This window comes from Bombus huntii, unplaced genomic scaffold (assembly GCF_024542735.1).
Source record: "Bombus huntii isolate Logan2020A unplaced genomic scaffold, iyBomHunt1.1 ctg00000067.1, whole genome shotgun sequence".
NCBI classification, from domain to species: Eukaryota; Metazoa; Arthropoda; class Insecta; order Hymenoptera; family Apidae; genus Bombus; species Bombus huntii.
The window spans coordinates 140,802-212,890 of record NW_026099326.1 but is presented as its reverse complement, the minus strand read 5'-3'; the positions used below and the strand labels follow the sequence as shown (position 1 = coordinate 212,890).

The 72,089-nt window shown below is 36.2% G+C and overlaps 5 protein-coding genes and 1 long non-coding RNA gene across 11 annotated transcripts in view; 3 read left to right on the top strand and 3 right to left on the bottom strand.

The window, feature by feature from the left end:
- The first annotated feature begins 38,402 nt into the window (after nucleotides 1-38,402).
- Nucleotides 38,403-40,341, top strand: LOC126876233 (uncharacterized). The gene is made up of 3 exons (XR_007694020.1): nucleotides 38,403-38,628; nucleotides 39,295-39,380; nucleotides 40,235-40,341. It is a non-coding gene; the product is annotated as an uncharacterized LOC126876233 (long non-coding RNA).
- Nucleotides 40,342-40,653: 312 nt separating this feature from the next.
- On the top strand, nucleotides 40,654-42,489 carry LOC126876211 (protein odd-skipped-like). Of its 2 annotated transcripts, none has more exons than XM_050639080.1 (2): nucleotides 40,654-40,720; nucleotides 41,775-42,489. In XM_050639080.1, exons 1-2 carry the CDS (start codon nucleotides 40,691-40,693, stop codon nucleotides 42,309-42,311), a joined length of 567 nt encoding a protein of 188 aa, XP_050495037.1. In that variant the 5' UTR covers nucleotides 40,654-40,690; the 3' UTR covers nucleotides 42,312-42,489. The 2 variants fall into 2 exon arrangements, with proteins under 2 accessions (XP_050495037.1, XP_050495036.1); XM_050639079.1 differs by lacking the exon at nucleotides 40,654-40,720 and adding an exon at nucleotides 40,860-41,633.
- A 2,597-nt stretch (nucleotides 42,490-45,086) lies between these two features.
- LOC126876213 (adrenodoxin-like protein 2, mitochondrial) lies at nucleotides 45,087-47,123 on the bottom strand. Of its 5 annotated transcripts, none has more exons than XR_007694004.1 (5): nucleotides 46,612-47,122; nucleotides 46,291-46,481; nucleotides 46,084-46,196; nucleotides 45,684-45,919; nucleotides 45,087-45,419 (listed from the first exon to the last, which is right to left on the bottom strand). XR_007694004.1 is itself a non-coding variant. In XM_050639085.1 (4 exons), the coding sequence occupies exons 1-4, from the start codon at nucleotides 46,758-46,760 to the stop codon at nucleotides 45,329-45,331; spliced, it is 276 nt and encodes a 91-aa protein (XP_050495042.1). In that variant the 5' UTR covers nucleotides 46,761-47,123; the 3' UTR covers nucleotides 45,087-45,328. The 5 variants fall into 5 exon arrangements, 3 of the variants coding, with proteins under 3 accessions (XP_050495042.1, XP_050495040.1, XP_050495041.1); XR_007694005.1 differs by having other exon boundaries at nucleotides 46,345-46,481; XM_050639085.1 differs by lacking the exons at nucleotides 46,084-46,196; nucleotides 46,291-46,481 and having other exon boundaries at nucleotides 45,787-45,919; nucleotides 46,612-46,658; nucleotides 46,756-47,123.
- On the bottom strand, nucleotides 45,329-46,760 carry LOC126876185 (adrenodoxin-like protein 2, mitochondrial). Its single transcript, XM_050639036.1, has 5 exons — nucleotides 46,752-46,760; nucleotides 46,612-46,658; nucleotides 46,093-46,196; nucleotides 45,787-45,919; nucleotides 45,329-45,419 (listed from the first exon to the last, which is right to left on the bottom strand). The coding sequence occupies exons 1-5, from the start codon at nucleotides 46,758-46,760 to the stop codon at nucleotides 45,329-45,331; spliced, it is 384 nt and encodes a 127-aa protein (XP_050494993.1).
- LOC126876184 (survival motor neuron protein-like) lies at nucleotides 46,779-60,280 on the top strand. Its single transcript, XM_050639035.1, has 6 exons — nucleotides 46,779-46,782; nucleotides 48,131-48,298; nucleotides 59,656-59,778; nucleotides 59,854-59,953; nucleotides 60,074-60,153; nucleotides 60,222-60,280. The coding sequence occupies exons 1-6, from the start codon at nucleotides 46,779-46,781 to the stop codon at nucleotides 60,278-60,280; spliced, it is 534 nt and encodes a 177-aa protein (XP_050494992.1).
- An 8,025-nt stretch (nucleotides 60,281-68,305) lies between these two features.
- Nucleotides 68,306-72,089, bottom strand: part of LOC126876218 (omega-amidase NIT2-A-like) — a 12,055-nt gene continuing 8,271 nt past the window's right edge. Inside the window, exon 4 of the mRNA XM_050639091.1 lies at nucleotides 68,306-69,001. Within this exon, the coding sequence (XP_050495048.1) occupies nucleotides 68,970-69,001 (32 nt within the window). The 3' untranslated portion in view covers nucleotides 68,306-68,969. The remainder of the gene's footprint in view (nucleotides 69,002-72,089) is intronic.

Genomic DNA, 72,089 nt, shown 5'->3' with positions numbered 1-72,089 from the left:
GCAGGATCGCCAAAATGTCACGTAAAATAACAAAATAAAAAAAGGAATTTGAGGTAAAAAATAAAAAAAGAAAACTTTATTTTTTTTCTAACATCAATACACTTTACAATCTACTTCCGAACTCTAGACGTGACTTTCTAAGACTGACTCTTATGATTTTACTTTCGATCGGATCCGATTACTTTCTTTTGTCATCCCTCAACATCCCCACCGTCCATGCATTTGCTAGGCGTCCGCGATCGTTGCCACGTGCTCTTTCTTCTAGAACCTTCGGTGGAAGGACCGTTGGGATGTTGATGGTTCATTAGGCACTTCAGCGATATACATTGTCGCCGAGTGCCGCCACATCTTTATCTCTATCGTCAGTCCGTCGGATTTGAAGTATGCCGGTCGTGACACGAGCATCGCGGGCGGTGAAGAAAAATCTACCGCCCTCCAAGGGTGTCTAGAACCTGAGTACTTAGAGCGAATCGAGGACATAGCGTTGAATACCCCGGCCACCACAATATGATAAACTCAAGGACGAAACACTTCTCTCTCCTTTTCCTTTATTTGTCGGCTCTACATCCATCCCCCTTGCTTACTCAAGTTGTTGTTTGTCTATATACGATTCAGCAACTATGGAACCACATATGGGCAAGATGGATTGACAGAAAGGAAGCGGAGGATTTTCGCGACGGAGGATGTAATTGAAGGATGAGCGTTGTAATGAATTGGTTTTGGTTTGTAAATATATTTGTTATGTTCTTGCAGCACTTCTTCTTTGCATTCTCAAGTCCCTTGGACGGCCTTTAGGAGAGAACAAAGACACAAATGATAATTGTAGCTGCTGGCTGTAGATGTCGCTGCTAGGGTACTGCTGTATTTTCTTTTCATTTAAGAATCGTGGAAGAAAAATCGGACTACGGCCGCCGGGATTTAAGAACCCAGATCCCGAACGTTCGTAACTCGAGGCGCTAACCACTGCGCTGCCGTTGTCTGGTATTAGTTAGTGTCGAGTTGTCGTATTTGTGCTGTCGAGTGCCGCCACATATGTATGCATTTATGAATTGAGTGGTTTACAAGTAATTACAATCGATATACATTAGAAGTAATTACAATTTATTACAAATGACTCGCTGTGCATATTACTATAACAGTCAGTACTAATTCTATAGATCAGCAGCATTGTAACTTTCCAATAAACAACCGAAAATCACGTCGTTGAATAATAGATGCATTCACTGTAGAACGAAATTATTATTACGAATATAAGAGAAACGATTTAAAAGCCATGTATTTTTTCATTTAAATTATTTGCATTTGCAAAGGGAGATACAAAATTTTAACAACGTTGCAAATTACAAAGACACAAATTACAGTTTCGTGTTTAAGTTATTGTTCAGAGTTTGTTGGAATACAACGATATTAATCGCATACAGATGAGGTGATTGATCGAACGGATTCTTTCCTTCGTTGTTCAGCGATATCCTCATTAGCGTGCGTTCGTGAGATGTACCACGGCGGCTAGCACGTGCATGCTCTTTCGAGAATTCGGCGGAAGAAGCGTAGGAATATGGATGGAACATTCCCGATGGGCACGTCGAGAAGCTACTAGAAGGTTCTGTGGCACATGTGACGCCACACAGACACCCACACAGCTCACACTCATTACTGCATAGAGAGTGGGGTTCAAAACCTTTTCAAGGGCCATGGGTCACTAAGCCAGTCAGTCTGTGAATAACTAGCCAACTGACTACATTCCAGAACTCACACACTTATAATTCCTGTAATAATTGTTTAATAAATATCACATTATATTGTTTCAACACAAACATTGTGTCTTCCACAGATTATTAATCTTAATTCCAAGATTAAATTCTAACAGAGCTTCCTAATAATTATGGTACAATTGGTAAAATGATGATTTTACATGAAAAAAGTAAAAAATATATTAGATAATTGAAATAACGCGATATAAATATAATTGAAATAACATCAGTAAGAACGGATGTTTTAAGCTTTCGATTTTGAGAAAACAGGGTATGAATATGTTTAGTTAAAAAACAATCCGTGTTTATTCGAGCATTCGCGGAGAGACGCGATCGCGAGAAAGCACGTCAACGGGAGTAGTAAATTCCCGTTGCAATTAGATAACCGACGCCACGAACTGACCGATCCCCTGATTTCTGTTACGATAATAGGGGTGGTTCAATGAATTTAACACTGCATTAACAGGTTAATATAGCTTGTATATTTAAAAATAATGAATGTAATAATAAAAACGTCACAAATTATTTAGCGATAAATACAGTTGATATGTTATAGGAATTCGACCCGACTTTGCGATATCTCTCAATGAATTCGTTAGACTAAGCAATTTATAACGTTTGACTCTTCAGAAGGGACCGATTACTCATCGATCCTTTTCGTTGTCTTCTCTGGAAGACGACCCCCACTACGCTCGGATCACGCGCCTATGATCACGTATACCAGCTTCTTTATGCGGATAAAATAACGCACCGAAGGCGAATAGATGTTTCTGGAACTCGCTGCTTGACGACAACTATGCGTTTATCGCTACTTTGTGTATATCTCGACGGTCATGTAAGACGATCTGTTTGCGACGGTTAGGAACACGGCCTATAGTAAGCCTTGGGGCGTAATAAACGGAGAGAATAGAATAATCTACAGGATTATCAACGGTGAAGTATATAAATATACTAACGACTCAGAAAACATAATTGAAGTGAGTTGCTTAGATATGAAATTATTGTTAATAACTAAAAGAATAATAGTACAAGTTAGATTAGCAGAGAGACAAACGTGATTGTGCAGTGAGTCTAGGAAACAGGATAAAATATAAAACAAATAAAAATGGAATATGCAATACGTCCTATCCAAGAAGATTGGATACCAACTAATGCATAATAAAAGAATGTCCGCAATATTTGGAATTAAGAACAAAATTCTTAAAATAAACAACCACCATCTTTACGAACAGAGAAAATTGTTTATTGAGACTAAAGAATTTTATTAAGAAACAACATGACGCTCAGAGCATAATAACTGAAGTTATAATAACCTGAGCACAACTCAAAAACTTAGCTATGACCCTTTTGTAATAACTAACAAACAAACATTTCAAACTTAATTAATTATAAACAAGCTACAGATAATTTGAAGTTAGATATGAACAAGCTTAATAACAAAATTACATAAATAGAATTTTTCTTATTTAAATGCGACAGTTCGTAGTACAAAACAAATTTTGTTCAGGAATAAGGTTTTCTGAAAATTTCCTGCGAAAATTTTTGCAAAAATTTCCTAAAGGAATTATAATCTATGAGATAAATGAAATAAAAATACAAAAACCAACTGATATTAAAAGAAGAATGATTATTTTACAAGATAATATGAAACTGTGTAAGGGATTACATATGTAACATATTGTCCCGATGTACACATATCTGCGAAGCGACTTACTACCCTGTATATTCCAGAAACTTCTTAGTTTGCCCCAGCCTTAGCAATTTGAAACTATTTTATTAAAATTAAGAATTTTCCACATTAGATCGAACGCACTTCTAATAGGTACCAAACAGTATATATATATATATAGCAAGATTTTACGTATCTCTAAATTATTCACAGAAAATTAATACGGCACATAAATTAGACTTCGGATTGTAAATATTAAGAATAAATAACCGATACAGTCTCACAAAAATAGAAGGATAAAGATAGAGATAAGGGATCAAAAACAACAGTTATTTTTCAAATTTGTATGAAAAGCCCTGAAGAAAATAAGTTCCTCCTTAAATTGAAAACAGTTATATGTATAGAAATCAAACTTGCGATAAAAGTAAAAAAGATAGAAAATAAGAAAATTGTATTCGTTTTTATGACTCACTTTTACATGTAGTATAATTTCCACCGCTATTTTAGCATAGAACGCTATTTTCAAACACGAATTGTTCCAACTCGATAGTCCCTTGCTTTACTGTAAACGGAAAATTCTTTCGTGTTCTCAACCAAATTTATCAAATTCCAGCAATGACACATGCTATGTGATTGTCAGTAGAACATGGAGAAATGTTTCCAGTAAAGTTTCGAGCGACTTATCGCCGATTTTCAGGAGACACTGCGACGATATCGCGTGTACAGTGCTTCTATCGTTGTTGATGCGCTTTAATACATAGTGCATGAGAACACTAATAAGATTTCCCAGTGGGCCTGTAAATCCTTATAGATCACTCAAAAATATATCATATTGTTTGTTTCAACTACTAGCAATTTAAAACGTCGTCTACATATATTTAGAAAGTTAGCAAAGACATATATTTGTTCCTGAGCATGATTTCTATCAGTTGAGCAAATTGTAGCAAAATGTCCGATACAATTTAATGTTGAATTTGTCTTTTTTTAGGCTAGCTTGATTTGATTACAGGTAGATTTAAACGATCCGTGTGTTGCATCTCCAAGGCATCTTCGACTCATCGATACGCAGTGATACCCGGCAAACTTCTAGTGGACAAGCGACGTTGCTTGCAGGCAGTTTATATACATGTTTTGGCATGTGTTGTCGGCAGGCAATGTCTACAGACGCCTGTAGTCTGCCCGTACGCGCCTTAAGTTTCACTGACAGACATTGTCCGCCGATTACTACGACATCTGTCTGTGGACAATAGGCCGTCAGTGTGGAGTTATCTTTACCCGAATAATTTAAGAAATATAAAATAAACTTCAACGAAAAGTTGCTAGCTTCGATATCTTACTAATACAATGTTATCGAAATTGAATAAACCTCGTTACTGTATTTAAAAGGAAATTGCATTTATATTTCAAGTTTATAGAGACAACAACAACAACCAAACAAAGAATCGCAACGAAGAAATAAACGGATACAACAAACAGAACACTGGATCGAAGATAGAACAATAAACAAGATAGAACCAAGAAAACAACAGTAACGAAGAACCGGGGCGCAGAAAAAAGCACGAAGCGTGCGAGCTGGGGAGGAAACCTGTGACCGTCGGTGCAAGCGGTAAGCATACAAAATGGTTGCCGAGCAGGAATAATCGGCTGGAGAGCCAACCTGCTGGGACCGAGCTATATGGTGGCAGGTATCGCGTGGCGCCAGCTAAGCGAGCTGTCGCCCGAAAGGGTAGGTTTAACTTGTCCAATGATCCGCAAGGAGAGGGCAAGTCGCGCGCCGACCATCTATGCGCGCCATTCCCAAGTCGAACGTGAACATCTAAATGCGAAGCCAGTATGCGTTTTTACTGCAGGTATGGCGCGGTCGACCAAAAGGTCGGGCCCTCAAACGCACACATTACTTGTACAATTCGAGTGCTGCAGATACGGAAAAGCAATTTATAATTTATCGTAATTTATCGTAATGCGAATTTTGGCGCGTCGTCATAAATAGATTTTTATTTAAAACGAAATTCTTAAATATCCTTTTGTATCAATTCACATAACGTTAATAAATCAATATTAGACATATTACTCATAAATTGTACATATCTTTGTGCATATACGCATAGTTTTCGTGCATATATCAATATTTGTATATTTTATGTGTATAACTTTCATATGCTTTTCGCAAATTTTACATTCATAAACATCTGCAATCTACACGTTACGTTTTTCGTTGTATTTACAAGTACGGACATTAGATATTCTATTACATTCTTTTATTATAATCTTTTGATATATTTATAGTTGTTTAATTATTAGGTCATCCCATAAGTTCGTGCCGTTTTTCGAGAGGTTATATATGTTAAGATCGTTTACATACCTTTCAGTTTCATGAAAAAATGTAATCCCCCTCTCGTTGTACAACTTCTTCCCATTTTTCTGGTAGGTTCCGTCTCGATAAAAGTTCTCTTGTTTTTCTTTAAAATAATTTTCTATGCTATTTTTGAGAGTGTCAATATTTTCAAATTTTTTAGCTACTAAAAAGTGTTGTAATGCTCTGAACAGGTGGTAATCAGATGAGGCAATGTCTGGGGAATATGGGGGATGTGGTAAAATTTTTCAATTAAATTCAGACAATTTTTTTGTAACGCTTTTCGCGACATGCGGTTTAGCATTGTCGTGATGGAAGATAACGTTGTTCCTATTCACTAAACCTGGCCGTTTTTCAGCTAGTGCTTCCCTTAATTTTTCCAACTGAGCGCAATATTTGTCTGAATTAATGGTATCACCACTAGATAAAAGTTCAAAATAGAGTATTCCTTTATAATCCCACCATACACACAAAAGAACTTTACGTGGATGTAACCCTGGTTTTGCACAGCGTTCAGGCGGCTGATTTCGTTGGGATCAGCTACGTTTCCGTTCAGGGTTTTCGAAAAGTATCCACTTTTCATCACCAGTTATCAGGAGCGTTTAAGGAATGGTTCACGTTTATTACGTGCAATTAATGACATGCACGCTGTTGTTCGTTCAACACGGTTCCGTTCCGTAAGTTCATGGGGCACCCAAACGTTCAACTTTGACACCATCCCCATTTTTTTTAAACACCTATGAATCGTTGTCTTAGGTATTTTCAGGACATTTGACATCTCTTGAACTGTCAAACTTGGTGATTTTTCAACAAGATCCCGAATTTTATCTCCGTCTGTCTGAGGAGGACGCCCGGAGCGTACCTCCTCTTCTAAACAGAAATTCCCAGCTCTAAAACGTTGGAACCACTTCCTACAGGTGCGAGATGAAAGCGTATTTTCTCCGTAAACAGCACATATGTTTTTCCTGGCAATTGTTACCGAACTTTCTTTCCGAAATTCATATAACATGAGATGTCGAAAATGGATACGCATTTCACTCGTGATTTTTTACTGTTAGAAGTCACTGTGTTCACTATATTACGATCTTATGCCCACGAAGATCTAATCTAGCCTGTTCTCGATCAGCTAAGCTCAAGTGCATTGGTCCCGTATCGCCGTATGTTTAGAAATCGACACATGAAATATATACACAAAAGTGTATAAATATATACACAAAAACTTATGGGATCACCTAATATGTAAACGATTTTGAACTATTTAATTTAATAAAGACCTTAGATCGACGGATTTTAATTGCTGTCACATAATCGTTAATTCATTACTTTTCCTCCAACTGTCACGAATTTTCACAAAGTGTGTATTTCGGATCGTTAATCTCATACGGATGTAAACTTCATTTTCTTAATAATCTTGGTCAATCATGTATTACATTTTCTATAAAATCTATAAGATCAGCAAGTGCTCTAATACTTGTGAACAATCATATATCTTAATTCGTGCCTTTTGTATTAATACAGAAGCTTCATGCGAGAAAGAATTTTCGATATAAATGTTCTCAATGTTGTAAATCGAGTTCTGCCAGAGCAACCGAGCCAAACGGACGTGTAAAACAGTGCTTCAGAAAAAGTGCGGCAAGTGGGGAAGAGAAAGTTACGAACGGCAACGGCCATAGCTAAATGGTGGAAACTCGTGTCTTCTACTAAGAAGACTACAAGCAAAACTAAAATGAAAAAGCACATCCCACCGATAAAAATAATTAACAAAGACGAACAATACTACATAAATAAAACAACAAACATATCAAAACCAAGCCAACCAATAAACGAAGAACAGGAATGCTCAGCTACAAACGAAGTTGATATGGAAACAATACCAAACAATGAAGAGAATATTACCAATAACGAATTAACCCAACAGGATGAAAGCTGGAAGGTGGCAAGTTATAACAAGAAACGAAAAATAACAGGAAATTCTGTTACAGAAAAGCAGCGATGGCTGCAAGAATTGCCATTAAGAAACTCCTTCAGCTCACTTACGGAAGAAATAGACGACCCAACAACCAAAAACACAACTAAATCAACGCAAACTACAAAACCACCACCAATATTTGTCGACGCCCAGATAATAGACCCGCTTATTGATCGACTAAACGATATAGTTGGGAAGGAAAACTACACAATAAAACAAACAAAATTAGAACAAGTAAAAATTCAAATAAACACCCCAGAAAATTATAGGAAAGTGATAAAAGAATTAAAAGAAAAAACGCTGTGTACCACACATACCAGCTGAAAACGGAAAGGAGCTACGAAATAGTTATAAGAGGACTACATTCAAAAACTAACACAAAAAAAGTTAAGTGACGAATTAGCAAAAATTGGTCACCAAACAAGAGCAATAAACAATATGACAAGATACGATACGATGCATTTAACAACACACTGTCCATACGTAGGGAAAATAAATGAAGTAAAATGTTACAACTGTAATGGAAACCACCTAGCCAGCTATAAAGGATGCGAAATCAGAAAACAATCACAACGTAAACAGTTTCCACCACTTGGCAATAGATCAATCAATAACTACCAACCACAACAAAGTATAACGGATAATTAAGCAACATTGAAAGCACAAAATGAACCAAAAGCTATAAACGGAAACACCGATCCCCAAGGAAACCGCAGCTACGCGCAAGTAACCCAAAACATTAGACAAACAACGCCCACAAACAAACAGAATCAAAACAACAACACCGAAGACGATACAGAAATCAAAGAAATGCTCAGACAATCCATTAAAGGTACAGAGATATTAAGAAAAATGGTAAGTGAGAAAAACACAATACTAAGGCAACAAGTACAACAAACAACAGTCATGTTACAACTACTCACAAACTTGCTAAGTAAAAAATAAAAATGGACATGCTTGAAATAGCAGCATGGAACTCTAACGGACTATAACAAAGGGCCCTAGAAACTAAAACATTCCTGTATAATAATAATATCGACATACTACTCGTATCGGAAACACACTTCACTATAAAAAGTTACATAAAAATACCGTACTACACAATATATGATACCAAGCATCCCTCAGGAAAATCACACGGAGGGACCGCAGTAATAATAAGAAACGACATTAAACACCACTAACACAGCCAAGCTAGTAAGGAATATATACAAGCAACCGCCGTTACTGTACAAACTAGCAGCAACCATTTACAGTTGTCAGCAGTATATGTACCACCGCGACACAAAATGACATCACAAACGTGGGAAGAGTACTTTCAACACTTAGGTGACAAGTATATCGCAACGGGAGACTACAATGCAAACCACACGCTATGGGGATCAAGAATTACCACACCTCCAGATAGAACCCTGGAAAAATACATTAAGAACAACCTCAATATATTATCCACAGGAAGACATACTGGCCGACAGACCTGAGCAAAATACCTGGCCTACTCGATTTTGCAGTTACAAAGGGACTAAACGCAAATAAACTAAAAATAACACCCAGCCTCATTGCATACAGCCCAATTGCTTATAGAAACAAATTAATACTTTATAGCAATCCAGGGACACTATGCAACAGAACAACCAAATGGCAAATTTTTAAAGAAATAATCGAGAGCAAAACCAGTTGCAGCATCCCATTAGAAACACCCGAACACGTCGGACAGGCAGTAACACCATTGACAGAAACTATCCAAGAAGCATCATGGACAACCACTATACCTGTACCAACCAACAGACAAACAAAAATAATTCCATCAGACATACTTGAAAAAATTAGAGAAAAAAGAAAAGCGAAAGCAAAATGGCAAAAACATAGAACACGAGAAAACAAAAAACGCCTAAACAAACTTGCAAAGGAAATAAAAAACAAAATAAAAGTGCACAACAATAACGAATTCACAAAATTCATAGAGTCACTCTCTGCTCACGAGAACTCCAACTACTCCCTATGGAAAGCCACGAAAAAAAAAAGAAACCAATAAAACTAGTCCCAGCAATCAGGACGGCAGACAACACATGGGCAAGAAGCAACGAAGAGCAAGCTGAAGAATTTTCCAACCACCTTTGAAACACATTTATACCACATAATATCAACAACAGCAATCCCAAATGTCATACGGACGAGGATGCGTTTACCACTAGTACCTCAACTGACAACCACTATACCATACCTAAAACAACAGCACAAGAAATGAGAAACATAATCGAGAAAACAAAAAACAATAAAGCACCACGAATCGACCTAATCAATGGTAAAATCTTGAAAAACCTTCCGCCAAAAGCGATAACACTAATGACAATAATATTCAATGCAATACTAAGAATCCAATACTTTCCTAAACTGTGGAAACTAGCACAGGACATAATGTTACCTAAACCAGGCAAAGAACCACACCAAACTTACAGACCAATATCACTACTTCCTGTGTTTTCCAAAATACTAGAGGAAATAATATGCAACCGCATAAAACCAATAATATAGAAGGAAAAATTAATACCAGATCACCAATTTCGATTCAGAAACATACACTCCACTATAGAGCAAATGCACAGGCTCATTAAAGAAATAATACTAGCATTAGAAAACAAACAATACTGTACAGCCCTCTCTATGGACATAGATAAAGCATTTGACAAAATAAACCACGAAAGCCTACTATAAACAATCAGGAAACAATTTCCGGAGCAAATATACCAATTAATAAAATCTTACTTAAGCAGCAGAACCTTCGTAATAAAAATCAAGGACACATACTCTGAAGTTAAAGACATCAAGGCAGGGGTTCCGCGAGGAAGCGTCTTAGGATCAATACTATACACAAAACATACCAACAACTACCAATAGCAAAATACTGACACTCACGGACGACACAGCTGTACTAGTCAGGCACACTAACCCAGAAACAGTAGTCAAATTACTACAAGAACATATCACAAAAATAGAAAAGTGGCTGCAAGATAAACAAATAAAAGCAAACCCCGATAAATGCAACCATATTACACTCACACTGCGAAAACAGACACCATCAAACATCCTACTGAACGGCACGCACATACCGCAAACAAAGCAAGTCAAATACCTAGGACTAGACCACCTAGAAACACAACTCACATGGAAACAGCATACTAAATCAATAATAGACAAAATACAGACAACAAGGAGACAAATGCATTGGCTAACAAGTCGAAAATCCAAATTAAGCATAGAAAATAAATTAAAAATATACAAAACGATCATAAAACCAATCTGGACGTACGGAATACCACTATGGGGGGCAGCGGCAATGAGCCATATAAACAAAATAGAGACAGTACAAGCTAAAATTCTTAGAACAATAGTAAACGCCCCATGGTACGTTAGAAACGAAGGCATACGGAAGGACCTGGGAATACCAATGGTCAAAGAGAAAATTAGCAGACACGCAGAAAAATACAAAGAAAGAATAGGAACACAGCCAAACTGGCTAGCTGCGGAAACGATTAACACCTCAAACATGGATAGAAGGCTGAAAGGGAAATACCCAGCAGACCTCACAAAGGACACAACCAAACAAACACGAAGATGGTATCCCACTGGGGGTAGCTACCCACATAATAATCTAACAGCTAAAAAATTCTACCAAATGTCCAAACTGGACAAATCTGTGATCTGAGTTTAGATCTCAGTTTAGAGTGATACATCTCCTAAAAGGATTAAGAGATTTTTTAACAAATTCCCAAAATAACAGTGAATTTTAGAACAAAGATAATGGAAATATATAAACATCTTGTTAATAACGACGTGGGTATACTGATAGGAACTAATATCTGCAGAATATATGAATGTCTTAAACATAACGTAATGCTAAAAAACGTTCTCTTTGTCCAACGACCTCTTGATTCCTATACAACCTCTCCTGGTTATCTTGCGCACGCGTAACATTCACGTACCGTTACATGCATTGCCATTCCATACTTTTCGTATCCTTTTTATACTGTTACTTGAATATAGAATTATATAAAAAATACAAGAGCACAAAGATATAGAAAATATAAAAATATAAAAATATAAAAATAAAAGATTACAAAACTGTCAAAATTACAGAAAATCAGATTAAACATTAGTACCTATATTCTACATTCTTTTTGTATTACATATACATTTTTTACATTATAAATGTCGGGTTTACATTAGAATTAGGGTTAGGGGCGTGAAACGAATCTTCATTTGGATTACACATTGTCGTTGTGCAATAGGGAAGACATTGACTAGTGCAACTGCGATTATTATAGAATCGGACAAGTAACCGTGGTAATTAGATACTCGAGAAACTAATGACAATGATCCCAAGTGCAATAACGAATCCGCGGTCAACGGGATAGTAGATGTACGGGCTCACAAAATCTAAGTCGGACTCTTTGTTAATAAAACGCGTAATATTCACTGGTCGTATGGGGTTACTCTTTTCGTCGATGAGATCGCAAGAAAGAATGAATTTCCGACCCGATGATGCCACAGAGAAAAACTATGATGGTGTGTGTCTAAGGACACGAGATCATCGGATTCGTCGAGGATAGCCTTCGTTCAGAAAGTAAGGGAAATTGACGTTGCTGCTAATTGGTCAATTTCCATATTGGTGGTTAGAAAAAGATGCTAGCCGCCCTCGAGGGAAAGTTGCTAGTGGGAGACGCCGCTCGTTGAAAAATAGGTCTCCCCTATTTTCCCGTAGTTGGGACAAAGACTGTTTGTCTGTTTGAAGGACTTTAGTTGACTAAATCTTAAGATTTATAACGGGCCCTCCAGCTAGCCGAACATGTACTGCGGAGACGCATCGACATCTGGCAATCGTCTTACTCGAAGAATAGGGTCTGCGTGTGGCGAGCCACGGGACAGAAACCGTTGGAATGTTTACTGTCGCGTGTCGCCACGAATATTTCTTTTAAGGAGAGCTATAGAATTACTCCATACCTTTGTTAAACAAAGCGTTCATCCCGTAACCGCGGCTACGTTCGGCGACTGACTGTCGCCTCGAGCCCAAGCTCATTATCACAACTCTCGAACAATTACAATCGGATTGAATAACTACAATTGTTCAATTACAGACTCCGGTGTTCTTTCATCTCCGACATATATATATCTTTTACATTTGTAGTTGCGCACAGATTTTATTAAAGAAAAGTGTTAACAATGTGTTTTCATGATTTATTTCTCGCGACTGACTTCCATTAATCCCTAATATTCCTGTCGCCATACGCGTGTAAATCTAACATGGCTGCTCATAAATGTCATCAGTAAAGTTATAGTGACGGGTCTTTAGTTTTGCTTGATATCGAAGTAATTTTCCGTCTGCCGCTCGTTTTTCCTTATTCTACCGCAATTAGAACATTTATTTATTAATATTGTTTTAAAGTGACAAAAGTATTGTTCGTGTGAATATACGTATATATATATATATATATATATATATATATATATATATATATATATATATATATATACATATATATATACGTATATATATATATATATATATATATATATATATATATATATATATATATATACGTATTCATATGCATATTTCTCTTGGCAGTGTAGTATTCATTCGAAATGAAATGTCAGTTATTTATTTATCCTTTACCGGAATGTAGGCTAGTTTTAAGTATGTATCTTAGATTATCGATTTGATAGAATGCGCACACACACATATATATATATATATGTTTCTGACAATGTAACCTTCATTTCTTTAATAATACAATATTGTATGTTTTATGTATTCGTTAAACTATTAGTTTTTGACTTCATGTATACTTATATTTCATAAATTGATAATATTGTATTTATTGCATAGTATTGGAAGCACTGTCTCTAATATTTACTAGGTTATTACATGTTCGGCATATATGTTTACACTTATATGTAACTCTCCAACTTGATTGATTGAAATATATTTATATACATATATATATATTCCTGGCGTTTCAATTATTTTCCCCTTTTGTAGTTATTCTTATTTCCTGGTTTATTTTGAATTGTGTGTATATGTATTTTGTTTATTGGTTGGATCCGTTAATCGCCCTCGTTTTGTTAATCCTTCCTTTCGTTTCGTAGTGCCGTGTGTTCGTTTGTGCATTCAAATCCTTATTCGCGTGTTTTGTATAGAATGGTTTTCTTGTTCTTGTTACGGCGTGTGCGGAGCGCGGGACGTGACACCCCCGCCCTTGAAGTTCAAATTTCCAAAGGAAATTTGACTGATGGTATCTCTGAGTTCGCTCAAGGCGGACGTAGATGTCGTTGGTAGTTGAGTGACTACCGGTGTTATCGATATCCCTTGAGGTTGTGCTGTTTGATCATCGATATTTCGTCTTCTTTTGAGGTATCGTAGCGGGTGGGTGACTGAGCCGCATATTGCTCCTAATAGGGCGATTCCACATTCGTAAGTTTCACGTAACTGGTATCCGTGTGCGGCTATATCTATTATTGTTTTGATTAGTTTAAATATTGCGAGTATTCCAAATATTGCTGCACTGACAGTTCCAAATTCCATAAAACCAGTCCATAAGCTTGATACGGTATTTTTCGCTATTGTCGTTAATGTGTTTTGTCCATCATTCCCAGGATGTTTACTGTTCCAGGGACGATTGTTTTTCCTGTTGCTCCTCTGGCCAATGCGTTCGAGACTGCAGATTTTCTGCCGGGAACATGACGTGGTCCCGTAGTGCATCGAGGTCTTTTGGGTATATATTCCGCTAGTGACCAACGACGATGGTGCTGAATATCGCCACGTTTGGCGCACGTCCGGGTGGAGTTCCTGTGGTGCGATTCCTTTGCCAAACGGGTAGTTCCGAGTAGCATTTTGTTGTATGTCGTACCTTTACTTGTACCGGAATGCATTTGACTATATGGATCGCTTCTCCTGCGATCAGAGCCATGTGTCCTAGGTTTTGGTTATGGTGTATGCAAATTCGTCGGGCGGTAAGTTTGCCAAGCTTAAAGCGTTCTCTGTTAGTTTCTTCTGTGTGGTGTATCTTTGTGTCAGTGTATTGTCACGACCGGCATACTTCAAATCCGACGGACTGACGATAGAGATAAAGATGTGGCGGCACTCGGCGACAATGTATATCGCTGAAGTGCCTAATGAACCATCAACATCCCAACGGTCCTTCCACCGAAGGTTCTAGAAGAAAGAGCACGTGGCAACGATCGCGGACGCCTAGCAAATGCATGGACGGTGGGGATGTTGAGGGATGACAAAAGAAAGTAATCGGATCCGATCGAAAGTAAAATCATAAGAGTCAGTCTTAGAAAGTCACGCCTAGAGTTCGGAAGTAAATTGTAAAGTGTATTGATGTTAGAAAAAAAATAAAGTTTTCTTTTTTTATTTTTTACCTCAAATTCCTTTTTTTATTTTGTTATTTTACGTGACATTTTGGCGATCCTGCCAGGATAGTGAAAAGTGTTTGTTCGGAAACCAAAAGACATTCATCATCTACGGAAGATCGAATTATTTGGGACTACGGTCATCCGCAACAACAAAGTAACTATCACGAACCAAGTGAAGTAACAATAAAAGGTAAACTGAATTCCTGTGTACGTTACCGTGAAAGAAAATTTAGCTTCAGTAGCCAAGACTCGTCTTCGTCTGAAAATTATAAATCAGCGCAATAATGTCTAAGGCAAACGAATCTCAAACTTCAACCTCAACTGACCCAATGTTGCGAGCAATATGGGACAGTATTCAAAAACAGAACGAGAACATTGCCCTTTTACGAGAGGAAATGTTACGTTTGTCTATGCAAAATGACGAAGAGAACAGACACAGGGCAGCAGAAATCGAGAATCTCGGGAAAACCGTCGCAGCGCTACGGACTGGGATCGGATCCCCTGCGACCGATGAATTTGCTTCCATTATCACCGAAGACAATGAAAGTGCGTCGACAGCAATCAATCGTACTGTGAATATGGCAAAAGCACGCAAACTGTCAGGGTTAGCAGCTTCAGACACCCCACCTGTCCACCTCGACAGCGAACAACCCGAGGTGGAAGAAAGAGGCTATTTTTCGCCCGCTCCTCCCACTCTACGAGCTAAGGATGCAATACGCTACATCCCAACGCTCAACGGAGATGATGATGTAGGAGTTGAAGACTTCATCAAAGAAGTGAGAAGTATGAAGGATCGCTGTATGGAGCAAGATCTATTGCTAAAAGCAATAAAAGTGGAAAAAATCGTGGGGAAAGCAGCCCAAAGTATTCGCAACATTCCTATTGAGTGTTACAGTGATCTGTACGACGCACTGAGAAATAACTTAGCAGCACAAGTGACTTCGGATGAGTACCAAGAACAATTACGAGAGTTGAGACAGGGACGCGAGGAATCAGTGCAAAGTTTTAATATTCGGTTTAGAAGAATACTCAACCGTTTGCTGTACGCAGTAACCAATGAGTACCCACAACCACTAACACGTAAAATTATGACTGAAGAAATCACGAAGAAGACTGTTCGTGTGTACCTAAAGGGACTCAGACGCGACATAGGGCGAATACTATTAAGCAGTGAACCCTTGAATCTTCCGGAAGCTGAAAAAAAGGCAGCCGATGTAGAACGCTACTTGCGAGAAGAACGACAACCTAATTGGTCATGTAATCGCTTACCTTCGGTTAGTAATCGCCCCGACAACCAGCATATGCAGATGAAGTGCTTCAAGTGCGGAAAGCTGGGACACATTGCCAACAAGTGTCAAAATTTTCTACCACCGAGCCAGCGCGATCGACCACCCGCAAGGATTCCAGGCAGTCCAGGAATGGGACGAAATACAAGAAACAACATCGAACCAGGAGATGGACGAACCGTACGAGACATACGAGTCAACATCGCCACGGGAAGATTACTCGCAATACCTTTGTCAACCCGAACCGAAGAGCGAGTATTTCTGGTCGACACAGGAGCAGGGATAAACCTGGTGAAACGTAACAAAACTGTCAACGCGATACAAATAGGGCCTAAACAAAAATTTTCTATGGGACGAGACAAGTACGAAACTAACGAATACGTAACGAAACGAATTTTTGGACAAAATCACATTTTTCACATAGTACCGAACAATTTCCCTATTATCGAAGACGGAATCATTGGGCTACCATGTTTAGAGAAGTATAACTATTCAATATCCAATGACAAAATCCGATTAAACGACAAAACCATTTTATTTCAGAAACCAATACATTTGACTCCTGGAGAAAACAGAGTTCAAACAATCTATTTGGAAGGCAAACCAACTAAAGTATGTTTTATCAACACTGGAGAGCAAAACGTTGAAATTTCTAGCAATATTCAAAATTCTCATGACTTTTCCAACGTATCAAAACTAAAAAGCCTAGTGAGAACAGATCACATTGAAAAACCAATCCGTGAATCCATCGAAAAGATTATCCTTCATTATATTGACATCTTTAATTTAGAAACCGATCTTTTACCCTGTACTAATTTAACTCAGCACACAATTTCGTTAACCAAAGACAAAATTATTAACACACGATCGTATAGACCACCGGAATGTCACCGTGACGAGATTTCGCGACAAATAGGAGACATGTTGAAGAAAAATATTATAGAAGAATCCGAATCCCCTTATAACTCTCCGGTATGGGTAGTTCCGAAAAAATTAGACGCCTCAGGAAAACAGAAATGGAGGATAGTTATCGATTTCAGGAAACTAAATGAACTCACAGAACAAGACGCTTACCCTTTACCTGATATAGACGACATTTTAACACAACTAGGAAACGCAAAATTCTTTTCGGCGCTTGATTTATCCTCAGGATTCCATCAAATTCCAATGAACGAGAAATCTAAAAAATATACCGCTTTTTCGACACCGCAAGGGCATTTTCATTTCAATCGAATGCCATTCGGACTTAAAAACGCACCCGCTACCTTTCAAAGATTAATGGACAGAGCCTTAGCTGGACTTGTAGGAAAATACTGCTTTGTTTATTTGGATGACATAGTGATATTCGGAAAAACGATTCAAGAACATAACGAAAACCTCGCGATAGTATTTCAGAGACTCAGAGAATTAGGACTTAAATTGCAACCGGACAAATGTGAATTCGTAAAACCGGAATTAGAATACTTAGGCCATGTAGTTTCATCCGAAGGAGTCAAACCAAACCCCAAGAAATTAGACGCTGTAAAAAACTTTCGATTACCCCGCAATGCCACGGACGTGAAATCATTCTTAGGTTTAGCAGGTTATTATCGCAAATTTATTCGAAACTTTTCCAAAATCGCGAAAAGCCTTACAGACTTAACAAAAAAGGACACACCATTCCATTGGACTGACAAACACCAGATTAGCTTTGATACTTTAAAAGACAAACTCTGTAATTTCCCAATATTAGCTTATCCAGACTTTAACAAAACCTTTACCTTAACTACCGACGCAAGTAACGAAGGACTAGGAGCAATACTGTCGCAAGACGGTCATCCTTGTTGTTACATTTCAAGAACACTGAATCCACCCGAACGAAACTATACCACGACAGAAAAGGAACTCTTAGCCATCGTATGGGCCGTGAAAAGATTAAGACAATATTTGTTAGGACGACGCTTCATTATTCGAACCGACCACCAAGCTCTTAAGTGGCTACACAATTGCAAAGACCCTTCTAGCAGACTGATTCGTTGGAGACTTAGACTCGAAGAATATGACTATGAAATCGAATATACAAAGGGTAAAGATAACACAGCTGCAGACGCTTTATCTAGAGTTCACGCAGTAACTCGCGACGAAGTAGTTAACCTCGACCTAGTAATTGATCACACTAATTCATTCAACGCATGGAAAGACAACAACGAGAATCCGAAACTCTTAGAAATTAAACCAAATGACCAAACATTTTACCAATTAACTCGAAACGACTTAGGAGAATACGACGAGACACTTTGGATCAGAAGACTTTACAAAATTCTTAAAGATACAACAAAAATCGGCATAGGAAATAACGACTTCACTGAATTAGAGAAAACACAGATTAAACTCATGCTAATATATTTTAACGACACGTACAAGAAAATTACTTATGCACCTAATCCCATCTTAAAACTAGACGAAAACGAAATAATACAAGCAATAAAGGAAAACCATAACGACACCGTAGGACATTTAGGGATACAGAAAACGTATCAACGGATCAAGGATAAATTCAAAATTTCCGGACTTTTAGAAAGAGTAGAAAACTTTGTGAAAACATGCGACACATGTCAAAAGGAGAAACTAACACGTATCAGACCCAAAGAATCCCCACAAATCTCAGACACGCCACTTAACCCTAACGACAAAATCGCTATGGACATCATAGGACCGATGACGAAAACCAAACGCGGAAACCAATACATACTTTCAATACACGATGAACTTACGAAATATCTGATACTAGTTCCCCTTAAAACGCAACGAACTGAATCCATAATTAACGCGCTTATTGAACACTATATTTACATATTTTCGGCACCAAAAACGATCCTAACAGATCAGGGACAAAATTTTGTTAGTGATTTAATGACGAAATTTGAAGAAGCTTTTAAAATCAAACACATCAAAACAACTTCATTTCACCCACAAAGTAACGGATCCCTCGAAAGAACGCATGCCTCAGTTAAAGATTTAATTCGTACTGCATTACACGACAATGACAAAGAATGGGATGAAGTACTTAATTTCATTTGTTTAGGGTACAACACCGCGAAACATGAAGGAACAGGATTCTCTCCCTTTGAATTGACCTTTGGGCGAAAAGCTAACTTACCTTCCGCAATATCCAAATTTCCCACACTTACCTATGATGATATGTACTCACTTTGGCAAAAACAGTTGAATAAATATTGGGAAACAGCTCACAAAACACTTATTCAGAATAAGCAACGATACAAGCGAGACCAAGAAAGAAAGATTGTTAAAACTCAGACTGTGTTTAGGAAAGGAGACTTTGTTTTAATTCACAACGACCATAAAAGAGATAAGTTGGACATTGAATGGTTAGGACCCTACAGAATTAACGATGTGAAAACTCCTTATTACATTATTTCTATCGACAATGCTAAGAAAAAGATACATGGTAACCGATTGAAAGCGTACTTTTTTCAGGATAATGCTGACCCTAGCACTAGTAACAATACCCTTAATTAGTTGCCTTAAATTCACGGGATAGGAATTACGCTTTGTAAACAAACCCAACCAATTCACGATCGAAAACTACAACATGATTACGCCTCTGAAATTATTAGCTTCTCGAACACTAACAAATATTGTAAAATTGCTATATTTAAGATTAACGAAATAACTTTTGTACCATAACATGCAGAAAATCAATTCATAGCGATTCCTGAAAAAAAAGCATAAACATATCCTTTGATCTACATTTAAATAATTCCATTCTACTACGATCTTAGAGGACCAAGATCAATCTAACCAGGGGGGTATGTCACGACCGGCATACTTCAAATCCGACGGACTGACGATAGAGATAAAGATGTGGCGGCACTCGGCGACAATGTATATCGCTGAAGTGCCTAATGAACCATCAACATCCCAACGGTCCTTCCACCGAAGGTTCTAGAAGAAAGAGCACGTGGCAACGATCGCGGACGCCTAGCAAATGCATGGACGGTGGGGATGTTGAGGGATGACAAAAGAAAGTAATCGGATCCGATCGAAAGTAAAATCATAAGAGTCAGTCTTAGAAAGTCACGCCTAGAGTTCGGAAGTAAATTGTAAAGTGTATTGATGTTAGAAAAAAAATAAAGTTTTCTTTTTTTATTTTTTACCTCAAATTCCTTTTTTTATTTTGTTATTTTACGTGACAGTATCATGGTATAATGTTTTCATTTCTCGAGTTTATCAGAAATAGTAATAACCTTTTATAGAAAAAGAAAATTTTATATTTATATATATTTGTTAAGGAAATTCGAGGATTTGGGAATACAAATTATTGCCTATATTTCCCACACAACAGTTATACATCTATATTACTCTCTGAAGAACGTCTTGCACGCACGCTGGTCGCCAACCGACTATCCTAGATTCTGCTAACATCTGGCAACAGTCTTTTGTCTCCACTAAGCCTTGACGCCCTCTGGCCCTTACACACACACTCTCATGTACAGTGTAAATGTATCACTTCCCTAACAATATTATATTTTTTTTCTTTCCTTTTTTTTCTTCTTTATTTTTCTTCTTCCCCTTTTTCTTTCTTTTTTTTTGTTTTTTTTTTACTGTTAAAACCTTTGATTTATTTTAGGTTTTACGTACTTGTTATCAGTGAAAATAAATATTATGAATACTACTTGGCTTGTAATTATATACATGTCGGAGATGAAAGGAAAGCCGAAGCCTTTCCTTGGAAATTTTGGGAACATCCTCTAGTACCTTAGCCTAGATTTTATTATAGTTGTAATTGCTTAAGATTTGTAATAAGCGAGATTGGGTTCGAGGTGACAATCGGTCGCTGAACGTAGCCACGGTCACGGGATGGATGTTTTATCTAACGGAGGTCTGGAGTGGTTGTATGTGTTTTCCGAGAAATGTGGTTGTGGCGGCATGCGGCCTCGAGAGCGGGCCTAGCCACGTGTGATGTTGCCTCGGAGGTGCCGATGCAATGGGACATACATTGTATTAGTAATCAAAACTCCAGGCAGAAACTGCCTAGCAACGGCGTTTGGAACTTTCTCGATGCTTCCAACGAGTGTGCCTAGCAACGGCGTTTGGAACCTTCTCGATGCTTCCAAACGGGTATAGAAAACAAAATGCAATCGTACAGGGAGAAAAATCACCACGAGGCTGGCATTCTTGCGATTGCCTTGGAGAGTGATACATCGAGCATTTTCGACGATCGCATTTGCGTCTAAGTTAGTTTCGCTTAGTAAGGAGTTATCCCGGTGACCGTGGATTCGTTTGAACTCAAACATTGCTAATAGTATTATTTAATTTAATTATTCGTAGATCGTATTATTCATTAGTCTTAGTGTTTGTTAGACTTATTATTAGTTGTACTTATTATTTGTTAAGCTTAGTGATAGACCTGTATATACGTATAAATAAAATCTCGGCTTTGTGAAACGATGGCTAGTCCACATGAAGAGTCGTCGCGCGCCCAAAATTCGAATCGTGATCCGACATACATATATGCGTACGTATTGGTAAGTAGTATAAATGAGATTTGTTTTATTGTTATAAATATATAAGTATATATCATCAATAGGAATAAATATCACAAATGTACCTTGTCTTCGAGTATATATATATATATATATATATATATATATATATATATATAGTGGTGAACATAAGTGAAAATTATATGCATAGTTATAAATATTGTTTGTTTACAGGTGGATAGCATCAGTATTTGGTTTCGTACAAATACTTTACAGTTCCACTGTGTGAATTGCTATTCATGTTGTTCCATCCGTCGTTCAGAAAATGGTTGATGAGTTCGCCATCAGTTCTGTACACACATATAAAAATAGTTAATGTATATATGTAGTATCGTGAGTGAGAGGCCTGGGAGTTGGCGGGTGAACCGCGTGGAATGTCGCGAGAGCCGAGGCGTTTGTTTTTGATCGCGTAGTTTTGGAAAGAGGAGACCTACGTGATCTTGGCCACGAGCGGTTGCCAAGGGACGGGAGAAAAGGAATCAACAAACAGAGTTTGCGAGTGGCGTTGCCGAGAGAGTGTTGATTGCATTTTGTGAAAGTCGAGTCGTTATCTAATTATTTAGTTGTGCTGTTTTCTGTACGTTTGGTGTGAATAGTTCAGGTTGAACAACTGTTTAGGAAATTCGAGGATTTGGGAATGCAAATTATTTACTATATTTCCCACACAACAGTTATACATCTATATTACTCTCTGAAGAACGTCTTGCACGCACGCTGGTCGCCAACCGACTATCCTAGATTCTTCTAACATCTGGCAACAGTCTTTTGTCTCCACTAAGACCTTGACGCCCTCTAACCCTTACACACACACTCTCATGTACAGTGTAAATGTATCACTTCCCTAACACGCCTCCTTACATTTATACTGTACACTTAATTTTATTTACATACTTGTCGAATTAACAAAATATTTAACATTTATCGCTTTATTTACATTTCTCTTATTTTACATTCATCCATGACCTAAACCTTTCAAATTTCTCTCTACACAGTGCCTTCGTAAAAATATCCGCAGTGTTTTCTTCTGTACTTACTTTTATTATGTTTATCTTATTTTCCTTTACGTACTCGTGAATGTAGTGGTAATGAACTTCGATGTGTTTAGAATTTTTTGTAAAAGTTCCGTATTTTGCTATACTCATTACTCCAGAGTTATCCTCATAGATTTTTACAGGGTTATCGTCTACATTTACATCGAAGATTTTCATTAGTTCTCTGATAGTCATTACTTCGCTCACCGCTTCCGATAGAGCAACATACTCTGCATACGTCGAGGCTTTTGTCACACACCTTTGTTTTTTAGACTTCCATCCAATTACATTTCCATACAATCTAATTACATACCCAGAAGTCGATTTCCTATCTATATGATCTCCTGCCCAATCAGCGTCCACATAACAATCTATCGTTTCGCACTTTTCATTTCTTTTATAATGTAGCCCTAAATCTCTAGTCCGGTACAAATATTTCAATATTCGCAAGGCATATTTAAAATGTGTCTCGTTACAACAATCTTGAAATCTACTCAGATAATTCACACTATAACTTATATCGGGTCTGGTATTTACACTAATATACAGCAATGCGCCAATTAAATTCTTGTATCCAATGTCATTTCTATTTATCTCAGCGTTTTCAATTTTTAAATTTGTTTCCGTTGGTGTACAGTACAATTTGCTGTTTTGTAATTTATATTTGTTTGCTAATGATTCTATGTATTTCTTTTGGCTTAATCTCATTTCATTTTTTAAATAATCATACTCTATATTTATTCCAAGATATTCTTTTACTTCACCTAAATCTTTCATTTCAAATTTATCAGTTAATAATTTTTTTACACTTTGTATCTTCCCTTTGTTTTTACTACAAATCAACAAATCGTCTACGTATATTAACAAATAAACAACATTTTCTCCCTCTCCATAAGTATATAGGCACAGCTCTATATTGTTCTTCTTAAAACCTAATCTCGTCACATACTTATCAAAACACTCATACCAGTCCCTCGGACTTTCTTTTAACCCATAAAGCGCTTTCGATAATTTACAAACTCTATTCGTTCCGTCCGCATATCCCTTTGGTTGATTTACATATACCTCCGAGCTTACTTCACCATTTAAAAAGGCAGTTTCTACATCCATTTGCTCAATTATTAATCCATTTTGACAACAATATGATAGCAATATCTTAAAGATCTGATTACTCGCCACTGGAGAATATATGTCATCGGCTACGTTTCTTTGTTGAAATCCCCTTACCACTAATCTAGCCTTATACCTGTCCTCTGATTTTTTCGTGTAAACCCATTTTACATCTAATACTTCTTTGCCTTTTACCCTTTCTACCAATTTCCAAGTTTTATTCTTATAGAGACATTCTATTTCCTTATCCATAGCCTGTTTCCAAACTTCACTATTTTCACAACAAATCGCCTCCTCAAACGTGCAAAGGATATCTACTCTATAATAATTTGCGTGAATCTCACTACTGTTTTCCTTTTCTGGATACCTTACTGGAGTTTTCTTATTACGTGTAGATCTCCTAGGAATCTTTACGCTTTCAGAACTATTATCATTTTCATCTTCTCTACTTTCTAACTCTTCCTTATTCATGCTGTCCAATAAATAATTATCTTTACTATCATCGCTAACTGCATCGAATGAATTCTCCTCAAAACCGATACATTTTTTGTCTGTTTCTACGACCTCTACATGTCGCTACTGTTATTTTTACACCTAATAGGACTCTCTAACCTACTTCACTATATCCTAACAGAATTCCCATATCTGCCTTCTTATCCCATTTGGAAACTCTTTTTTGTTCTGGCCTTCTTACAAAAACTTTACTTCCATATAGATGTAGATTTTTAACACTTGGTTTTCTCCCGAAGAATATTTCAAAAGGTGTCTTTCTTTCTATAGTATTCGCTAATATTCGATTTTTCAAGTATGCCGCTGTACAAACTATTTCCGGCCAGTACCTTTTATGTACTTTCGCTTCCGCTAACAAGCAACGCGCCATGTCCATCACTGTTCTATTATACCTTTCCGCTGTCCCGTTTAATTCATGTACGTATGTTGGGCAATTATTTATTCTTATACCTTTATCCCTAGCAAATTTATAAATTCGATTATTTAAATATTCTTTACCATTATCGCATCTTAATATTTTTAACCTCTTGCCCGTTAAATTTTCGGCTTCATTTACGAACTGTACGAAAGAATCAAAGACCTCATCTTTTGATTTTATACAATAGATCCTAGCTATTTTACTATAATCATCGATAAATGAAATGAAATATTTTTCTCCATTGAATCCGGTAGTCTTAAAGGGACCACATACGTCCGTATGAATAATTTCCATTATTTCCCTAGCCTTAGTTCGATTATTTTTGAAAGGTAAGTTATGCATTTTGCTTTCTATACACACCCTACATTTCAAAAGTTCCTTTTCAAATTCATTCGGTATGCCAGTCACTAGCTGCTCTTTACCCAAAATCTCTAAATATTTAAAATTTACGTGTCCTAGCATCCTATGCCATCTTTCCTTTTTACTCATACCACTACGTTCGGCGCTGTTTACTAAGTGCTTCTTCCCTTTCAATATACTTTTTATTCTATATGTCCCATTCTCTTTGAACTGAGCTGTAAGTATATTATCCTCATCTATTACTTTCGCAATATTTCCTTTGGAAATAACCGTATTCTTATTGTCTGTTAGTTTACCTAAACTAATCAAATTTGCGGACATTTCTTTCGCGTAAAATACTTTCCTCATATTTATTTTATTTTGTTTTCCGAATGCTTCAAAATAACTTATAACATTCCCAACTTTTGTCGCTTTTATCGGTCTATTATCGCCTAAATATATATTTACCGGTTCTTTTAGGTCGATAGATTTATCGAAATAATTTATATTATTAATTATGTGATCGGTACAACCGCTATCTAATAGCCACACTATTTCGTTCTTACTTATTTCATTCGTCTCACTGCTGTTTGCTGCGTGCGCCGTTGCTGTCCATATGCCTGCTCTTGAGTTTCCATGCTCGCCCGTGCCGGTTCTTGATTGACGATGAAAGTTTCCACGTCCTCTGCTCGTATTGCCTTTGTTCTCTCTTCCTCTGTTTCGACCACGTGTTGGCCCATGCCAATAGCCGTTACTGCTTCCCGCTTGGACGCCATTTTGACACTCTCTCGCAAAGTGTCCTAATCTTCCACATCTGAAGCATCCTTCCTTTTTTGCAGAAAAGGCGTTGGTTTGCCTTTCTCCTCGATTGGATTTATTTTTCTTCTCTGCTATCTCTATTTTATTTTTTACATACGCTACCGTTCGATCCTCTTCTTTCAATGCGTCTATTATGTCCGCTATGTAGCTGTATTCTTCGGGTAACGTATTCAGCATGTAATTCAGCTTTTCCCTCTCACTTACTTGTGCGTCCGCACTTTTTAATTCATTTATTAATTTTTCGAAATCGTTAAAGAATGATGCTGAATCACTGTAGTTCTCCAGTCTTATGTTTTCCAATCTCCTTCTGCATACGATCTGCAGTGCCGTCGACTCTTTCAAGTACATTTCATCGAACCTTTTTATTATATCATACGCCGTTTTTCCTTCCCTAACATACTCCAATTGTCTGTTCGATATTGCACTATAAATTATATTAATTGCCTTCAAGTCCTTTTTGTCCCAGTCTTCATCGTCTCTTTCGTTCTTCATTCTAGTTGTAACAACCTCGCATTCCTTATATTCGAGAAACATCGTGATTCTTTGCTTCCACATTCCATAATCCTCACCATCGAATATAAGTATCATGATTTCCGATCTCTCCATTTTAATTGATTCTTCTTTTTTTTCTTTTCTTACTCAAGCGTTCCTACGTGCTCGAAGTATATTTTTTCCTCTGAAAGTTTTTTTTTCTTTACTGAAAACTCACTCGCAAGATCGTAACCACGCACTAAATATCTTGCAAAACTAGTAACCACGCTCTGCTACCATGTTAAGGAAATTCGAGGATTTGGGAATACAAATAATTGACTATATTTCCCACACAACAGTTATACATCTATATTCCACTCTGAAAAACGTCTTGCACGCACGCTGGTCGCCAACCGACTATCCTAGATTCTTCTAACATCTGGCAACAGTCTTTTGTCTCCACTAAGACCTTGACGCCCTCTAACCCTTACACACACACTCTCATGTACAGTGTAAATGTATCTCTTCCCTAACAATTTCAATTCTTTGAATTTTGTTTGAATTATTGTTAATTACAATCACAATTTCTGATAATATCATGCACACGATTAAGTGTAACCACGCTCTTAATCGTTATCGTTGTCAATTACAATTATAATTCCAAGTTTACTTACATTCATTTTAACGAAACCAATGTTTACTACTAGAACACGCACATATTCGTACAACGATGTTAAAAATCTGAGCATAATGGAAATGTACGTACAGCAGATACTCACAGGAAAAACCAACGAGACTAATAATAAAATCAATGAATTAGAAAAAAAGAGCTATAGACAAATATCTTATAATATACCGTGGCATAATCTGCAATTTATTATAAAATAATTGATCCGAGCAGTATCAATTATAAAAGAAGATGGCTGAATGTGATAGACACTGTCGAATACTAATCAAATATAATCATTTAGTTAATCTTTAAGATTTAAGTTAAGATACATCTTTGAGGAATCAATAAGTGTTTCGCTAATAGCCTAATAGATCTCTTGATAGATCAAACGAAGAAATACCTAACCGCGATTACTGCCAATTGGTACATATTATTCGATACATAATTAATATTTGTATCACGTACAGCGATGCAAGTGGTATTGAAGAAAATAGCCATTTTACGTTACAACTATAACGAGTAAATTTACTCGTTTAACTTGAGAGGAATTAAAAAGGTACCTGACTTTTAAATAAGCATTAAATAAGAAATTTAAATATCGCAGACGGTGATGTAGGTGTTATTCAAGAAAAGAGAACATTTTATTTTGTAATTAGCACGAGTAAATGAACGAATATCGATAATATAATATAATGATTAATATGAATTTTATCTGGCTGATTATTTAAATACCATAACATATTTCACAGTAACGTCATCGACTGCCGTTAGGCTCTTTTCCCTTTTTGTTCAAACTAATTGATAGTCGAAAACTAGTATCAAGGAGGTGTGAATTTAGTCTTAGTTTGTAGAAACTATTAAAATGATAAAAATGGATACCGTATTAAATCGTCGAAGGCGCCAATTTACGATAAAAATTAAGAAATTGTTCAATTTGATTTTGTTATAATGGAAAACCCGTCCTTTGCTATGTCAAGAGATCGTTAACGTTTGATTGACATCTCGACACCTTGTCAAGATATATAAGGAACGCGAGAAGTCGCGCGCGAGCTCTTTCGTGCCTGAAATTCCGGACAGTGAACATCCAAGAAGAATTTAAATATAAGGTAAATAAAAAAAAATATCAAATAACAACATTGTAACTAGTAATTTATAACGTCTAAGTCATTAATTTACAATACTTGAGAAATTAATTTATAATATTTAAGCTATTAATTTATAACATTTAAGCCATTAATATATAACATATAAGCAATTAATTTATAACGTCTAAACTATTAATTTATAACATTTGTTGAGATATGTATAATTTTCTGTGTTGGACTGGGTTAAGTGTGTAGTAGAGATACTTGTATGTGAATATCAGCGTGTGGATGTATGTGTGTGCGCGGCGTCTCGAAAACAGATGAATGTAAACTGTTCAGTCGTTTAACAGTCGGGTATAGAAGAAAGTGCTGAGACGCGCGCAAGTGTGTATCGATGAATATATAAGAAATCGTCCATGAAATAAATAGATTACTATTTTAATATTAATCCTCAGTATAAATTTAGTGTTCTTATAACATTATTTCGGCTTCAAAGATCCACAATTGTCAAAAACATTTGTGCTATTAATTTATAACATTTAAGCTATTAATTTACAACATCTAAGCCATTAATTTACAACATTTGAACTGTCATTTTATACATGTAAGTTATTAATTTATAACATTTAGGCTATTAATTTACAACATCTTAGCCATTAATTTACAATATTTGAACTATTATTTTATACATTTAAGCCATTAATTTATAACATTTAAACTATTAATTTATAACATTTAAGCCATTAATTTATAACATTTAAGCTATTAATTTTCAACATCTAAGCCAATAATGTACAACATTTAAACTGTTATTTTATACATTTAAACTATTAATTTATAACATTTAAGCTATTCATTTATACCTTCTAAGCCATTAATTTATAACATTTAAGCCATTAATCTAAAACAATTACATCATTAATTCTTAACAGTTATACCAATAATTTATAACAACATTTTCCCATTAATTCAATGTAATTATGCTCTTAATTTATAACAGTTGTACCCTTAATCGGAAGTAACTCTACATTCATTGATTTTAATCAATACCATAAATTCGTAGTGAGTGAATTAAAGATTTATTTTGCTTTATTTTATTAACGAAATCTATCAAGTCTTTGAAGTGCTATTTCATTTCCATATAGCATTATATTTTAACTCTGAATACAGTATTCAATTTCCAATTTCACTATTTCGTATAAAATCTGTGGTAACACAGAGTGTCGATGTATGTAACGATATATGGTATAACGTTATAACGTATTACTTTACATGATATAACTTTATAACGTATTACGTTTTATGGTATGACGTTATAACGTATTACGTTATATGGGACGACGTTATGACGTATTACGTTTTATGATATTACGTTTTATGATATAACGTTATAACGTATCACGTTATATCTTATAACGTTATAACGTAATACGTTATATGCTATAACTTTATAACGTAATACGTTATATGGTATAACGTTATAACGTATCACGTTATATGGTATGACGTTAGAACGTATTACGTTATATGGGATGACGTTATAACGTATTACGTTATATTCAATAACGTTACAACGTCATACGTTGTATGCTATGACGTTATAACGTATAACGTTATATGCTATAACTTTATAACGTATATCGTTATATGCTATAACTTTATAACGTAATACGTTATGTGGTATGACGTTATAACGTATTACGTTATATGGTATGACGATATAACGTATTATGTTATATGGTATGACGTTATAACGTATTACGATATATGGTATGACGTTATAACGTATTACGTTATATGGTATGACGTTATAACGTGTTACGTTATATGGGACGATGTTATGACGTACTACGTTATATGGTATAACGTTATAACGTATTACGTTATATTTTATAACGTTATAACGTCATACGTTATATGCTATAACTTCATAACGTAATACGTTATATGGTATGACGTTATAACGTATTACGTTATATGGTATGACGTTAGAACGTATTACGTTATATGGTATGACGTTATAACGTATTACGTTATATTTTATAACGTTATAACGTAATACGTTGTATGCTATGACGTTATAACGTATAACGTTATATGCTATAACTTTATAACGTAATACGTTATATGGTATGACGTTATAACGTAATACGTTATATGCTATAACTTTATAACGTAATACGTTATATGGTATAACGTTATAACGTATCACGTTATATGGTATGACGTTAGAACGTATTACGTTATATGGGACGACTTTATAACGTATTACGTTATATGGCATAACGTTATAACGTATTACGTTATATGTTATAACGTTATAACGTAATACGTTATATGGTATGACGTTATAAAGTATTACGTTATATGGGATGACGTTATATCGTAATACCTCATATGGTATGCCGTTATAACGTATTATGTTAAATGGTATGACGTTATAACGTATTACGTTATATGGTATAACGTTATAACGTATTACGTTATATGGTATGACGTTAGAACGTATTACGTTATATGGGATGACGGTATAACGTATTACGTTATATGGTATGGCGTTATAACGTATTACGTTATATGGTATGACGTTAGAACGTAATACGAAATCGCCAAGGTTGAACCTAACTATTTTAGCTTTGTTTTCGTCGAACCTGTCCTTATCGTATTTGGCGCTTGCTTCTATATTCTTTATCGCCTGCTGTCTTACATGGGAGATATTTACTTCTCTTTCTTCGATATTGTCGCGTAGGGATAAGCCGTAGGGTCTCGCTGTTTTACCGATTAGTAGTTCCAACGGGCTTGACTTAGTCACGCGGTTGGTGGTACAATTTAGGGCCAGTTGTATTTCCCCGATCGCGTCTTGCCAGTGGTTTCTATTGTTGTGTTTTTTAGCGTACTCATAATACGCTCCACCTGTCCGTTGGCCCTACTAGCTCCGGTCGCAATTAAATGGAGTTTAATGTATTTATCTTGCCAAAAGTCTCGAAATTCTTTGCCCGTAAAACATCTTCCCTGATCCGCTATTATCCGGCAGGGAGTGCCGAACAAAAATATAGCGGACTTAAGCGCTTTAATGGTGTTAACGAAGTCTATCTTACGGGTATAGTGCAAGTATACGAACTTAGTAAAGGCGTCGACCAACACAATGACGTATTCCTTCGAATCGTTTTTACCGCTTAATTTGCCCGTTATGTCCATATGAACCGTATGCCAATGTATACTGGTCTTATGTATGGGGTGTAATTCGGCTTGTACTCTACCCGAACTTGCCTTTGAAACTCGACAAGCATGACAGTTCTCTACGAATTTGCGAACATACTTCGCCATTCCTTCGAACCAGTAATACTCGTACAGTTTCGCAAGCGTTTTATCCCAACCTAAGTGCATAATGGACTGGTGCACATGGTTAATAACAGACCACCTAAACCCTCTCGAAACGATGGGCAGGCAGAGAGTTCTACCTTTTCTCTGTATTTTACGATGAAGGGTGCCGGACCGTAACTCATACGTATTCGCGACGTCTTCCGCGAGCTCTTCGTTCTGTAATTTATCGACGATCTCAGAAATTTGTGGGTCGCGACGTTGTTCCGCTAGTAGCCAATCGTCGAAGATTTCGGTTAGGTTAATTTCTTTCTCTACAATTTTGCTGAACGTACTGCGATCCAAGTCTACGGGATTTCGCGAAAAGAAATCTACGTGGGCCATTCGTTTACCTTCCCGGTACATAATGTCAAAGGTAAAAGTTTGCAGGTAAGCCCACCATCTGTAAACCCTGTCGTTCAAGTGTACCTTATTACTGGATGCTTTCAGGGAGTTGCAATCGGTGACAACGAGAAATTCTCGTCCGTGTAAGTAATGACGGAAGTGCTTGACGACGTTTACAACTGCTAACGTTTCCAATTCGTAGGAATGATACCTAGACTCCGCAGGGCCAGTTCTTTTGCTGTAATATTCCACTACTCGATTTTTACCTTCGACCCTGTGCATTAAAATGGCTCCATATCCTTCCGAGCTAGCGTCCGTATGTAGTTCTATGGGGTAATTGGGGTCAAATATCATTAGCACCGGCGCGTCAGTCAGGACGGAAATTACCTTTTGTCTTATCTGTTCGTGCCTATCCGTCCAAGGTATATTCTTGTTATTCGAGGTAAGTGCATACAGGGGTTTCATTACTTGTGAAAATTTGGGAATGAAGTTTCGGAAATAAGAGGCCAAACCTATGAATTGCCTAAGTTGTGTGACGGTCGACGGTGCAGGTAAAGAACTCAAGGCTTGTATTTTACCCGGGTTTGGACGGACTTCTCCGTTACGAATTACATATCCCAAGTAGAGTACCGATGTCTTTAAAGAGGAGCATTTTGAAAAGTTAAAGGAGAATCCGGCTTTCACGAGGGTATCTAATACGGTGCTCAACCTTTCTAGGGCTTGATCTACTGAGTCGGCAATAATTAGGACGTCGTCCAAGTAAACAACAACGAACGAATACGCGAGGTCGCCTAAGGCGTTGAGAATGGCCCTCTGGAAAACGGATGGTGCATTTTTCAATCCGAACGGCATAGTCACGTACTCGTATTGCCCGTCGGGTGTAACGAACGCCGTATATTCCGTCGAATTAGGATGAATGGGAATTTGGTGGAATCCGCTGGCCATGTCCAGGCTAATGAAGTATCTCGCCTTCTGCAATCTCGCGATTTGATCCGCGATGAGGGGTAGGGAATACCGGTTCGCGACCGTATTTTTATTTAATGCCCGAAAATCTACGCACAGTCTGTCTGAGCCGTCTTTCTTCTTTACAAGTAAGATAGGGCTCGCGAACGGTGAGTTGCTCGGCCTCACGATTTTTGCTCTAATTAACTCGTCTATTCTCTCACGTACTATCCTACGCTCTTCTTCGCTAAGTCGGTAAGGACTTCTTTGCACGGTGACATTAGGATCGATTAACCGTATTTCTAACTGGCCCGTGCTTACGCGAGTACGTGGGAAGCCCGTAATGAATGAATTTTTGAATTTCTCGAGGACAGAAATTAACCGACTTTTATCGTTACCAACAACGTCAGTGTCAACCGCATTGATATTGATCTCGTTTTTGGAGGTTTTACTACAGGCATTAATAGTCTTCGTTTTACAAATATCGACACTATTTCGTGTAATAGTTACATCAAAACCCTGGCTTAAGATCTCGCGGCCAATCATGATATCATAATGCAAGTGACTATCGGCCAGAACGTGAAAGGTTATCTCCAATGTAAAACAGTTAATGCGTACCGTAGATAAGATCTGGGATGTACTCTTAACGCAGGTGTTTCCTATTCCTCGCATAACTACTATATCTGTCGTTCTCCTACCGGAGAATTTCGGAGCGACAGATTCTCTAATTAATGAGCACTCGGCTCCGGAATCGAAGTAAAATGGGAACGACTCACCCAGATGACTTAAACTACCGGCTGGGGACTCCACCACGCAGGAGTTGACTTTACGCTCATCCTTGGGGCTTGGTCTACCGTCCCGTCGTGCCGGGCAGTTAGGTGTGATATGGCCTTCCGCATGACACCTGTAGCAAACCGCCTTGGACGGTGCGGCCGGTCGGCTTCCTTCCTGGCGTCGTGCATCCCTCTGCTGTTCGTTCTGCATCCTCTTGCGGCAGTCCTTTATTCTGTGTCCGAGAGTACCACAGTAATGACACCTCGTCTGGTGGCCCGATAACTTGCGTCGCTTAGCTTCGGGTTCCGCCGCTGCATCTCTCGGTGAAAATGTCGACTCTTCTTCGTAACAAAAGGGTCGCATTTCGCTCAGAAATTGGTCCTCCGTTCTGATATCGCTCGTGAGGGCCAATCGTTTAAGACGTTGGTCGTGTGGAATTAATATGTAGAGAGTGACAGCGTTAAGTATTTCGTCTAGCGTAGAATGTTGCCACCGCGTCTGCAGGAGGGAACGGACACGGCCGGCAAACGCCCCCGTGGATTCGCCCACTCCCCGCGGTTCCCTGGATACCTTGATTAACGATGAGGACGTCGTCTCTCGGCCACCGAAATGTATAAGGAATCGTTCCTTAACGGTAGACCAAGTAACCTCTCCGTCTCCCGTCATTCGTGCCAGCCAATGTGCTGCAGAACCCTGTAGAGAGTCACTTAAGGCAGAGTATAGCGCGTCATCTCGTAGGGGGTTGTTCTTCATGGCCCTACTAACAGCCGCGCACCACGCGGCTGGGTCGGCGCCTGCGACTTCTGGGTTAAAATGTGGTAATTTGGTGGTTCCCGTATTTGGCCTTTGCATTAGCGTATGAATTAGGTTGTTCATGACAGCGACCTGCCCTTCCAGCGCTCGAAGCCGTTCTGATCCCACTTCTGATGTCGGATTGGCACTGGGAGTGGGGTTGTGAGCGTCAAAGGAATCTTCTCGAGGATTAGCCATTGATACGGTACACACAGGTGTAGTTTATTGCAATGATATAATTAGTACAGTCTCGACAATTGATCACGGCGGTTCGGCACTCGCGACACGAGTGACGATGCTCTCGGGCTCAATAACGAATCCGCGGCCAATGGGATGACAACAGAACGTACTCACAAAGTCTAAGTCTGGTTAAAACGTGAAATAACCACTGATCGCGAAGACGTTACTCTTTTATCGATGAGATCGCGAGCGAGAATGCCTTTCCCGTCCCGATGATGCCACAGAGGAAAACTATAATGGGGTGTGTCTAAGGATACGAGATCATCGGATTCGTCGAGAAAAGCCTTCGTTCAGAAAGTAAGGGAAATTGGCGTTGCTGCTAATTGGTCAATCTCCATATTGGTGGTTAGAAAAAGATGCTAGCCGCCCTCGAGGGAAAGTTGCTAGCCGCCCTCGAGGGAAAGTTGCTAGTGGGAGACGCCGCTCGTTGAAAAATATGTCTCCCCTATCTTCCCGTAGTTGGGACAGAGACTGTTTGTCTGTTTGAAGGACTTTAGTTAACTAAACCTTAAGATTTATAACGGGCCCTCGGGCTAGCCGAACATGTACTGCGGAGACGCGTCGACATCTGGCAATCATCTTACTCGAAGAATAGGGTCTGCGTGTGGCGAGCCACGGAACAGAAACCGTTGGAATGTTTACTGTCGCGTGTCGCCACGAATATTTCTTTTAAGGAGAGCTATAGAATTACTCCATACCTTTGTTAGACAAAGCGTTCATCCCGTGACCGCGGCTACGTTCGGCGACTGACTGTCGCCTCGAGCCCAAGCTCATTATCACGACTCTCGAACAATTACAATCGGGTTGAATAACTACAATTGTTCAATTACAGCTATAGTAGATTCTAGGTTACAATGTTGCGGGATTATCCAAAATTCCAAAGGCTCTGGTGTTCTTTCATCTTCGACATATATATATGTCGGGTTTACATTAGAATTAGGGTTAGGGGCGTAAAGCGAATCTTCGTTTGGATTACACATCGTCGTTATGCAATAGAGAAGACATTGGCTAGTGCAAATACGATTACCATAGAACCGGACAAGTAACCGTGGTAATTAGATACTCGAGAAACTAATGACAATGATCCTAGGTTCAATAACGAACCCGCGGACAACGGGACGGTAGCCGTACGCACTCGCAAAGATCTAAGTCGGATTCTGTGTTAATAGTCGCTGGCGTTAATCTCTTTTTTTGTCGATGAGACCGCAAGAGAGAATGACTTTCCGACCCGGTGATACCCCAGAGGAAAACTATGACGGGGTGTGTCTAAGGACACGAGATCATCGGATTCGTCGGGGACATCCTACGTTCGGAAAGTAAGAGAAATTGACGTTGCTGCTAATTGGCCAATCTCCATATCGGTAGTTAGAAAAGGATGCTAGCTGCCCTTGAGGGAGGGTTGCTAGTGGGAGACGTCGTTCGTGGAAAAATAGGTCTCTCCTGTCTTCCCGTAACTGGGACAAAGACTGTGTATCTGTTGAAGGATTTTAGGTAACTAGATATTAGTGTTTATGACGGTCCTCGGGCTAGCCGATCACGTACTGTGGAGACGCGTCGAAATCTGGTAAACATCCTGCCCGGAGAATAGGATCTGCGTGTGGCAAGCTACGGGACAGAAACCGTTGGAATGTTTACTGCCACGTGCCGCTACAAATCTTTCTTTTAATGAGAGCTATAGGATTACTCAATGCCTTTGTTAGATGGAGAGTTCGTCCCGTTGACCGCGGCTACGTTCGGCGACTAATTGTCGCCTTGAGCCCAAGCTCATTGTCACAAGTCTCAAACAAATACAATTGGTTAGAATGACGGCAAATCGTTTAGTTACAACTGTAGATTTTAATTACAATGTTTTTATGGATTTTCCCGAGGTTTCAGAGGGAAGGCACCGGTGTCCTCTTATCTCCGACATATATAAATTATATTTAAGAAGTTTGGGATAGTTTAAAGATGAAATAAATTGCTTTTTAAGTTTAATCTCTTACTTTCGACGAAATCAAGTTTCTCTGGAATTTGATGGGGTTTAAGATTTGATATCGGTGTCGTAGGAGTTATGTGACACTATAAGGTGGAATAAATCTAGCGAGGAGTTTAAGGTGCGGCAAAGGAGCGTGGAATGTTGCAATAGAAATTTATTGCAGTGTTAGTGCATTGGTAGATTGATCAAATTTACGTGTAGCGTGGGTAACCAATGGTAAATATTTTGCAATGAGTATAATTTCTCAGTAATCTGAAGCTTATAAAATCTATTGACAACTAATGGAAATTGTTGATTTAACAGATCAATTTTAAATTCCTCGTTAATCTAAATTTCTTTAATCCTATTTACAGCTAAACCTTACGACGCAAAATTAACGAAGTGGAATAAAAATGGCATTGTGATTCTTCTCGTCGTGTATTGGTGTCACATCAAATTTAAGAGACAGTTTTACTTGCGGATGCTGCATGTTACGTTGGTGAAGTCGACGAAAGCGTAAAATAGGAACTCGTCCGAAATACACTAACGCGGAAGGTTAAATTTAACGCAAAAGGCTGAGAAATTAGTTTAGAACTCGAAGTTTCATTGGTACGACGCTCTTGAAACGCATTCAAAGAGGTCGGCGACCTCGAAAGGGGATGAACGCAACTGTTTCGTGGGAATTTCTTATTGTGGCTTATTTGGATGAAGCTGCTTTAAAATCAGCGCTGGATTCGTCTGTATTTTGCCCGGAAATCATAAAATGTTTAGGCCAGGCGACTCCATGTACAGAAAATGTTATGTCCACTTTTTACGTCCGTAGAATTCAACTCTTTACTACTATGCACTTCTTCTCCAAAAAAATATCGCGTTTCAATATTAAAAAAGTTTCAATAATATACTATCCATTAGAAGAATGATAACATGATAACCGTACAAATTATTAGTATTAACAAATTCTTATTGTCGTATAGAAATGCCAACTATTGCTTCGGTAAAACAAACAAAGGAATTTTACAGGTAAATTTTACAAATTACAAGTCATCTTATAACGCAAAATACGACGTATAAAATTGTCTCAATTTATTAATAGTATTAATAAATTATTATGGTAAAAGATGCAGGAATCTTAGCCTCATGAGAAATTAGAGATGAAAATGAGTGGGAAAAGATTAATCACTGGTCCTCCTAAAAAGATGCAGTCCCATGGATGGATGGTTGTGCGAGTATTAAAGCAGCGCAAAACCGTTCCCCGAATTCTCATCCCGGACGTCGTACGACCGAAGACAAAAACAACTCACTCGAGGGCATTGCGGAGAGACATTCATCGAGGACACAATAGTATTATTCCAGGAAGTGCTAGTTCTTCCTAGATTCCGGTTACAATGTTCTTAACGCGTGGAAATTAATCTTGACCAGGAAACATCTATAACGGCATGTATTTTCTGCCGTGATTGTAAATCTGTTTGGAACATGCAGTTTGTCCGTTAATCTATGCGCTGTTGTTCAATTGAGTCAATATTATTTGTTGGTAGATTAGTATGTGCAAGAGCGCTCTATCCATTATTGACCAATTCGAGCACGTATTGGTAAATTTCACACCGGCAATTACGGTGAAATCGTTCGTGGTCGCTGGAAATTAGCAGTATCGTTTGCGGTCGTGAGCTGATTGACACTGCGTGAGCGGGGAATTATGTGAAGCAGCTTTGCTTTGTCGTTTCATGCATTTAATAGGTTTACGGCGGTGGACAGAGTTTGTAAAAAATGAAGACAAGGTAGAAAAAGATTATTTTTCATTTTTTACTATTAGATTATTTTCAAAGTGATCTTTTCAGTGAAATATGATTGACAAAAAATAAGATCTATAATTGAATCATTATAGAAAATAGAATAATGTTGATAATAAAGAAATAAAAATCAATTATAGAATAACATATAATAATAATAATAACAATAATGTGGATAGACTTTATGTTTACTTTTATATGTATAATGATACTGTTTGATCCTTGAATTAAAGTTAAGATTAACGTTGCGATTATGATTATCCTTTGTCTGACTAAATATATTTGAAGTATCAATTACAGTAGAATTTTTGAAAGATTCTTGGCTGTTAAACAAAAAACTGGTTCCTTTATTGTTAGGGAAGTGATACATTTACACTGTACATGAGAGTGTGTGTGTAAGGGTTAGAGGGCGTCAAGGACTTAGTGGGGACAAAAGACTGTTGCCAGATGTTAGAAGAATCTAGGATAGTCGGTTGGCGACCAGCGTGCGTGCAAGACGTTCTTCAGAGAGTAATATAGATGTATAACTGTTGTGTGGGAAATATAGTCAATAATTTGTATTCCCAAATCCTCGAATTTCCTTAACATTTATATTTCGCTCAATTATCATAGAATCGTGAAACTGACTTTCACTTCAAATTTTGTCTGTTTCAGGAGTAACAAGTACCTGCAAAAATCATCCATCAGCCGGATATGTGCTGTCGGAGGGTTTTTCATTAGCATTCCCGTCTTTCTAACTGGTAAGAACCAATTCCTTCAATTCTGTCAACTTTAACCTTTTGAAAGATACTAGTACATAAGTTATACGTTTAATTTTTCTTGAATTCAGGCATGAATCTAAAAGATACTGTGAACTATCTCTGAGTGTATGAAATCAGTTTAGAAATCTAATGGAAATAAAGTTAATTTTAACGCCGAATAGTCATTATTTTTCTTAGAAAAATAAAAATGATCGTCTTTTAGGGAAGTTTTAACAGATTAATTTATAAAGAGCTGAAACAGAATATTCATGTCATGCATGAATACGGCTGGTGGATGGATCGAGATCTAATCTAAAGTTTACGTTGTGTCATGCTAGTTTACACAGCTATCATTCGCTCGATCGATCGTTAAGCTGTTGAACTCGATTCAAGACGGACATTTTGACTCTGTTCAGAAGAAAACTGCGTTTTAATAAATTTGACGGAATAGAAATTATGATAGACTACAACGTTTTTTTAATTATATCATAAAATTTATTTATTTTTTTTTTAATGTCATGTTAGAAACTTCAAATACTGTCCAAAACTTCGAACGTAATCGTTTTAGAAATTTGTAAATTACTTAACGACCAAAAATATTGAATTCTCTATTGTCTGAAGATAGATTCTCTATAATTTAAGTAATTTATTCGTCGAGAATTGATATATAAAGACTTAAATAATAAATTAATTGAAAAATAATTTGCGACTAGTATTGAAAATTTCAATGAAAAGCATATGTATATAGTTTACGCTTCGAGAATTATATGTATTGAGAATATGTATTTGCGCTGATTCTTTGTCCCGCTTGTTATGGCATACGTGTTATAATAATCCTTTAACAATGCTTTCAGGTATGATATTGTATACATTCATCCAGTTTCATTCGACGCCGGTGTCACGTAAAATGGATACTTGGGTTGCGAGAGAAAAGAAAGCTGAGTCGCAGCCCAACTATTAATTCTCTTTTATCGAACTTTATTATGACTTTGGCACTTACAGTAGAATAATGTTGAACAGAGAAAGGGGTGTTGTACAAGAACAGTAACTAGAACGAGAACTCCCCGGGCTGGATGAAGTCTCGGCTTATATACACCCTGGCTTGGGGATGTTGGGGGGTTTGGTGTGGATTCCAAGGAGTCCGAAAGTCGGGGTTGGGGCCTTATCTCTGATGGGGACTAAGATGCGTCGCGGCGTTGGCGTCCGACAGTCGGGAGTCGATGTCTTTTCTCTGAGAGGTAATTGGTGTCACACCGGCAGTCGTTACGTCGGTTTTCATAGGCCTTGGCATCGTGTTTTGTGAATGCGCAATGGTCCATAACGTCTTCGTGTGGCAGAGGGTAAGAACATATCGCTATTAAAAAAGAAAACGAACACGTTCAAACACGTCTAAATCATCTTTTATGTGTATTTTACCCGGAAATCATTTTATCGTGAAATTTTGTTTTTCAGAGTTACCATAATTTATCTGGTAAAAATTTTTCTGAAATCAATTGCAAGCTTTTAGGAAACCAGGATTTTTCACATTTTTAAGAAGCGTTATAATTATATTGCTGATCTTTATACGTTCGTGCGAAATTGAAAAGTACGCAAATGGCGCAAAATGCATAAAATGCGCTAAAATATACGTATATAAGAAAATAAATCTCGATTAAAATTTTATTTCTTTGATTATGTTCGTAAAACTACAAACTTGTATAAAAATACGCATTCTAGTTATAAGTGTTAAAACATTCGATCTAGTCCTTATCACATTCATGAAAACCTCCATTTAACCATTCGTTGTATCAACAAACATTCATATGCAAAACTTACCACCTACCACATCCTCCGCGTATTAATATAATCCCCTTTTATAAATTATACACTTTAGAGTGGACTGGTTGGGTCAGAGTGATATAAGCTTACAAGTTCTCGAGGAGTTCTACCGAAGTTACATTTACGTTTGCATAATTTCACCGAAAAAGATACTCTGTAGAATGACAGGTTCGTTTGTTTATGTGATCCGCGATCGCAACTATTTCAAGGGGATTTTATAAATAACCATACACACGATATTCAGTGTATTTTCGTATTCTCGTTTATTTTTGGGAGATTTGTAAAACTGTTGAACAAAATAATTGAGTAACGATTATATTTGCTGAGAAAAAGTCTTTTTCTCTGTACCCCTCCTTCTACTTCAAGCATGTAGTATTGACAATAAGATTGACAATGGCTGAAAGTAATCCAAAAGAGTTTTCACCATGGTTATCGGTAACGAAAAAGATTTGAATCATCTTTAATACTTATTCGTAACTAAAATCATTTCAACTAAAATGTAAATTCTTATATTATAACTTTTTTAATTTGTTATGGCCCCTGACTACAACCTAACCTATCATTCTTATTTCGTAGGAGAAGACGAATGCCGTGAAGGCGTTAGCGCGCGAACAGTGCGAAGCGGCGGTACAGCTGCAGCGTCAGCAGCAGCTGCAACAGCACCAGAACCAGCACCAGCTACAACAGCAACAACAACTACGTGGCCCGTTAACCATCCACCATGCTGGCTGCCCAACGAAAGTCGGGCCCGTGACGAACCAACTAAATACCAGCCACGCAACGCACGGCCGAGCTGCACAGTACCAACACTATCATCACCATCATCATCATCGACACGTGTCAATGTCTCCACCGCTCTTGTTGCTCTCATCGCCAGCTCCGATCGCGGCGACGCACAATCATCTGAACGTGAGCGGACACAGAAACGTGGTTACGCCACCGGATACACCAGCAGATAGATCGCCACCGAGTCCTGGAAATAAGCTAAATAGATCGCAGCATTTGCCACGGGAAGCAACCGGCAGCGTCAGTCCTGGTCTTCCGGCTGCCACATTGGATCTAAGTAGCGCAGCAACCACCAATAGTCCGCATGAATTGTCCACGTTAGTTTAGAAATTTGGTCCGAACATTATATCTTCACATAGGATTGGAGATTAATAGTTGATAGTTAATTTACACATCGATCTTTTTATTTGTAAATTGGGTCGTGGTTTAGAGTTGGTTTGTAAAAATTCGGTCCTAATTGTTAAATGATGAATATTGATTAAGAATAATAGGCATTGATGTACCAATCTTTACTTGAGCACACGCATTGGAGATTTCACTTTTATTCAGTGAAACAGCAACTTCATTACTCGCTTATTCAATACGGCAATTGCATATATTTCATGGACATTTTAACAATGTTTTGAATAATTTCTAACGGTACAATTGTGATGAAGTGAAAAAAATCGTGATAAGAAACAGAGAGAAAAGTTGCTCGTTAATGAATATTGACCAGAAATAAAGTAATTTCTAAAGAATATCCCGAAGACGTCGTAGATATTACGAAAGGAATGATTAATTTATACCCGCGTGTATCTTGCCATTACCATACTATTATTATTATTATTAATATTGTTAGTAGTACTCGATTACATTATTATTAATATTAATATTATTGCCTTATTATTATTAATGTTATGGAACCTCTAGTCCTAGGTTACTTTCGCTGCCACGAAAGGATAAGATTTTCGAATTTTTTACTATTACGTGTAATTCAAGTTTTCCTGTTGCGCATGCGCAGTAGAAAGAAAGTTAGCGGAACTCAAATCTCGAACTATAGAGAGTTGAAAAGTAGTAAAAGTAAAAAAGCACGAATAACATTTGTATTTGTGCTGGATTAAGTTTGATAATTGAAAATTGAGTTTGATGATAAAATTTTTTTCGTATTCGCTTTGGTAAATATTAGTTTTATTTAAAATTGAACAAAGCATTTTATGTTTTTCAAATACGGTACATAATCGTAATATCGAATTTTGTAAACTGATAGTAAGAAACTCTATAATTCGAGACTGGAACTTTGATCAAGTTCACATTGAACGTAAACTGACTTAATTTTGTTATTTAAGCGTGTATACTATACGTGTTTGTTCCTTCTTCTCTTGTGCGCAGGCTATAGCTTAATTACTTCCAATAAACGCAGTTATATCGAATCAATGACCGATACAAATTTAGATATTAGGATTATTTAAACAAGAGATTAAAAACTAAAAAGTATTGTTTTTATACTGCATATGTACATATGCAATATGAACGACAGTTTGTGTAATAATATGTCCCCTCTTCTTAGTTTACTTTTGTATATTTTGCGACATTTGATATTAATTTTATGAGGAACGTACTTACACTTTATCTTTGTAATTAAATGTGAAATGAAAGAAAAGAAATGACATGAGAAAAGGAAATTCGATGTATGAGTATATACGAATTGACGGAATTAAAATTTAACGCTATATTTAAATAGAAGACGTGAAATATCTTGTCATCTTAAAATAACTTGATCATTCCTATTCTTTTACATAAAAACACTTTTCGACTGTAACTTAAGAAACATGTCTGCTAACGTGAAACGTGCCAGAAAAAATTAACAACTTCCATTAAATTGGCAAATTTCTCATTAATATCGTAAAACTCGCGTTTACAAAGATCAGATCAGTGTACATAATATACAAAACAAATGCAGAATATATAAATATAGCACATACGTTCTGAATTATATTCGAATTGGGCAGGGTAACCAAGTGAAAATATGTAAATTTCACGATGTGTAATGTACACTTTATCGAACTTGTAAGTAGTGTAGAAATAGAATATTTTACACGTAACAAAATATACAAACGACAATACACAAGTTAAATTATTTGTTAGATCCATGTATAACAAGCATAGTACAAAAGTGTTTTAGCTTTATGTACTGGTAATTATGAGAAATACCAACTTAATAGATGTATTTGGTATGTACCTAGTTAAGAAAACAATAAATTATTCTGAACAGATAAAGCGTTTAGTAGCTTGTAAAGTATGAATTTTCGAAAACGTAAGTATTTTATATCTAAGTAGTTAAGAAACGCGAGCAAGGGAAATCAAACAAAGGAACAAAGTTTTTTTGTTTAAAAATATTTAATTTGTTGTTCTATTATCCGAGGTTAGAAGCGATAATGTACAAAATCTGAATAAATAAGATTCTTCAATATTATTGAATTTTAGTTCTAGGGTAGAGTAATATATCCGCATATGTTATTTATATACAATATGTATAAATAATGATGTGATTTGACTAATTTTGTTAAAAGAATATTTGTACTTTTTACGTAAAACTTCAGTCTTTTACAAACTTTCTTGTAATTAATAAACCAGTAAACACAATATTAATAAAATCCATTAAAATTATAAACAAACTCATAAGTTTTAATTTTAGTCCTTAAAGGTTGAAATATTTTGCTCCAATGTCGAGACATTTGTTTTAATCCAAAACATTACTATACTGAATCGATAATGTTGCATGTGCCACGAAAATGATGATAGTGTCAGATAACTTGTTGTGAAACGAAAAAGCATTGCATGTACATTTCTGTTGTTTTGTTGACCATGAGTTTGATGATCTTTTAAACTTGCCCATAGCTAAGAAATCAAACAGTATATCTAAACGAAATTAATTTCAAATTATTTTTTAGGTTCTAAGCTTTTATCTAATCTTTCAGAAGTTGCAAAATTTATTCCACAAGAGTCTTTTTTATCATAACCAAGTACACATCTTAAAACCATTTAAGTCTTCCTTAGTAATTTCTTCTTATCTTTAATAGTAACGAAAATAATTTAGATGAACGTTTTAAAATTGACACCCTGTATATTAAAAATAAAAGATATATTTTCTTCATAATTGGATAGGCTTTTTACAATGGCAATGTACAAATATCAAAATTGCAATTATACTATAACATATGTATATATATAAGCTTCACATTTAAACACAAGATTCTTTATTATATTTTTTTAATACCAATATTTTAATAATTATAACAAGGGTTTTTTAACAAGAGATGTATAACATTGTATACAAATTTTCAAAAACCTATAGATAATTTCAGTTATGCTCTTGCATCATTAATTGTTGATGGAACTCTTACCTCAATTCCATCTAGTTCCTTAGACATTACTATTTGACAGCTTAGCCGTGACCTGAAATTAAATATTATATAACTGAATATGTCAATAAATATATTTATTGCTATACAAATTAATACTAATACACAATAAGATTTCTATTTATCCATTTGAAAATCAACATTGTAAATATGCTAATTCCAACATAGATTTGTAATGATTATAGGGTCATAAATAAAAAACTATGAAAATTTATTATAATTTCAGTTTCGTAGTATTCAGAGATAGCGATTTGAAATTCTACATTGAGATGCAGATTTCGAAATACCCAATACTAACCTGTTTTTACATAAATTTAAATAGAAAAATTCACTTTATAAAATATTAAAAGGTAATAGAATTAATAATGTGAATGATTTGATACTGATTATTATGAACTAACGTATCTGTTAATTCATATGCTAAATCCAACATGTCTAATTCTTCATCTGTTGGTTTGTCAGGAAGTGCATCATAAACTTCTTTCGAAAATATTAAATGGCACGTACTACAAGTTAATGTTCCTTCACAAGCACCTATATCAATTATATTTTAAGATTACAACATACTTATATAATAAAGTACCAAATGTTAAAAATAATAAGAATATTAAACTTGATAAAAATGAAAATTTTCAAATATTTTCTACCTCAAAATTATTTATTTTAAATTAAGTAAATTATGCTTCTTTAAAACATACCATATCCACCTAAATCAATTTCATTATTTACTACTATGTCTAATATAGTATCTCCAACTTTCCCTTTTGCTTTGATTCTCTCTCCACTTGCTTTAACAAACGTTATATTTACTCTGAAAATAATATTTATGAAAGATAAAAATTATCTCAATATAATTATTTTCTTTATTTTTTGTGTTTCTTCAATTAATCTTCTCTTAATTATACCTTAATTATATGTATCACTTATGATAATAGAAATAATTTAAAAATAAGATATACTTGTCTTAATAATACATAAATAAAATTCGTATATCATATATTTATAACAGTGTTATATTTTTAGTTGTTCACTGTCAATGTTGTTCTTATTAATACTATTCTATTAATACTATGTTATTTTTCTAGATGTTATACTCCTACAAAGAGAAAAATTTCTTAGACATTATTATTAGCATTATTATTTTGACACCAATTTTATATTGGAAGGCAAGTACTGAAATTCTATTAAAAAAAGAAGGAAAGCACAAGAAAATTTGTATCACTTACTCTTGTTTTTCTGAAAGTGGTTGCGTGGTCGATATTCCTCTTGTTGCCTGCAAAAAGGGCAACGTTGTGTTGCTTGTATATTTTGAATAATTTGATGCAATACCGAGAATTGATCTCGAAAATTTTTGTAATTGATTTACTAACGCCATTCCACTGTCATAAATATCATGAGTATGGGACACCCTGACCGAACACCAGATAAGTATTGCGGAAAATATCAATTGTAGATCAATTGTACTTTGTACAAAAACTTCCACGGCATTCTTCGGCTGCTATACTGGGACGTTCCTTTACTGTGATAGGTTATAAAACGATTCCTAACACAAGTGACGTATCTCTACCGGACACGTGCTCTTCGGGCCACACGTTTTATGATACAAGACCAGCAAAATGATCAATGTGTAATTTTACATATCTTACATTTTTTTCAAATGAAATATTGTTTTTATTAAACGTTTAAAACCTCAGGCAACATTTATTTCATCTGATTTCAGTTTTACAAATATATATCTATAATACATATCTGTATAAATTACGGTCTGGTTATATCAAACAGGAACCGACACTCGCTAGGGAAAACTGCCCAAAAATTGAATCGTAAAAACCAATATGAAAGACAACAAATTTCTCGTTCTGCGGAACAAATAGAAATGAGCAGAGTATCTTTATCTTTATCTGAGACATTCAAAGCGTATCACGCATACGCTAAACCTGAAGAAAACTTTCTTGTCTTCCATGTTCATTTTTCCCTTTCCATTTCCGAACGGTTTCTTCTATATTTATTTATATGTTCGTGATTGATGCTATTGACAACATACAACTAAGGGGAAATACGAATAGTAATAGATAGATGTATAATTCATTATGCAATTTTATAGAATTAAATCTTATTTATCTTCAGATATAAAAACTATATTTACCAGCTGAAACACTAACGCATATGCAGTATAATATAATCTACTTAACAATCTCGTTTTAGTTATAATATGTGATTAATTCTTTTGCTATTTCGCTATAAACAGTTTCTTGTGCATACAATATTTTTTTATAGTATTCTAATATATTGTTAGATATTGTAAAGAAAGTAAAGTACAGTTATTGAAGTTTGGGAACATTCAATGTTAACCTTGCTTCAAAAAATAATCTTTCGAATGTATGGGGAATAGATTTTTAGTATTATAGTTGGTATAATGTCATCATTGTTTACAATGTGTTAGAGTTAAAGAAATGAGACAAATTAATATTTCAGAAGCAACTTCAATATTTAAATGATGTTATTTTAAAATGGCAGATGATATGAATGTTCTTTTTATACGAGGAAATGGAAACGTATGTATGGTAATGGAAACGTAATGGTTTTAACATTATTTTAGTACAAGATCTTAGCATAATAGTAATTAACAGTATCCACTACCTTTTAGTCAATTTTTGAAAAATGACATATATGATAATTTGCAATAGTTTGATAATAAAATACTTGTATCAATATTAATAACGTATAATTTGCTATCTCAAAAAGATACAGACTCAGCCAATGATAATGTTTGGGATGATAGTGCATTAATAGAAGCATATGATAAAGCAATATATTTAGCAAAAGAAGAAGTTATCAAGCGAATGGGAATGGATGTTGGAAATTCTCAACCGAAAGAAAACCTACAAAATCTTAAGCAGCCTAAACACGCAAGTAAATTACACAAGGTTGTGATTTTGATAGAATATTACAAATTTGATACAGAATATTATTAAATATATTGATTAAGAAGCAAATTATTTTATTTTGCTATTTACTTATATTTATTTGTATACACATCTTCTCTCTATAGAAATGGATCATAGGAGCACCTTATCGTGCAATATACTCAGAGGATGGAGAAACTTATGAAGCTATAATATCAAAAATTTACGAAAACAATGGCACGTGTTGAAGTGGTTACCACTTCTAAGAAAACTCTACATCTGGTCTTTTTTAGTTTTCTCAAGCACTGAAGCCATCGACAGCGTGTAGACAAAAGACTGCGACGAAGTCAGGCCATAAACAGTAGACAGGCGACGTTGGCTTCGGGGTTTTTCAGTTATTAGGTAACACAGCTAGCGTGCGGATCTGAACCAGCTCAAATTGTATTTTTACTTATTACATTTCTATTTAAATATATTTTCTACCTTACAATTTATCCACGTGTTTTCTCTGTTTACACACCGAATAACCTCAACAGGTTATGGGCCCAGGGCTGTAAATTGCAAGGTAGCAACGTGAAATGAATAAATTGTTAAAGTGTTGTGCTTAGTAAAATAAGGGATAGTGCTAAAATGGAATCAGCAAGTGCGAAGGTCGAGATGTTACGCGGCGAAGAAAATTGGCTCCAGTGGCGTTTTGTTATGCGTACACTTTTGGAGGAAGATGACGACCTGATCAACGTGTGTGAAGAGAATTTGTGTCATCCAGGTAACAGCGCGGAGAAAGAAATCGCTCGTGGAAGATTTTTGAAAGCAGATCGATTAGCGAGAAAATTAATCGTGACCTCAGTAGGAAAGAAACCGTTGGATCTTCTTTTATGTTGCACGACAGCACATGAAATGTGGAAAAAGCTGAATACAGTATATGACATGAAGTCGGATGAGAATTTAAATATGGTCCAGAAGCAGTTCTTCGATTTTAAATGGGAAGAATCTGAAAATGTCTCTTACAACCTATCAAAGTTGGAACTCATAGCGGCGAAGATGAAAGTCCTTGGGAGTGAAATTGGCGAGAAAATGCTGATAACACGCATTTTATCGGTGTTACCAAACAAATTCGATCATTTTCACAGTGCGTGGGATTCCGCGGAAGAAGAAAAGAAGACCTTAGACAGGCTTAGTACCAGGCTGATGACGGAAGAAATTAGATGGAAGAAAGACGACCAGGAAACATCGGTGGCACTGGTAACAAAAGGTAATAATTATAAAAGGGAATAGCAGAAGCAGTCAAGTAAACGTGAATACGAAAAACAAGGACCAAGTTGCTTTAACTGTGGAAAAGTTGGCCATCTAAAGAAGGATTGCTTTAGATGCTTTATATGCAAAAGGAAAGGCCACACCAGCAAAAACTGTTTTAAAAATAACAAAAGAAGCAACAATAGAGACAACCAGGAACCTAGAAACCAAAATCGGGATCACAGCGGAATTGGTCTATTAGGAAGTACCTCAGCGATACAAACGGCAAACGCTGATGTTTGGATAATCGACTCAGGAGCTACGGATCACATGACAGGACGACGGGAATGGTTCAGCGTTTTCGAAGAATTCGATAACACGGTGAAGATAGAGATCGGCGATGGTCCGTTCATGGATGCGTGCGGCAAAGGAAAAATCAGAGTAGAGACTTTTGTGGACGGCAAATGGGTAACATGTACAATGAACGATGTTCTATACGTACCAGGTATGAAAAGAAATCTGTTTTCGATTAGATCTGTCGCAAGAAGGGGCATAGATTTTTGTATTTCAAAGGAAGGGACCAATTGCATATTTTTACAAAATCAGAAAATAATAGCAAGAGGTTCTGTTATCGGAAATTTGTATAAAGTAGATATGCGAGTTATCATACCGTCAGTTTGTAATTTTAGCAATAGAGCGGAGTCAAACGCGGACACATTGCAGTTATGGCACGAACGGCTATGTCATCAGAACATCAGACATGTTAAAGAATTCTTAAAGAATTCAAATATGAAAGTTGTAGAGGATAATAACTTTTTCTGTGAAGGTTGCGAGTACGGGAAACAGCATAGATCGAGTTTTCACGAGAAAATCAATCGGGCGACTAAACCTCGCGAAATTATTTATATGGATGTATGTGGACCTATGGAAGTCGAGTCATTAGGCAAGAAACTGTATTTTCTGACATTTAAAGATGATTTTTCAAAATTCACAAAGATTTACTTCTTACGACGTAAGTCAGAAGTAATTGAAAAACTAAAAACCTTTTGCCTAGAAGTTGAAAATCAATTTAAGGATAAAATTAAAGAAATTCATAGTGATGGAGGGAAAGAATTCCAAAATAAAGAAGTCAAAGAATTTTTAAGAAGTCAGGGAATTAGGCACACGATTAACGTCCCATACACTCCTGAACAGAATGGTGTCGCAGAAAGGGAAAATAGAACAATAGTAGAGGCAGGTCGGTCGATGCTATATTCGAAACCAAATCTACCGCTGTTCTTATGGGCCGAAGCCATGAACACAGCAGTACATGTCATAAATAAGACGGGGCCGACAAGACAAGATAAGAAAACACCATATGAACTGTGGTACGGGAAACCGCCGAATTTAGAAAAGTTTAGGGTTTTCGGTACTGAGTGCTTTGCTCACATACCTGCGGAGAAAAGGACAAAACTTGACAAAAAGGCTAACAAAGGATATTTGGTAGGCTATTTAGATGACGGACGAGGGTATCGAGTGTACGTGCCAACAGTAAAAAATGTAATATTAAGCCGTGACGTAATATTTAAGCCTGAACTAGAAAATGCGAAATTCGTAAAATTAAGTTTACCGAAAATTGTCGAGCGCGAAGATGTGAGTGCGCAGAGCGATAGAGCATGTACGTATGAAAGTGCAGAGAGTGAACATGAAAAACAACCTCATGGAACTAGCGACAATATGAGACAATTGAGAGATAGAGATAAGATCAAACGAACCGATTTTTATGGTAACCCAGTAACGTACGTGGCGGAAAAATTACCGGTGGATTTTAACGAAGCGATGAGATCCGAAAAGAAAGAGTTATGGGAAACAGCTATGAATGATGAAATGAAATCGCACCATGAAAATAAGACGTGGATACTTGTAGAAAAACCTAAAGATCAGAAGGTACTTAGCAATAGGTGGGTTTTAACGATAAAGCTAAATCCGGACAACTCGGAACGATACAAAGCGCGACTTGTAATAAGAGGGTGTTCACAGAAAGAAGGCATAGATTATAAGGAAACATATAGTCCCGTTGCTCGGTTTGACACAATTAGATTAATGCTCAGTATTGCAGCCAAAAATAATTTACACCTCGGACAGTTCGACATTAAAACCGCATTCTTATATGGAAGTCTGAAAGAAGATATTTATATGAAACAACCTAAAGGTTATGATGATGGTACAAATCGGGTTTGTAAATTGCTAAAAAGCCTATATGGCTTAAAGCAGTCTCCAAGATGTTGGACGGAACGTTTCACAAAATTTATCTCGAACTTAAAATTTTATCAGAGTAACGCAGATCCTTGTTTTTATATTTATACAGAAGACGACAAATTAATGTTGATGACCATATACGTAGACGATGGACTGGTAGCAGCTTCAGACGAATCTTTAATTGATAAATTCTTCGATGATTTAAATAAAGAATTCAAAATTACGAGTTCGAAAGAAGTAAAGAGTTTTCTTGGACTTGAAATTAATAGATTAGAAGATGGTTCAATATTCATTCATCAGAGTAGGTATATCGAAAACATATTGGAAAAATTTAATATGAATGAGGCAAACAGTGTTTCTACACCTATCGAGACTAATTGGAACGAAAGTAACATAGGCGATAATGATTGTAACGCACCATACAGAGAAGCCGTAGGGAACTTAATGTTTTTACAAACCGTAAGTAGGCCAGATATTAGTTTTGCAATAAATATAGCGGCGAGACACTTAGAGAATCCAAACCAGTATCAATGGAAATTAGTCAAACGAATTTTGCGCTACATAAAAGGGACCGCAGACATGGGACTCTTATATACAAAAGCAGGCAGTCTCGAAACCTTTAGCGACGCTGACTATGCAGGTGTCACGTAAAATAACAAAATAAAAAAAGGAATTTGAGGTAAAAAATAAAAAAAGAAAACTTTATTTTTTTTCTAACATCAATACACTTTACAATTTACTTCCGAACTCTAGGCGTGACTTTCTAAGACTGACTCTTATGATTTTACTTTCGATCGGATCCGATTACTTTCTTTTGTCACCCCTCAACATCCCCACCGTCCATGCATTTGCTAGGCGTCCGCGATCGTTGCCACGTGCTCTTTCTTCTAGAACCTTCGGTGGAAGGACCGTTGGGATGTTGATGGTTCATTAGGCACTTCAGCGATATACATTGTCGCCGAGTGCCGCCACATCTTTATCTCTATCGTCAGTCCGTCGGATTTGAAGTATGCCGGTCGTGACATACCCCCCTGGTTAGATTGATCTTGGTCCTCTAAGATCGTAGTAGAATGGAATTATTTAAATGTAGATCAAAGGATATGTTTATGCTTTTTTTCAGGAATCGCTATGAATTGATTTTCTGCATGTTATGGTACAAAAGTTATTTCGTTAATCTTAAATATAGCAATTTTACAATATTTGTTAGTGTTCGAGAAGCTAATAATTTCAGAGGCGTAATCATGTTGTAGTTTTCGATCGTGAATTGGTTGGGTTTGTTTACAAAGCGTAATTCCTATCCCGTGAATTTAAGGCAACTAATTAAGGGTATTGTTACTAGTGCTAGGGTCAGCATTATCCTGAAAAAAGTACGCTTTCAATCGGTTACCATGTATCTTTTTCTTAGCATTGTCGATAGAAATAATGTAATAAGGAGTTTTCACATCGTTAATCCTGTAGGGTCCTAACCATTCAATGTCCAACTTATCTCTTTTATGGTCGTTGTGAATTAAAACAAAGTCTCCTTTCCTAAACACAGTCTGAGTTTTAACAATCTTTCTTTCTTGGTCTCGCTTGTATCGTTGCTTATTCTGAATAAGTGTTTTGTGAGCTGTTTCCCAATATTTATTCAACTGTTTTTGCCAAAGTGAGTACATATCATCATAGGTAAGTGTGGGAAATTTGGATATTGCGGAAGGTAAGTTAGCTTTTCGCCCAAAGGTCAATTCAAAGGGAGAGAATCCTGTTCCTTCATGTTTCGCGGTGTTGTACCCTAAACAAATGAAATTAAGTACTTCATCCCATTCTTTGTCATTGTCGTGTAATGCAGTACGAATTAAATCTTTAACTGAGGCATGCGTTCTTTCGAGGGATCCGTTACTTTGTGGGTGAAATGAAGTTGTTTTGATGTGTTTGATTTTAAAAGCTTCTTCAAATTTCGTCATTAAATCACTAACAAAATTTTGTCCCTGATCTGTTAGGATCGTTTTTGGTGCCGAAAATATGTAAATATAGTGTTCAATAAGCGCGTTAATTATGGATTCAGTTCGTTGCGTTTTAAGGGGAACTAGTATCAGATATTTCGTAAGTTCATCGTGTATTGAAAGTATGTATTGGTTTCCGCGTTTGGTTTTCGTCATCGGTCCTATGATGTCCATAGCGATTTTGTCGTTAGGGTTAAGTGGCGTGTCTGAGATTTGTGGGGATTCTTTGGGTCTGATACGTGTTAGTTTCTCCTTTTGACATGTGTCGCATGTTTTCACAAAGTTTTCTACTCTTTCTAAAAGTCCGGAAATTTTGAATTTATCCTTGATCCGTTGATACGTTTTCTGTATCCCTAAATGTCCTACGGTGTCGTTATGGTTTTCCTTTATTGCTTGTATTATTTCGTTTTCGTCTAGTTTTAAGATGGGATTAGGTGCATAAGTAATTTTCTTGTACGTGTCGTTAAAATATATTAGCATGAGTTTAATCTGTGTTTTCTCTAATTCAGTGAAGTCGTTATTTCCTATGCCGATTTTTGTTGTATCTTTAAGAATTTTGTAAAGTCTTCTGATCCAAAGTGTCTCGTCGTATTCTCCTAAGTCGTTTCGAGTTAATTGGTAAAATGTTTGGTCATTTGGTTTAATTTCTAAGAGTTTCGGATTCTCGTTGTTGTCTTTCCATGCGTTGAATGAATTAGTGTGATCAATTACTAGGTCGAGGTTAACTACTTCGTCGCGAGTTACTGCGTGAACTCTAGATAAAGCGTCTGCAGCTGTGTTATCTTTACCCTTTGTATATTCGATTTCATAGTCATATTCTTCGAGTCTAAGTCTCCAACGAATCAGTCTGCTAGAAGGGTCTTTGCAATTGTGTAGCCACTTAAGAGCTTGGTGGTCGGTTCGAATAATGAAGCGTCGTCCTAACAAATATTGTCTTAATCTTTTCACGGCCCATACGATGGCTAAGAGTTCCTTTTCTGTCGTGGTATAGTTTCGTTCGGGTGGATTCAGTGTTCTTGAAATGTAACAACAAGGATGACCGTCTTGCGACAGTATTGCTCCTAGTCCTTCGTTACTTGCGTCGGTAGTTAAGGTAAAGGTTTTGTTAAAGTCTGGATAAGCTAATATTGGGAAATTACAGAGTTTGTCTTTTAAAGTATCAAAGCTAATCTGGTGTTTGTCAGTCCAATGGAATGGTGTGTCCTTTTTTGTTAAGTCTGTAAGGCTTTTCGCGATTTTGGAAAAGTTTCGAATAAATTTGCGATAATAACCTGCTAAACCTAAGAATGATTTCACGTCCGTGGCATTGCGGGGTAATCGAAAGTTTTTTACAGCGTCTAATTTCTTGGGGTTTGGTTTGACTCCTTCGGATGAAACTACATGGCCTAAGTATTCTAATTCCGGTTTTACGAATTCACATTTGTCCGGTTGCAATTTAAGTCCTAATTCTCTGAGTCTCTGAAATACTATCGCGAGGTTTTCGTTATGTTCTTGAATCGTTTTTCCGAATATCACTATGTCATCCAAATAAACAAAGCAGTATTTTCCTACAAGTCCAGCTAAGGCTCTGTCCATTAATCTTTGAAAGGTAGCGGGTGCGTTTTTAAGTCCGAATGGCATTCGATTGAAATGAAAATGCCCTTGCGGTGTCGAAAAAGCGGTATATTTTTTAGATTTCTCGTTCATTGGAATTTGATGGAATCCTGAGGATAAATCAAGCGCCGAAAAGAATTTTGCGTTTCCTAGTTGTGTTAAAATGTCGTCTATATCAGGTAAAGGGTAAGCGTCTTGTTCTGTGAGTTCATTTAGTTTCCTGAAATCGATAACTATCCTCCATTTCTGTTTTCCTGAGGCGTCTAATTTTTTCGGAACTACCCATACCGGAGAGTTATAAGGGGATTCGGATTCTTCTATAATATTTTTCTTCAACATGTCTCCTATTTGTCGCGAAATCTCGTCACGGTGACATTCCGGTGGTCTATACGATCGTGTGTTAATAATTTTGTCTTTGGTTAACGAAATTGTGTGCTGAGTTAAATTAGTACAGGGTAAAAGATCGGTTTCTAAATTAAAGATGTCAATATAATGAAGGATAATCTTTTCGATGGATTCACGGATTGGTTTTTCAATGTGATCTGTTCTCACTAGGCTTTTTAGTTTTGATACGTTGGAAAAGTCATGAGAATTTTGAATATTGCTAGAAATTTCAACGTTTTGCTCTCCAGTGTTGATAAAACATACTTTAGTTGGTTTGCCTTCCAAATAGATTGTTTGAACTCTGTTTTCTCCAGGAGTCAAATGTATTGGTTTCTGAAATAAAATGGTTTTGTCGTTTAATCGGATTTTGTCATTGGATATTGAATAGTTATACTTCTCTAAACATGGTAGCCCAATGATTCCGTCTTCGATAATAGGGAAATTGTTCGGTACTATGTGAAAAATGTGATTTTGTCCAAAAATTCGTTTCGTTACGTATTCGTTAGTTTCGTACTTGTCTCGTCCCATAGAAAATTTTTGTTTAGGCCCTATTTGTATCGCGTTGACAGTTTTGTTACGTTTCACCAGGTTTATCCCTGCTCCTGTGTCGACCAGAAATACTCGCTCTTCGGTTCGGGTTGACAAAGGTATTGCGAGTAATCTTCCCGTGGCGATGTTGACTCGTATGTCTCGTACGGTTCGTCCATCTCCTGGTTCGATGTTGTTTCTTGTATTTCGTCCCATTCCTGGACTGCCTGGAATCCTTGCGGGTGGTCGATCGCGCTGGCTCGGTGGTAGAAAATTTTGACACTTGTTGGCAATGTGTCCCAGCTTTCCGCACTTGAAGCACTTCATCTGCATATGCTGGTTGTCGGGGCGATTACTAACCGAAGGTAAGCGATTACATGACCAATTAGGTTGTCGTTCTTCTCGCAAGTAGCGTTCTACATCGGCTGCCTTTTTTTCAGCTTCCGGAAGATTCAAGGGTTCACTGCTTAATAGTATTCGCCCTATGTCGCGTCTGAGTCCCTTTAGGTACACACGAACAGTCTTCTTCGTGATTTCTTCAGTCATAATTTTACGTGTTAGTGGTTGTGGGTACTCATTGGTTACTGCGTACAGCAAACGGTTGAGTATTCTTCTAAACCGAATATTAAAACTTTGCACTGATTCCTCGCGTCCCTGTCTCAACTCTCGTAATTGTTCTTGGTACTCATCCGAAGTCACTTGTGCTGCTAAGTTATTTCTCAGTGCGTCGTACAGATCACTGTAACACTCAATAGGAATGTTGCGAATACTTTGGGCTGCTTTCCCCACGATTTTTTCCACTTTTATTGCTTTTAGCAATAGATCTTGCTCCATACAGCGATCCTTCATACTTCTCACTTCTTTGATGAAGTCTTCAACTCCTACATCATCATCTCCGTTGAGCGTTGGGATGTAGCGTATTGCATCCTTAGCTCGTAGAGTGGGAGGAGCGGGCGAAAAATAGCCTCTTTCTTCCACCTCGGGTTGTTCGCTGTCGAGGTGGACAGGTGGGGTGTCTGAAGCTGCTAACCCTGACAGTTTGCGTGCTTTTGCCATATTCACAGTACGATTGATTGCTGTCGACGCACTTTCATTGTCTTCGGTGATAATGGAAGCAAATTCATCGGTCGCAGGGGATCCGAACCCAGTCCGTAGCGCTGCGACGGTTTTCCCGAGATTCTCGATTTCTGCTGCCCTGTGTCTGTTCTCTTCGTCATTTTGCATAGACAAACGTAACATTTCCTCTCGTAAAAGGGCAATGTTCTCGTTCTGTTTTTGAATACTGTCCCATATTGCTCGCAACATTGGGTCAGTTGAGGTTGAAGTTTGAGATTCGTTTGCCTTAGACATTATTGCACTGATTTATAATTTTCAGACGAAGACGAGTCTTGGCTACTGAAGCTAAATTTTCTTTCACGGTAACGTACACAGGAATTCAGTTTACCTTTTATTGTTACTTCACTTGGTTCGTGATAGTTACTTTGTTGTTGCGGATGACCGTAGTCCCAAATAATTCGATCTTCCGTAGATGATGAATGTCTTTTGGTTTCCGAACAAACACTTTTCACTATCCTGGCAGGATCGCCAAAATGTCACGTAAAATAACAAAATAAAAAAAGGAATTTGAGGTAAAAAATAAAAAAAGAAAACTTTATTTTTTTTCTAACATCAATACACTTTACAATTTACTTCCGAACTCTAGGCGTGACTTTCTAAGACTGACTCTTATGATTTTACTTTCGATCGGATCCGATTACTTTCTTTTGTCACCCCTCAACATCCCCACCGTCCATGCATTTGCTAGGCGTCCGCGATCGTTGCCACGTGCTCTTTCTTCTAGAACCTTCGGTGGAAGGACCGTTGGGATGTTGATGGTTCATTAGGCACTTCAGCGATATACATTGTCGCCGAGTGCCGCCACATCTTTATCTCTATCGTCAGTCCGTCGGATTTGAAGTATGCCGGTCGTGACACAGGCGACAAAGAAACAAAAAAGTCGACATCAGGCGTTGTATGTAAGTATGCGAATGCGGCCATCACATGGCAATGTAAGCGACAACAATGTATAGCTTTATCTACGACCGAAGCTGAATATGTCAGTGCAGCCTCAGGAGCGAAAGAAATTATGTGGCTAAAGAAAATATTTCTTGAATGTAAATTAGAGATCCTTAAGTATATGCTATGTGTAGACAATACTAGTGCCGTGAAATTAATTAAGAATCCAGAATTCCATCAAAGAAGTAAGCATATTGACGTAAGATATCATTTCTTGCGAGATTTATACAATAGAGGCGAAATTGATATAACGTATGTAACAAGCGAAGAGCAATTGGCGGATATATGTACAAAGGCATTGCCAAAACCGAGATTTGAATATTTAAGGAAAAAGTTAGGTTTGAAAAGTAAAAAAGATATTAAGATGTAATTGTTTGTAAACATGTAGAGTTTTTAGGGAGGGTGTCGAAGTGATTATTACTTCTCAAACAAAAAGAGGAAAAACTCTACATGATCTGTTTAGTCTTCTAGTTTTTTTTTTTTTGTGTAATAAATTAATTTGTATGGAAAAGAGAAAGGCGGCTGGCAAATGTACTTGAGAAGGCATTGACAAATTAATTTTCAGATATTTACGACAAGAGTTAGAAAATATTAAGAGATAATTTGTAAATTTGAGATAATTGTTTGTAGGGATGTAGAGTTTTAGGGAGGGTGTTGAAGTTCACTTCTAAGAAAACTCTACATCTGGTCTTTTTTAGTTTTCTCAAGCACTGAAGCCATCGACAGCGTGTAGACAAAAGACTGCGACGAAGTCAGGCCATAAACAGTAGACAGGCGACGTTGGCTTCGGGGTTTTTCAGTTATTAGGTAACACAGCTAGCGTGCGGATCTGAACCAGCTCAAATTGTATTTTTACTTATTACACTTCTATTTAAATATATTTTCTACCTTACAATTTATCCACGTGTTTTCTCTGTTTACACACCGAATAACCTCAACAGCACGTGTGTTGTAAAATTTGTAGGTAATACCTTTAGCATGATGGTTATGTCAATTAAGAAATGTACTAAAAATACATATATATATGAAGTAAAGGCTTTCGCATAGTCTATCACAGTGTCATTCAGCAGGTCCTTAACTGGGCAGGAGTACCTGTCAATGTCTATGGGGAGACCCGTGGGATATAGGGTCATGAACCATAAACATGCATGTTACTTATTGTTCATTATTAGCTGCTTGGAATATAATTCTCCTCATTAGACGAGTGATTATTACTACATATATCAAGGCAAACATTTATACATATACATTTATGCACGGGAAATTCTAATACATTGCCTGTAAGGACAGTAACCGAATGGCACTCAGTCATTCTATTAAATGACAAAAATTTCTTTTACTCTGTGTTTAGGCTATGGTAATACACAGAAAGTCGAGTTGAGTTCTCTTTTAGAATCAGAAGGTTTGCAAAGTCAAATAGCACAACAAAAGAAAGCTTTGGAAGAGAAATTCAATGAAGAGAACGATGAGACTTGTGAGACTAATTTTTCTACAAATGTAAATTCGAAAAAATATAATGTAGAAAAAATGGATTGTGACTCTGAAGAAGCAAATGCGTATAAACATCACTTCATACCGGGACCATCTTTCAATTCGATGACTGATATAATGCCACCTGCACCTCCTTTACCACCACAATTAATGGCCAAGTAAGTACAATTTAAAAATTCTAATGGAATGCTGAATACTTCTAATATTAATAAGTAATTTGGAATAAGTTTAACATTTTATTTGGAAAAAAAATACGAAATTTTAATAAAATGTACTAGATTACCAGATAATGATACAGACGCACTTTCAAGTATGTTGATGTCATGGTATATTAGTGGTTACATGGTATATTACACAGGTAATTATTTCATATAAGTATTTTATTGTATATTAAATTTTCAATGGACTATGTTATTTCTTTTGTAGGTTATTACCATGGTTTGAAACAAGCAAGAAACAATCAAGAGAACAGGAAGAACTGTTGATTATATCAATTTTTTCAATAACAATATAACAATAATATAAGATATAATAAAATATAAAACTCATTGTATTTATTTACTTCAATTATTTGAAATAAAGAACAGCTTTATTTTCATATAAGACTTTAAGACTTTTTTAAAAATAATTACTAAGATAAGAAAACATAAAAAACATATTTTTGATAAAATACACTCACATATATATGTCGGGTTATCATTAGGATTTAAGGCGCGTAATGATCCTTCGTTTGAATTAGCCATTGTTTTACGAAACAGAGAATATATTTACGCGAATAAACAAGGTTTTACAAAATATTATGAATAATGAGTTTAATAAATAATAAGATTAACAAACGATAAGTTTAACTAATAATTAGATTAAAGATTAATAAGTTTAACGAACAATAAGAGGAACGAATAATATGTCTTACGAATAATGAATTTAACGTATAATGAGATTAACGATTGATAAGTTTCACGAATAATGAATTTAATTAACGCTATTAACAATGTTCCGGGGTTCAAACGAATCCACGGTCAACAGGATAACTCTTTACTATGTGTAGAATAATTTTAAACACAAACTACAATTGCTGAGACACTCGGTAAATTGCTCGATGTATCACTTTCCAAGGTGATCACACGAATGAATATCTGATGAAAATCTTTTTCGCTATACGATTGCATTTGTTTGTTATATGCTCGCTGGAAACATCGAGAAGGTTCCAATCGTTGTTGCTAGGCAATTTCTGTCAAAAGTTTGTTGTATACTCTTTGGAAACATCGAGAAAGATTCAAACGCCGTTACTAGGCAGTTTCTGTCTGGAGATTGATTCCTAATACAACGTGTGTCCCATTATATCGACATCTCTAAAGTACAATTCTATGTGATTTCTAGGGAGAACAATACAACCGATCCACACCTTCGTCAGGCAAAACGTTTATCCCGTGACCGTGGCTACGTTCGGCGACCAGTTGTCACCTCGAACCCACTTTCGCTTTCACAAATATCAAACAATTACAAATGACAATTGCTTAATTACAGTTATGATAAAATCTAGGCTAAAGCATTAGAAGGCTTCCTCAAAATTGCAAAGGGAAGGCTCCGGTTTTCCTTTCATCTCCGACATATATAATACAAGGATATAATACAACCGAACATTTTAAACTTAGCCTATAGCGCGTGCGCGCACACACATGCACACACATGCGAATGATTTCTCGAACGATTTTTCAATATCTGTCCTTACGATTGCGTATTTATTTGTTCCACGTATCATATTTATCTATTTGCATAACTGTAGGTGACATTTTTTTTAACAATTTTGCTAATATTTCATAACTTTTTAATTCATATTTCAAAGTGGTAACAGGTGTTTCTTTCTTTTCAAGTCTCCTCCATATCGGGCTTATTTCTAGTAGCCACGCTTGCTTACAAAGCAATTTTATATCTGCACAAGAATATCTTTCAGTACATTTTACTATGTGGTTTACAATATCTGTATTTTCTAATAAGTGGTTGCTAAGGTATAATTTGAATATACCAAGTCGAGCAACTTCATTGGGTAATGATACGTATATTTGCTTTTCGAGACGCCTGAGTAAAGCTGCATCAATGCCCCTAATAACATATTTACAATAAATATTATCGTTCTATTATACTAATAATAATGAAGGAATACTTCAAACAACACAATAACATATTTGGAATTTGGAGAAATATTACGATATTTTCTACTTAGAAAACATTGAAATAACGTGATATACGTACCAAGGGGAATTAGTTGTAGCCAGAAGAACTACATTAGAATTTTCATTAGACACTAATCCATCCAATCTAGAAAGAAGTTCTGATCTGAATCTCTTTGCAGGTTCAGACAATATACAGTCTCCTTTATTTGTGGCGATCCAGTCAATCTCGTCGATAAAAATAATTGTAGGCGAATGACTATAGGCAAGTTCAAATAAAACCTGTTCAGTTTAACAAATGTATTATTCATTAAATATTATATTCGAAATTCCTTAAATTCATTGCCTCATCACGAATATGATATCATTTCGTTTTCCAAACAACTATTCTATTTATATATAAATGACGAAAAATAAAATCAAATCTTTTTATACCTAGAATCTCTCCTTCATAGACAAAGGAACAAAGAAACTTACATAGACAAAGCAACTTACACGTATATACTTCTCGGAATCGCCTCTCCATTTGCTGACCAATGAGCTGGCATTTATGTTAAAAAAGGTGCAATGGCATTCTGTCGCGACTACCTTCGCTAACTTCGTTTTCCCTGTTTTGTATATTTCTTGTAAACACGTACAGAAATGAAAAGAATACGAGTATCTTACCTGTACCAGGTGGGCCGTACAGCAAAATACCTTTCCAGGGGGAAAACGGGCCATCAAAAAAGATAGGATACTTAAGGGGATACACAACGGCCTCCTTAACAGCGGTTTTACATTCCTCTAGGCCTATAACGTCATCCCAATGTACATTTAATTTGTTTACTATGATCTCCTGTGACGATACAAAGATAAAATGACGTCTTCTCTATATTAAGTAAGTGTTACGTAATTTGATATTTGAAGCGTTACTGAAATCACGTCATCGTCGATATACGTTGGACGGTTTATCGACGGGAATTTTATCGTTTAAAAGCTTTACGATACGTATATTACTTGAAAATAACTTACGCATGAGATGTCCTCAGCCTCGTAATTCCGGATTATCTGAATAAAGCTTTTCAATGCATTTCAATATCTTCGATTGCATGGATGGTTCCATTGGGACGTTAAATAGCTCTTCTGATGAACGTCCATCACTCTCATTGGGGAATATTGACGTCACTGTCATTGCGAGATTAATATGATTCGTATTGTCATCAGTTATCTTCTGCTGTAGATTCGTCTCTTTCACAGGCTCACTTCTCGCTTGTTTACTAACAGATTTGGCTTTTGTCTCAATACTTCTACAAACACTGGATCATATTGTAATATGATACGTTGAATACGATACGTTGAATACGTTGAATACCGTTTAATATCGTTAAATAATTTAAATTCTTACGTTTTGCTTGCATTTGTCACTTCCCTCGTCATTTCCCTTCCAGTTATTTTCTTACACAATATGGGATATTTTTGAAATTTCATCTTGTAATAATTTTCATACTCTGCAACGATAATTTCCAAATCGATGTTGTCGCAAACCCGATGTTCGGGAGATAGACGAGCTTCCCGGAATAATACATCGCTAACGTCTATATACATAAAAAAATGTAGTTTTTAATTAATTATAGTTTTTAACTAATTAAAAATATTTTTCGCAATGACTGAACACTATAAGATAACCATCAAACAACTGTTTTATCTCTAGGTAAGACAGGCAAAAGAATGTATTTACTATATAAATCCTCGAAGATAATTTCTTGTCTTCTGCTTTTTAATTTCCAATTTTTAGATGGATAAGAATAATTTGAATTTATACTTCATATATTTGTTTATAACTAGTTAATCTACATAATCGATTGAGTTATTCTTAACTACTGAATTACCGATGTCGAATTTTCAAATTTGGTTTCGCCTTCTCTCTCCATGATGTCCACTGATTTCTATTTCGATTGGTCACTGACACTATTCAAAAGAATTGGAACTAGGAATATATTTTAATTATAATATACTCACCCATTGTGTTCCAAATAATCACATACAAGGTGTAATATGTTCCGATGACGTTCCGAAATACGACTCTCCTCCTAATATAATTATTTTTTCATTACAATAATATAAGGTTTTTCATGTAATTTTTTGTTACATTTGCGAATTCAACGAGTTACACATGATTTTTCATGAAACACGAACGTTAAAAATTTTTGATACAGCCTAATTATAAAAATTGTTAGAAGCAAAAGTCATAGATACTATGTGCGAGTATCGCATGAAACGAACAGCTATTAAGAGAACTGCAGCAATATTACAAATCAAATAACAAAACACACTCGTCTGTGACGTGGAAATTCTAAAATCTAAAATCTAGAATATTCCTTACCTTTTTTCGCAGATTATAAAATATCTTATTCATACTACCTTGCATCGATAAATCACCGTTCATAGTGACACTTTCAAATCGCCTATCGCTTCTCAATGGATACGAGAATTTCCGTTTATTACTTTAAAAACAACCCGTCCATTGCGTTTCTCTTAAAAAATTCTTTCAACTCTGTTGAAAACCGAGCATCAAACAAGAGACAAACGATTTGTTGTCATGGAAATGTTTGGTTCACACATAAGCAACGCACAAATATAATGATAGAATAGCTGAGTGTGTGTACTGTATAGTAAGATGGATGCAACATGGAAATAGAAAGAGAACACCATGTATAGATACTTCCTGTCCTTGTTTAATCAGGCATGCACACTAGTGGACACTGACGCTGCTCGTATACCGCTGTTACATATTTCCTGTACAAGTGCGCGTCATTATACAAGGACGGAACATCCTCTCTCTACTTCTCTATCGCGTTTTTAGTTCGCTCACGCGCTCTGTACTTATATCTATTACATTTCCACCATAAGCAGCGGCCGTGCAGTGACTTACAAAAGTTCCGAACGGTTCCATCCTGGGCGGACGGTTAATTGCGTTCGGTACTTCGAGGCAGGAAGGTGAGTACAGAATCGCTCCTCTTAGTACTCTTATTAGAAGTGTTATCATCGAATATAAGTTTTTTCAATAAATTCTTATCGTTTTACAATCTTTCTAGAATACAATGACGTCAGCAATCGATCATTTTCGCGAATTTATTGTAAATTAATTGGGGGAATATCTGGAGTTCTTTATCGGTTTCGACTGTAAAATCAGCAACTATTCGAATTTTTCATTCATAATTGTGACATTTTCGACTCTTCCGTTGCCAAGACCCTCTTGAGAGATTTTTGGCACGTTCCATCACCCTTGTTAAACGAGTGCACATTGGTGGATATATTGATTTTAAAAACCAATACGTGTACGAGATTTATTATCTCACTGGGACAAAGAAATCCGTTTTATTCGCGAATTTTCCGTGTTTCTTCTTAATTTTCGTGAGTGTCTGGCGCGGAGCATTATTTGAATGAACTTTTCATCGTTCAGATTATATTTCGTTTAAAAAGATTGAAATTGATGTCGAGAAGAAATGAAACAAGGTGCTCGGGCATTCTTTCGTTTCCCGGGGAAAGAGAAATATAAAAAAAACGGTCGTTCTTCCTTCTGCCATTTTCGTCCATTACCAAAATGGCATGACCCAAGTGTCCCGGGCCGTGAATCAATCAAGCGAATTTTGAATAATTTTTGAATAATATCCAGTTAATAATTTGTGAAACAAATTAATTTCATTTTATTGTTGGAAACAAATTAGTTGGATTTTTCTTTCTTTAGCAGTTTTTGCCAGAGTTGACCTGACGTGCTACTTCAGTTTCCATCTTCGCTTCTTGAAACTTCCAACGTCCTTGGTGTTGGAGTCTCCTTGCCCAGGTGAGTACATAGCTTCTAGATACTCGTCGCTGTTCATCCTTACGAGCCTCTCGAGCTTTAGTTGTCAATTGTTATCGTTAAAGGAAGAGAAGCTCGCGACAGATGTTATCGAACAAATCGTTTATTCTCGAAAAGTTCGAACTTGTTCGTTGCGTTTGAATATATATGGACGGACGCCATTTTTCATGACATCATCATGATTTGTCATGTCGTGAGTATAGCTTCTGACTACCATATGTTTGTGATTTATGTGAAATTTGACCACTATACCGTGATAGAATAATATTTCCAATGAATTATAAATATTTTACATTGTGAATTATAAATATTTGTTACAAATTATATCGTACTTGAGATGAAAATGAACCATATATCTGCTTATGGAATATGAGGTAGTAAATCATTCGAAACATAATAACGATTAATTAAGCACATATACAATAACGTTTACGAATGAATATTGCGAATTATTGTATGGCTTTAATGCGGTATTTAATGTTTTGATTGCGGTCTTTGAAATGGTATCATAGGTGCTGATATAATATCGCGCGAAAAAGGAAAGACCAGTGGTTAATATTGCAGGTGCACCAGTGCGTTGCGCTCGTCGAGGGTGGTTTTGACGCTGGTGCCGAGGAAAGGCGCAGAACGTGTTCGATCGACCCGCGAACGTAGCCTGTGCTCATACTGCGACAGAGTTCGTTTCAGTTAGGCTCAGTCGCTGTTTGTCCGTCGACAGCGTATAGTCGCGTCGGCCTACGATTCCTTTTTTCTTCTTGTTTCTTGCGAACTCTCTCGCAACAGCCGTTCTATACGTACGCCGCCAGTATATCGCGTGATCATCGTTCCCGTTGCTCCCCTTACCCTCTCACGTCCTTCGAAGAAGACCTCCCTTTGGTTTTTCCTTGTTTGGAGGGAATTCATCGCTCGGACACATGGACTGCGAAGTACGAGGGTATTCCAATTTTTTAATATATAAATTTAGTTTCCTCTATGGTGTTAGAGAACATAATGCGAGCATTTTATGATATAACGAATATATTCGTATATATTTTAGTTTATTCATTCGTCAAATTTCCCTAGTAGGCCGGCCTGCAGCTCACATGCAGCACTTAGTAAAAATTTGTTTTGTTAGAGGTTGGCCATTCTTCTTGCTATAAAAATATCGTGAAGTCATATCATATGATAAAGCACCTTCTGAAAGCTAGATGCTCGATAACGAGCCTAATGATTCTGGGTAGTTTGTAATGTCAAGCTTTGAATTGGCGAGATCGCTTTGCTGTCAAACCGCCGTCCAGCGGCGACCACATTCTTTAACCACGTTCAAGGGGTATATCACGCTACAGAAACCATCAAAGGGTTTGCAAGTTAGTTGTCTTTTAGAAGTGGGGCAGTTGGTTGTTACATGTCATCCGTAGTTGCTGGCTGTTCTCCTTAGTCGCCATACATCGTAGAGACGACGGTTATAGTCGCCAGTTGTCCTTGCTAATGGTTGCTTGTTGTCGCTAGTTAGTTCTCGTTATCGTTATGTATTCCATCAATCACGCGAAATTTAACGTATGGGATTTTATTCTTCTTTATTCTTTCTGTAGGGAAATTTTTTAAGACGAGGAAAATATAGAATATTTCAAGACGACGGTAAGGTTTGAATTTAAGTAACTATTTTATGATACAACAAAGTGGAAAAACGATTTAATTTTATAAAGTTTAAGGTAATTTTTTAAAAAACTTCGAATTTAAAAGATTCAAATAGATATCTTAAACGTAATTAAACCCTCCATATCGTAAGAAATTAAATGAAATTGCGCAAGAAAGTTAATACATTTAATGTATTATTTTAAACATTTATTTAAAAACATTTATTTAAAATTTAAGTGTAGGCGTTGACGCGCGCGCGCCATTCGAAGCATTTGTCAGTTCGTTACATCTGCGGTAAAAGTTGTAACTACGAAGAAGCTTAACATATGGTGCGTCTCAAGACGACAGTAAAAAGTATTAAGAGATTTTTCGAGATTTTTTCTTTTAAGTTTCCAAGTACTTTTTCTATTTAACTTCTTTTTTTTTGCATTTTCTCACAATATTCAATAAATAGAGACGAAATATGACAGTTCTTAGTTCGGGGATTTATTGGTTCGAAAGTTACTTCAAAAGTGTTTCTGGAGTTTGTGCGGTTAATACTTTTAAACTACTGAGTACGACTTATTCCGTATGGCTGGACAAATCTTTGTTGATACTGTAAGCGTAACTGGTCCGGATATTGTCTTGTGGAGATAGAAAAATACACGAAGTATTGATTGAACTACATATTTTTTTAATTCTTTTTTAATTCTTTTAGTTCTTCATATATTGATAATAGAACGATATTCCGCTACTTTGAGCACAATATAGTAATGTTTAAATAAATAATAAAATTTACGCATTTCGTCTTCATGCGTCGATAAGAAAATGCAAAAAAAGTTAAAGAAAGATGATGCGTAGATGCGAAGTTTAGTCAGCAATAATATTTAAAACCTCTAAAATATATTGTACACATTTATTTGCAAATAAGCTCAATGAAATTAAACTGTAACTGTGTTTCCAATAATGTCTTCGATGTATTGCTCGCCATTATGTCGGATTAACAACTCTAAGTGATCGACCTTAATCACTAAATGGCGGCCGTGATTCAGTGGTATAGCTTTACATATGACGGACATCGCAGGCGCTTATAAGACGTCTATTGTGAAACGTTTCCAATAGCACCGTTTATGTGATAGTGAAATCTGAATATATATATATCGCTGAAATATATATCGCTTATCACTTGAGTCTGACACGATCGTTTTTAAATAGAATCACAATTTTTTATTCTTTACAAAATCAGTCTATAAAGATTATGTGCAAATAAAATAGATAAATAGATAAATGGTTGTACAAACTTATAAAACAGATATTACAAGTATATCTAAATAAATGATATATTTATAAATTGTAATATTTGATCTAAAGTTTAAATAAATAAAAGAGATACTCGTGACTTACAATAAAAGTATTTTTTTTTTCAATTTTTAAACAAAGCAAAAGTGGATAACAATTTTTCAAAATGTAAAAATCAACACAATGGTTGGTTTCTTTAATTAATCAATAACGTTTAAAGTTAATTAATGTCCAGAGTGGTTTGTACATTTTGTATTTCGCCGTATTTCAACGTTCGCTGTGTAAATAGAACTTGATGCCTGAAATATCGAAAAAATAATTAAATCCGATCGTTCTGTCGAATTTGCAAATTGTATACTCGTGTAAAATCGAGTGCGCTTGTGTATGCTGATACGAAATGTGGTAGTATATTTTTCTTTTTTCGATTATCGTTATCACTTTTTGTGTGAAAAAATTAATTCCGTGAAATGGAAGTGCAATCAATACGGTTTATCACGAAATAATAGCACAACGACGGTACATATTGGTATTGACGTCAGCTTCACAAAATTTCTCGAGTATCGCGGTCGACTATTTGGGTTAAGAATTCATTTTCAAGGTTCTACAAGCACGAGTATCTTATGGATATGAAATTTTCAGTGTACATTTTAATAACCATATTTCATATTGCATGCTGCGGTCCAAGAAAAATCCGCAGTTAATATTCTGCTAATCCCTGCTGCTTTCAAAGACCATAAGTAAGGTCCGTAAGGTCGTCCGTAAGGTTTAAAAGATTTCGAGTAGATTTGTATTACGTATTTTATCTTCTAATTTTTAAAGAGAGGGTCGTGTTTAATTAATTGAAAATGACGAAACTGTAATGGGACATTATTATCAAATATTAAACGTGGTTCCATTGGGTACTTTTATGGTCTTTGCGAGATATATATGCATTATACGTTGCTATTAGCAACGCGTAGCGATGAACGATGGAGAGCAGTACCTTCGTTATCTCGTCTCGGTTGTGTACATATCAGTAATGCACAGTACTCGTACTAAATATCTTACAAATTCCATACAGATTTTCAGATTAGTTTCGAATAATACCAACACGACCATGATAGTCACAGTACAGTATTAAATAGTGCCACTATGCATAATACACTCCTAAAATGTTTCTACAAATATATTTGTCCGAATATTTTTGTCAGCTACTATATCCTAACCAGGATTTATTAAACAATATATAGATTTAAAAAAGAATATATAACGACATTACTTGTTTAGGCTAGATTGGTTTAACTTGTATAGTTTTAATAACTGTGTAAGATCAAACAAGAACTTATCGTTAGTTTGGCGAGATTTGATTACACGAAGCAACATAATTGCTTTGAAACTCAGGACAGAAAACAATGTCAACCGGTAGACGCGTTTGTCTGGTGAACGTGTAACGCGTGAATAATAGATAGCGACAATCACGCGAACGCTAGTTACAGCTGACTTGGCTTACATTGTAGCATTCAAACTAGAGTATACGAGCCGTAAGCGCTATTGAAAGTTCAAAGGCCGACTAGTGAGCTTCATCCTATCTCATTTTTTAATCAGGCGATGGATCGACGAATCGTATTGATTTCGAGGATTATTATAGTTCTGTGGCAATTTTAAAGCGTGGTTTGTCTAATCTTGTCTCGTTAGCTACAGACTCTTTGGCGAGCAGCCTGAAACTTGATCCAGTTTCGAGAAAATGAAAAATTCGTTTCTTCTCTTTGCTTCCCTGTTCCCTCTTTCCTCCTTTTTCCCTTTTTACATCGCGTTAAGACCCGTTAAATAATATTGACTGCCGTGGACGCTGGCTGAGAAGTGCACTTTATAACTAGCTTTAAAATCACTGACGTCGATGAGGACAAAGGTAAGTTAGAGGGTCATTTATCTGAGCTGGTGTTATTCGACCTGAACTCTGCAGCTTTTCAGAGCTTCTTTCGTTTTTCTTTTAAGAGCAGAGATGTTAACTGGTCTTTTGTTACGTGTAAGAAGTATGTACTAAAGCTTATTTATCACCAATTGGTTGCTCAAAATCGAGATATACATACCTATATTACATTAATACGTTACAGAAGATTACGCGTTAGTTAGCTTATGAGAATTTATAGTGTGTCACAGATCACAAAAGCAGAATGACTACTTTTTCATAAACGATATATGTATATGAATTGAAAGTTTAACTATTACGCCACATACTTCTCTCGATAAACGTCGTCGAGTGCATATTGTTAAAGAATATTAGTCATTTGAATTAAATAGTTTCGAAGATACTAATGCTTCTGTGAAGTTTTTGCAGGCTGTTAATTTTTTATTGAGATACTACAAATTTTGAATAACTTCGATTAGAAATAAAAATCACATTACATTAACGCGTAGAATGTAACGTAACGTAGATAATGTAAATATAAATTATATTACAAGGAAATAATACGGGCAAGTAATGTGAAACATTCTGGTTAAAATTGCATCCTTTGAAGGCTAGGACACACAGTACTTACGAAGTAGATTAAGTACCAAATGGGGTACTTAAGAAAATTCATGTTGTCATTGTTTAATAAACATCTTTAGCTAATAGCTTTCTGCAAAAGCTGGTTCAAGTTATGCTAGCTTATTCCTTATTAATTGCAATTATATTGTTCGTATCTCCTAGAGGATTAACAATCCATTTTTATAATGGATAATAAAAGTAAATTCCTATTAGGTTGTCCCAAGTTTCTTTCGTTTTATAAAGAAATGACAGATGCACAACATATTTTGTTTTATGTTATTCTATATTATTTTACATTAAATTGGAAAAAGGTGGATCACACGTAATTCAATAAAATAATATAAAACGAAAAATGTTGTACATCTATTACTTTCTTATAAAACGAAAGAAACTTTTGGAACAACCTAATATTTCTCTACTACGACGCTTTTACAGTGCTAAAATATTTGATAAAAATGTTAAGAAATTCTAATATTGATTTAAGCGTATCGATTTATCTGCTCTTCATATTTAATCAAACAGAAATTGTTAATTATGATTTCCACTTAAAAGCGGATTGCATATTATGAGGATAAATTATCAAATTCATCTCTAATATAGACATTAGAGAATCATTCATAGCCGCAATCCTGTTTACCGCTAACATTCCTGGTACTCAATAATTCATTAGGTGACTGCTTTAGCCGCACAGAATACACCTACAAATAATTAATCGCGATTAATATTCCATCGACTTTTGAAAATCCCTCATGTGATCTATTTCATGCGATGAGAATACGTATAAATTGAGATTGCGATCGACCATCCTCAGTCGGATAAATCGAGTGATTCAAATTATAACACAAAAAAAAGTTAAAACTAGTTACATTATCTTTTTC

What these genes read in the sequence shown, in the direction of transcription:
- LOC126876184 (XM_050639035.1), top strand. An exon ending in TGAAGAGAACGATGAGACTT is followed by an intron (nt 59,779 to 59,853) that starts GTGAGACTAATT and finishes ACTCTGAAGAAG; the next exon opens with CAAATGCGTATAAACATCAC. An exon ending in CCACCACAATTAATGGCCAA is followed by an intron (nt 59,954 to 60,073) that starts GTAAGTACAATT and finishes AAAATGTACTAG; the next exon opens with ATTACCAGATAATGATACAG.
- LOC126876211 (XM_050639079.1), top strand. Translation starts at nt 41,592, where the DNA reads ATGGCTGAAAGTAATCCAAAAGAGTTTTCACCATGGTTATCG. An exon ending in AGTTTTCACCATGGTTATCG is followed by an intron (nt 41,634 to 41,774) that starts GTAACGAAAAAG and finishes CTTATTTCGTAG; the next exon opens with GAGAAGACGAATGCCGTGAA.
- LOC126876185 (XM_050639036.1), bottom strand. An exon ending in AAATAATGAAATTGATTTAG is followed by an intron (nt 45,920 to 46,092) that starts GTGGATATGGTA and finishes TAATTGATATAG; the next exon opens with GTGCTTGTGAAGGAACATTA. An exon ending in GCATATGAATTAACAGATAC is followed by an intron (nt 45,420 to 45,786) that starts GTTAGTTCATAA and finishes ATTTAATTTCAG; the next exon opens with GTCACGGCTAAGCTGTCAAA.
- LOC126876213 (XM_050639083.1), bottom strand. Translation starts at nt 46,760, where the DNA reads ATGGCGTTAGTAAATCAATTACAAAAATTTTCGAGATCAATTCTCGGT. An exon ending in CCACTTTCAGAAAAACAAGA is followed by an intron (nt 46,197 to 46,611) that starts GTAAGTGATACA and finishes TATTATTTTCAG; the next exon opens with AGTAAATATAACGTTTGTTA. An exon ending in GCATATGAATTAACAGATAC is followed by an intron (nt 45,420 to 45,786) that starts GTTAGTTCATAA and finishes ATTTAATTTCAG; the next exon opens with GTCACGGCTAAGCTGTCAAA.